This window comes from Pinus tabuliformis, chromosome 6 (assembly GCF_031772625.1).
Source record: "Pinus tabuliformis cultivar Carrire ecotype Pingquan chromosome 6, CPIR1, whole genome shotgun sequence".
In the NCBI taxonomy this organism is placed as follows: domain Eukaryota; kingdom Viridiplantae; phylum Streptophyta; class Pinopsida; order Pinales; family Pinaceae; genus Pinus; species Pinus tabuliformis.
The window spans coordinates 1857312281-1857384369 of NC_142292.1; the positions used below are offsets into that span (position 1 = coordinate 1857312281).

Here is a 72089-nt window from a genome sequence, read left to right on the forward strand (position 1 = left end):
AGGTGCAGGTGCACAAGGCATTGACTATTGTCTTACAATAGAGGGATTGGCCAAGTTCCGATACAGGATATATGTACCAGATAGTAGTAAGTTCAAGAAGGTGACCTTGAGGGGGTTTCATGAAAAACCTTATTCAGGTTACCCAAGTTATCAGAGGATAATCATAATGGTGAAGAGATATTACTATTGGTGGAAACTGAAGAGGGATGTAGCTGAGTTTGTCATGAGATGTTTTGACTGTCAATGAGTAAAAGAAGAATGAAAACATCCAGGTGGATTTCTACATCTGATCACTATTCCTGAGTGGAAATGGGAGGTCATTTCCATGGATTTCATCACAGGGTTTTCGAAGACAGTGAAGCAGCATGATTCCATCATGGCCATTGTGGACAGGTTAACAATGGTTGCACACTTTGTTCCGGTAAAGTCTACATTCTTAGCTAGTGATGTGGCATAGGTATTTATCTGAGACGTGGTTAGAATACATGGTGTTCCAAAGAAGATTGTGTCAGACAAGGATACGAAGTTCACTTCCAAGTTTTGGAAGAAGTTATTTGCAGGTTTGGGCACCGAGTTGGCCTTGAGCACAACACAAATAGATGGACAGACAGAGAGGGTCAATAGGATATTGGAGGAAATGTTGAGGATGCATGTGATGGATTAGTAGAAGAAGTGGGAAGAGTATCTCCCTTTTATCAAATTTTCATACAACAACAGTTATCAAGAGTCACTGAGGATGAGTCCTTTTGAGGCATTATATGGGCGGAGTTGTAACGCTACCATTAGTTGGAGTGATCAGGCTAGAAGAGTATTCATTGGACTCGATATGTTGGTAGACATGGAATAGGAGATGCAGGTGATCAGGAAGAATCTCAGCGCAACACAAGATGGGAAGAAGAGTTATGCAGACAAGAACAAATTGTTCAAGAAGTTCCAGGTTAGGGAATAGGTGTACTTGCGCATCAAACTGCAGAAGAGCTCCTTGCGGATTGGCTCATGTGCCAAGATGGCAACATAATTTTGTGGACCCTTCAGTATCATTGAGAGGATTGGGCTAGTAGCCTATAAACTTGCACTGCCTTCGACAATGAAATTCCATGATGTTTTCCATGTATCTTGCTTTAGAAGTATGTTAAGGACATTGATCATGTGATTGGCTTGTCTGTATTGCAGGTGGGATCATATGAACAATTACAGCCAAAGCCTCGATGTATATTGTAGAAAAAGGTTCTCATGCTCTAGAACTAAGAAATCGAGCAAGTTAAAGTGCAGTGGAAGCACTTTGGGCTTGATGAAGCTACATGGGAGATGGTGATCAGATGCGGGCCATGTATCCTTCCTTGTTTGTCAATTAAGGCAAAGCAGCCTTGATATGGTGGTTTGGTGATTTCTTATGGTGGTTTGGTGATTGCTTATGGTCGTTTGGTAGCTACTTTATGGTGGTCTATATCTACTTATGATGGCTTGGTATATGCTTCATGGTGGTTTAGTATTTTCTTTATGTTGGTTTAGTATATGCTTTATGGCGATTAATATATGCTTTACTATGGTTGATATACGATATATGATGTTTTGATATATGCTATATAATGTTATCATATGTTTGATATATTTTTGGTATATGATTTGTCATATGTTTTGGTATATATAGTTTTGATGATGTTTCTATATGTACACCCGTGTACGGATGTAAATACCGTAATGAGCTGTGTTATAAAGCTCCACCATGCGGTATGGGTTTCATGCTAGTACGGTTATGTTATTATGCTATCATGTGGTTATGTTATCATGATGTTATGATGTCATGTGGATTGACACTCATCAGGATGATCATTGTAAATACCGTAATGAGTTGTATTATAAAGCTCCACTATGCGGTGTGTTGTCATGTTGTCATAATGTTCTTCTATTGAGCAAATCCTTCATTGTATATACTGCATGGAGTTGTGTCGTAAATATCCATAAGAAGTATGTATTCTTTCAGAAGGTTATTGAGGTATATATGTGATTGAACACGGAGGACGGTGTCCCCCAAGGGGGATGGTTCTGTAATAGCCCTGGTGAACATTCCATGTAATAAATGTTAAAGACAATAACCACGGATGACTAGGACACTTATTCCAAGATGAATGTTGAGCAAGACATCCTAATGGGTGTTCATTTAGTTACTTATGGCTAAGGAAATTGGAAAAGGCAATGGATAAGGCATTAAAAGGCATTTTGGCATATTATTTATGAAAGTAATGGAAATTAGGAGAAAAGGAGGTGAAAGGTCACAGGTTACATGTGAGGAGGAAAATGAAGGAAATAAAGGCCTCATTCATAAAAAGGCTTATGAGGATCAATTGGTAACCTTTTGTTAGTTTAGCTTTGGAGCTCTCTCATTATTATCTGTCTCTCTCATACTCTTGGACACTTAGATGTTTCTTGGAGCACTTTAGCATTGGAGCAAGAAAGGAAAAGAAGGCAAGAGGAAGACAATATCAAGCAGGGAAAGGCGAGATCAAGAAACTACAACAAGCTTCATTGTAGGTATCAACTTTCATGTGTATTTTCCTTGCTAGATTTGGTATGCATGGGAATGCATGTGTTTCTTTTCTACCATGGCATGGGTTTTTCCAGGTGTGAAAATATTTTTAGCCTAGCATTGCGATTGCATGATATCTTTGATGAGATGGGTTCTCTCATGTGGTTTATGTGGGATGGCCGGATTGGATTCGAAATTGAGTGGGATGGATCTCTGAATTGACAAATGCATGGTGGTAGTGGTCCATGAACCAGAATGAGGATGCACGAAGCCACTGGCCTAGTAACCCCTAAACTAGACTATGGGTTGTGGTAAAGTGATATTGTGTGCTCAATGAGCCTAAGAATCTTTTTCGATGAATAGCGGGATATATGGTAAAGCGAAGAGGTGGATTTTCTCTCTGTTGGGCCTAGTGATTCAGGGATGGAATGTATGGTAAAGCTTGGAGAGTATGTCTTGATATAGGGCCTAGTGATCCCTTGATCAGACTGCAGATTCATGGTAAAGCCTAAGAGACTAGTAGGCACTCAAATTCCTCACGATGTAGGCGGAGAACTCCAATGGAATCCACATTGTTTGGTGTTTTTGATTTGTTCTATGAGTCCCATATTCATGCTTGGAATATGACACAGGGGTGAGTGGCTAAAGAGAGACTTGGGTAAGCCAATCTATGGTTGGTTGGAACGTGGTAGTCCTATCTCCGGTCGTTTCATTACAATGATTAATGAGAAATTCATTCCATTAGTTTTCATGTGTAAATGTACTAGTGTATATATGGATTTTGATGGTTGATATGTTTATTGTAATTGTGTTCCTATTATGCTGGTTATATGCTCATTTTTATGGCAACAACTATGTTTATCCCTCAACATGTTTTACTTGTATTTCAATGGATATTGTAACTATGACCTAATAAGTGATAAGGCGGAAAATGACACCAGGAAACAATGGTTCATGGCGATTCTCAGATAAGTAAGATATCCCTACACTTAACTTTGTGGTTTACACCTGTAGGTTACATGTCAATGATATGTTTGATGAAAATTCCTGTCATGTCTAGCAGGGGTCTAGTTAAGGCCTTGATCAAATATTTAGTTTTGCATCATTGTTTCCCTACACTTTACTTAATTGTGAGCTTTCATGCTATTCTGGGCAGTGGCCTGGTCTCTGGGCCTGAAAACGTGGCTCAAATCCTAGAGTCTCTGGCATAGAACTGGCAAGTTTCGTCCACATTCACTGGCATGTAAGCCTATGGGAGTGACTTTAGGTCTTTGGCCGCTCCCTTTCCAATAGCATGAGAATGACTGAGCCTCAAATTGTCTAGAACAATAGTGGAACCCAAGGACAGGCTGTTTGAGTGGATGACTTCTCTTCCAAGGGTTCTGCTGATGGTATTGGATGAATGTATTTGATGTTCTATCAATTCCACTTCCTTAAGTTCACCTAGGAGTTCGAATCTGATCATAGCAACCTCTCGTCTCATGTTTACCCCAATTGGCATGGTTACTTGGGTGGATGTGGGAGGATGGTTTTACAAAATAATATCGTTGAAAGCCATTAAACCAAGTTTTGGGATCATAATATTTACATTAGGGTAGTGCAAGACAAATTTTGGATGGCTACTTTTTCTCATAGGCAAAACAAAAGTATTAAATTCCCACCAAAATAATAAATGTGTGGAGGGAAATATAAAATGAATTTGAAATGTTAAAGCTCTCACCAAATTAATAAATGCGTGGAGCGAAATATAAAAGGAAAAATTAAAAAAAAACTTAGTGATCACTAAAAGAGGTCAAAATAGGGTTCGATAAAACACAAATTAATAAAGAGGGCTTTCTTACCTCTTCACCAAAGCCAAATTATAATAGAAAAAAGGACCACTCCCTATGTTAAAGATGCTAATAGAAAAAAAGGATCACTTCCTATGTTCAAGTATTTATTGCATATTTACATACATCTCTTCTCTTTCTATGTCTATGTATACTCACATATCTATTTGTGAAAAACTAAATTTTAGGGAAAATGTGGTTGTGGTGATAATTGTCGAGAAGAAAGAAATATCTATATCTATGACAAGGATATTGACCATGTTAATATGTGTTAAGGTTAATCATTTTATTAAAATGATGGGCAACTTCTATGTTGGTTTAATAGTGTTTTTCTTCATTTTTTAAGATTTGAATATATGACCTTCTAAAGTCAATATTAGTCAGTAGAATGTTGAAGCTCAACTACAAAGATAAGATATCAAAATAATAGTTGAAAACTAAATCGCAATGTTGTCTATCTAATAGACAAAGTGCATATATTTTAATCCAATTTTGTTGGGAAAAACAAATTTCAAAGCTTTGATTAATCTAACATTATTCATGTTTTCTAAGGTTTTAAATCCAATCAAATATCCTTAAACACTTTTAATCATGGTAGGGCCATGAGAAAAACTATGATCCAAATGTGATGATAATCCATGATTGAATTCCATCCGAAATCATGGCTATAAATTGTTACATTTTGTATGTTATTTAACATATTCCATAAATGGATAGAGTTCAATCTTTGATATATATCAAGTAATCAATCATTATTTTCAATCATCACTTTGGTTTGATCTCTCATAAGGTAAGAATAATAATCTACATTAATCCATTATAAAAACCCACTTTAACATTCAGGGGAGAGGTTTGTCATGTTATGATTTGGTAGCGAGTTGGAAAAATTATTGATGATTGCCCAAGTTTAAGTCAAAACTTGAAAATTTGTGCTCTTATAATGTCGACATATTCAACAGTAGGTGGAATTCCTAAAATAAATTGACAATGCATGGATATGATGATTTTTTTTTTAATCGCAGCTTAGTTGCAATGACCATTTTAGTGAAGCGAAAACATGGGAAAGGGGAAATTTGAACCTTGTATCTCTCACATGCAAGAGAAATGACTTTGGAAGCACCCACTTAATATGGGAAGTGGATATTTGTTGAGTTGTGGTCTACATATAAGTTGGAGTTCTTACCTTAACAATGACTTGGGTTCAAGTCTCAATCCCAAAGTGGATGCTCTTGTTTGATGAAATGCCTATCATGGCTATTAGGGGTCTGGTTAAGGCCTTGACCAAATATTTACTTTTGCATCATTGTTTCCCTATAATTTACTTAATTATGATCTTGCATTCCATTATGGGAAATGGCCTTGGCTCTGGGCCTAAAAAAGTGGCTCAAATCCCAGAGTTACTCGCACTGAACTAGCAAGTTTTGTCCATAGTCACTAACATGAAAACATATGAGAGTGACTTTAGGTCTCTGTTTTCTCCTTTTCCCATAGCATGAGAGCGACTGAGCCTTAAACTATCCAAAATAGCAGTGGGGCCCAAGGACATGTTTTCTGAGTGGGTGAATTGTCTCTTGAGGGTTTTGCTGATGGTATTGGATGACTGTATGTTATGTTCCATAGATTCCACTTCCTTAAGGTCACCTAGGAGGTTGAATCTGATCATAGTAGCCTCTCATCTCATGTTTACCCCAGTTCACATGGTTACTTGGGTGGATGTGGGAGGAGGATGTTACAGAGTGGTAATAGGGCATGGTTCAACTCTCAGACTGAATGGGTTGAATGTGTGTTGCCAATGCATGCATGTCAGTTGCATGTGTGTCTCTTACACTTATATACTTGTTGCATTTTCTTGATGATGGATTAGGGTTGTAGTATCGTTATCATGGAGAATTTGATGTTGATTTCACGAAGAGTAATTGACATGGGTATGTGACTGATTGTATATGGTTATTTTTCACTTACATGTTGATTTTATGTCCCCTACTTACATCCTTGTATGTTAGGTTACATTTTGAATATTTTGATTACATGCATCAGTCTTGTAGGTTGATTAAAAGAACTGCTCGATTATGTTCAACTAGATGCGTTTATGTGTATTTGTAGTTCATTAGGCATTGCTTATGCATATTTTCGGTTTCATGTAGAAATGTGTACAATGGGGTAATCATTGTTGTCATGCATGAGGTCATAGCATGCATTATTGATATGGCCTTGCATTGATGATTGGACCCTAGTTAGAGTGATGTTTATGCGTTGATTCATTTATTTGTGCATGTCTATACACTATTATGATTATGTTTTACATGTATCACATTGATTTGGTGATCTTGTAGACAAGGTATCCTCCCCAAGCTATACTAAGGTACGTTAATTTATTATGATTTGGTTTATCTAACATATTATGCATTGTAGGAAGAAAGAGATCAAATGGCTAGCAAGGTGGTAGACTATGTAGAATCTCCCTATGCATCAAATGAGCAACGTGGTGTGGAGCATACTTCTGATTTGGCTGATACACTGAGGATATTGAAGGAAGAGATAAGGAGTTGTAAGGCAGATAACAATCAGATCATACAGGCACGACATAAGTAAGAGGAAGTTAATTCTATACTTCTTCAGAGTTTGTGGGACTTGCAGCGACAAGGACTGCTTTAGATCAGCCATGCACATGAGGATGAGACTAATGGAGCATATGGAAGTAGATCTCATGGTAAAAAAATGTTAGATAGATATGACACAGGGAGGGATGGCATGTTATTGGAAACTCCGGAAAGGAGGGGCAATGAGTATAGGTATTATTCTAGTTCTGGTTCTCATAAACATCATGATCATTGTCGCCATCATCCTTAAAGGAGGAATGATAGGGGGTACTTTCCGGATGAATTCAAGAAAGAAAAACCACCTACTTTTGATGGAGATGTGAAGAAGTCGGAAGATGCAGAGGACTGGATACTTGGGATGAATAAATTCTTCGATTTTCATAATTACACAGATAACATGAAGGCTAGAGTAATGATCTTCAACTTGAAAGGTAAAGCAGATTCTTCGTTAGTGTAGTTGCCTACATGTATGAAGAAGTGAGTTCATCATTGGTCAAGATCTTTCACATTTGAATTAAATGGTATTCATATAGCATCCCATTTGAATGTATTACCATTGGGTTCATACAATATGTTTTTGGGCATGGATTGGTTGTATCTTCATAAAACCAAGGTTGACTGTTATGAAAAAGATATTGAGTGTGTTGATGACAATGGGGAACCAAGAGTCTTGCAAGGTAATAAGAAAGCCACATCAGTTAGGATGGTGACAACTATGCAAGAAAAGTGTAGCCACATAAAAGGGTGCAAGCTATTTGCAGTACACATTTCTAGTGATAAGGGTAAGGGGGCTGAGGATGCAGATGTGTTGAACATGTACCCATTGTTGTAGCAGTTTCAAGATGTATTCCCCGAGGACATTACAAAGTTTCCACCTCTTAGGGAGGTAGAATTTTCAATTGAGTTAGTGTCAAGGGCAGCTCCAACATTGAAAGCACCTTATAGGATGAGCATGCATAAGTTGGTTGAGTTAAAATTGTAGCTGATGGAAATGTTGGAGAAGGGATACATTAGGCTAAGTGTATCACGTTGGGGTGCATCGGTCTTGTTTGTGAGGAAAAAAAATGGTACCCTCAAATTATGCATTTATTATAGGTAGTTTAACAAAGTGATTATCAAGAACATATACCCTTTGCCAAGGATTGATGAATTGTCCGATCAGATGAAGGGATAAGCAGTGTTCTCAGAGATTGACTTGAGATTTGGATACCATCAGGTACGCATCAAAGAGGAGAACATATACAAGACTACATTCAAGAACATGTATGGGCATTATGAGTTTGTTGTGGTTCCACTTGGCATAACTAATGCTCCAGCTACATTCATGCGTTTGATGAATAGTGTGTTGCATCCATATTTGGATAAGTTTGTTATTGTGTTCATTTATGATATACTGGTCTATTCTAAAAATGAGGAAGAGCATGTCGAGCACTTAGCAGCAGTATTGTGGTTGTTGAGAGAGCATCAGTTGTATGCTAAGCTCATAAAATGTGGCTTCTTTCAGACTCAGGTACACTACTTATGACATGTTGTCTCCAAGGAAGGCCTTGCAGTAGATCCATAGAAGATAAGGGCCATCATGGAGTGGGTAGCGCCTAAGAGAGTGGATGAGGTGAGATATTTCATGGGTTTGGTAGGCTATTATAGGAGGTTCATCAGGAACTTCTCTCAAATTTCTTATCCCATTACATCATTGTAGAGGAAAGGTGAGAAGCTCGAATGGATCGAAGAGTGTGAGGCTAGCTCTGAGCAACTTAAGTAGTCGCTGACACATGCACCAATACTACAGATTGCAGATCTAGACAAAGAGTTTTTGGTATGCATAGATGCTTGCAAGAGAGGGCTTGGCGGAGTCCTTATGCAGGATGGACAAGTGGTATGTTATGAGTCCCGGAAACTAAACGAGCATGAGCAGAACTATTCGACACATGATGTTGAGTTACAAACGATTAAACATGCACTGAAGATTTGGAGACGTTATCTTCTTGGTAGGAGGTGTGTGATTATGAGTGATCACATTGGATTGAGGTATTTGTTTGAACAGCCGAATCTGAATGTCAGGCATGCTAAATGGTTGGCCACGATCAATGAGTTTGACTTCAAGATCAGGGTACATCAAGGGTAAAGAGAACAAGGTGGAAAATGCTCTCAGAAGATGGGTACAAGTACATCACTTGGAAACTATGAGCTCTTATGGGATGGACTTACAGGATAGGATCTTATAGGCAGGACAACAAGATGTCATGTATATGGAGATTGTGCATAGCTTGCAGTAGGGTGATAGTACAGGTATAGGTACAGGTCATGGTACAGGTACATGTGGCATTATAGGTACAGGTGCCTGTAATGGTATAGGTACAGATGGAATTATAGGTACACATACAGGTGGCAGTATAGGTATAGGTGCAGGTGCACAAGGCATTGACTATTGTCTTACAATAGAGGGATTGGTCAAGTTCTAATATAGGATATATGTACTAGATAGTAGTAAGCTCAAGAAGGTGACCTTGAGGGGGTTTCATGAAAAACCTTATTCAGGTCACCCAAGTTATCAAAAGATACTCATAACAGTGAAGAGATATTAGTATTGGTCGAATCTAAAGAGGGATGTAGCCGAGTTTGTTGTGAGATGTTTTGACTGTCAGTGAGTGAAAGAAGAATGAAAACATCTAGGTGGACTTCTACAACCAATCACTACACCTGAGTGGAAATGGGAGGTAATTTCTATGGATTTCATCACACGGTTTTCGAAGACAGTGAAGCAGCATGATTCCATCATGGTAATTGTGGATAGGTTAACAATGGTTTCACACTTTGTTCTGGTAAAGTCTACATTCTCAGCTAGTGATGTGGCATAGGTATTCATCCGAGACGTGGTTAGAATACATGGTGTTCCAAAGAAGACTGTGTTAGAAAAGGATACAAAGTTCACTTCCAAGTTTTGGAAGGAGTTATTTGCAGGTTTGGGCACCGAGTTGGCCTTCAACACAACTTATCATCCACAAACAAATGGACAGATAGAGAAGGTCAACAGGATATTGGAGGACATGTTGAGGATGTATGTGATGGATCAGTAAAGGAAGTGGGGAGAGTATCTCCCTTTGATCAAGCTTTCATACTACAACAGTTATCAGGAGTCACTGAGGATGAGTCCTTTTGAGGCACTGTATGGGCAGAGTTGTAACACTCCCAATAGTTGGAGTGATCAGGCTAGAAGAGTATTCATTGGACCCGATATGTTGGTAGACATGGAATAGGAAATGTAGGCGATCAGGAAGAATCTCAGCACAACACAAGATGGGAAGAAGAGTTATGTAGACAGGAACAGATTGTTCAAGAAGTTCCAGGTTGGGGAACAAGTGTACTTATGCATCAAACCGAAGAAGATCTACTTGCAGATTGGCTCATGTGCCAAGCTAGCACCACAATTTTGTGGACCCTTCAGTATCATTGAGAGGATTGGGCTAGTAGCCTATCGACTTGCACTGCCTTTGACAATGAAAGTCCACGATGTTTTCCATGTATCTTTCTTTAGAAGTATGTTAAGGATGTTGATCATGTGATTGGCTTGTCTGTATTGCAGGTGGGATCATATGAACAATTACAACCGGAGCCTCAGTGTATATTGTAGAAAAAGGTTCTCATGCTCCAGAACTATGAAATCGAACAAGTTAATGTGTAGTGGAAGCACTTTGGGCCTATTGAAGCTACATGGGAGATGGCGATCAGATGTGGGCGATGTATCCTTCCTTGTTTGTCGATTGAGGCAAAGCAACCTTGATATGGTGGTTTGGTGATTTCTTATGGTGGTTTGGTGATTGCTTATGGTGGTTTGGTAGCTTCTTTATGGTGGTCTACTATTTAGTTATGATGGCTTAGTATATGCTTCATGGTGGTTTAGTATTTTCTTTATGTTGGTTTAGTATATGCTTTATGGTGATTAATATATGCTTTATGATGGTTGATATATGATATATGCTATATAATGTTATCATATGTTTGATATATTTTTGGTATATGATTTGTCATATGTTTTGGTATATATAGTTTTGATGATGTTGCTATATGTACACTCGTGCATGGATGTAAATACCGCAACGAGCTGTGTTATAAAGCTCCATTATGCGGTATGGGTGTCATGTTATTACGGTTATGTTATTATGCTATTATGTGGTTATGTTATCATGATGTTATGATGTCATGTTATTATGGTTATGTTAATATGCTATCATGTGGTTATGTTATCATGATGTTATGATGTCATGTGGATTGACACTCAACAGGATGATCATTGTAAATACCGTAATGAGTTGTATTATAAAGCTCCACTATGTGGTGTGTTGTCAGGTTGTCATAATGTTCTTCTATTGAGCAGATCCTTCATTGTAAATACTGCATGGAGTTGTGTCATAAAGATCCATAAGAATTATGTATTATTTCGGAAGGTTACTAAGGTATATGTGTGATTGAACACAAAGGACAGTGTCCCCCAAGGGGGACGGTTCTGTAACAGCCCTGGTGAAAATTCCATGTAATAAATGTTAAAGACAATAACCATGGATGACTGGGACACTTATTACAAGATGAATGTTGAGCAAGAAATCCTAATGGGTGTTCATTTGGTTGTTTATGACTAAGGAAATTGGCAAAGGCAATGGATAAGGCATTAAAAGGTATTTTGGCACATTTTATGGAAATTAGGAGAAAAGGAGGTGAAAGGTCACAAGTTACATGTGAGGAGGAAAATGAAGGAAAATAATGGAAAATGAAGGAAATAAAGGCCTCATTCATAAAAAGGCTTATGAGGATCAATTGGTAACCTTTTGTTAGTTTAGCTTTGGACCTCTCTCATTATTATCTGCCTCTCTCATACTCTTGGACACTTAGATGTTTCTTGGAGCAGTTTGGCATTGGAGCAAGAAAGGAAAAGAAGGCAAGAGGAAGAAAATATCATGCAGGGAAGGGTGAGATCAAGCAACTACAACAGGCTTCATTGTAGGTATCAACTTGCATGTGTATTTTCCTTGCTACATTTGGTATGCATGGGAATGCATGTGTTTATTTTCTACCATGGCATGGGTTTTTTCAGGTATGATAGTATTTTTAGCCTAGCATTGCAATTGCCTGATATATTTCATGAGATGGGTTCTCTCATGTGGTTTATGTGGGATGGCCGAATTGGATTCGAAGTTGAGTTGGGTGGATCTTTGAATTGACAAACACATGGTGGTAGTGGTCCCTAAACTAGAATGAGGATGCACGAAGCGACTGGCCTAGTAACCCCTAAACTAGACTATGGGTTGCGGTAAAGCGATATTGTGTGCCTCAGTGAGCCTAGGAATATTTTTCGATGAATGGCGGGATATATGGTAAAGCGAAGAGGTTGATTTTCTCTCTATTGGGCCTAGTGATTCAGGGATGGAATGTATGGTAAAGCCTGGAGAGTATGTCTTGGTATAGGGCCTAGTGATCTCTTGATCAGACTGTGGATGCATAGTAAAGCCTGAGAGACTAGTAGGCACTCAAATTCCTCACAGTGTAGGCGGAGAACTCCAGTGGCATCCACATTGTTTGGTGTTGTTGATGTGTTCTATGAGTCCCACATTCATGCTTGGAATATGGCACGAGTGTGATTGGATGAAGAGAGACTTGGGTAAGCCAATATATGGTCGAGTGGAACGTGGTATTCCTATCTCCGATCGTTTCATTACAATGAATAATGAGAAATTCATTCCATTAATTTTCATGTGTAAATGTACTAGTGTATATATGGATTTTGATGGTTGATATTTTTATTCTAGTTATGTTCCTACTGTGTTGGTTATATGCTCATTTTTATGGCAGCAACTATGTTTAGCCCTCAACATGTTTTTACTTGTATTTCAATGGATATTGTAACTATGACCCAATAAGTGATAAGGCGGAAAATGACATCAGGAAACAATGGTTCATGGCGATTCTCAGATAAGTAAGAGATCCCTACACTTAGCTTTGTGGTTTACACATGTAGGTTACATGTCGATGATATGTTTGATGAAAATTCATGTCATGTCTAGTAGGGGTCTGGTTAAGGCCTTGATCAACTATTTAATTTTGCATCATTGTTTCCCTACACTTTACTTAATTGTGAGCTTTCATGCCATTCTGGGTAGTGGCCTGGTCTCTGGGCTTGAAAACGTGGCTCAAATCCTAGAGTCGCTGGCATAGAACTGGCAAGTTTCATCCACAGTCACTGGAATGCAGGCCTATGAGAGTGAATTTAGGTATTTGGTCGCTCCCTTACCCATAGCATGAGAATGACTGAGCCTCAAATTGTCCAGAACAATAGTGGGACCCAAGGATAGGCTGTCTAAGTGGATGACTTGTCTCCTGAGGGTTATGCTGATGGTATTGGATGATTGCATGTGATGTTCTGTCAATTCCACTTCCTTAAGTTCACCTAGGAGTTTGAATCTGATCATATTGGCCTGTCGTCTCATGTTTACCCCAATTGGCATGGTTACTTGGGTGGATGTGGGAGGACAATTTTACAAAGTAATATCATTGAAAGCCATTAAACCAAGTTTTGGGATCATAAGACTTACATTAGGGTAGTGCAAGACAAATTTTGGATGGCTACTTTTTCTCATAGGCAAAACAAAAGTATTAAATTCCCACCAAAATAATAAATGTGTGGAGGGAAATATAAAATGAATTTGAAATGTTAAAGCTCTCACCAAATTAATAAATGCATGGAGTGAAATATAAAAAGAAAAATAAAAAAAAACTTAGTGATCACTAAAAGAGGTCAAAATAGGGTTCGATAAAACGCAGAGTAACAAAGAGGGCTTTCTTACCTCTTCACCAAAGCCAAATTCTAATAGAAAAAAAAGGACCACTCCAAATGTTAAAGATGCTAATAGAAAAAAGGATCACTTCCTATGTTCAAGTCTTTATTGCATATTTATATACATCTCTTCTCATTCTATGTCTATGTATACTCACATATCTATTTGTGAAAAACTAAATTTTGGTGAAAATGTGGTTGTGGTGATAATTGTCGAGAAGAAAGAAATATGTATATATATGACAAGGATATTGACCATGTTAATATGTGTTGAGGTTAATCATTTTATTAAAATGATGGGCAATTTATATGTTGGTTTAGTAGTGTTTTTCTTCATTTTTTTAAGATTTGAATGTATGACCTTTTAAAGTCAAATATTAGTCAGTAGAATGTTGAAGCTCAACTACAAAGATAAGATATCAAAATAATAGTTGAAAAATAAATTGCAATGTTGTCTATCTAATAGACAAAGTGCATATATTTTAATCCAATTTTGTTGGGAAAAACAAATTTCAAGGCTTTGATTAATCTAACATTATTCGTGTTTTCTAAGGTTTTAAATCCAATCAAATATCCTTAAACACTTTTAATCATGGTAGGGCCATGAGAGAAACTATGATCCAAATGTGATGATAATCCATGATTGAATTCCATCCAAAATCATTGCTATAAATTGTTACATTTTGTGTGTTATTTAACATACTCCATAAATGGCTAGAGTTCAATCTTTGATATATATCGAGTAATCAATCATTCTTTTCAATCATCAATTTGGTCTGATCTCTCATAAGGTAAGAATAATAATCTACATTAATCCATTATAAAAACCCACTTTAACATTCAGGGGAGAGGTTTGTCATGTTTTGATTTGGTAGCAAGTTAGAAAAATTATTGATGATTGCCCAAGTTTAAGTCACAACTTGAAAATTTTTGCTCTTATAATGTTGACATATTCAACAGTAGGTGGAATTCCTTAAATAAATTGACAATGCATGGATATGATGAATTTTTTTTTGTCGTGGCTTAATTGCAATGACCATTTTAATGAAGCGAAAACATGGGAAGGGGGGAGAAATTTGAACCTTGTATCTCTCACATGCAAGAGAAATGACTTTGGAAGCACCCACTTAATATGGGAAGTGGATATTTGTTGAGTTGTGGTCTACATATAAGTTGGAGTTCTTACCTTAACAATGACTTGGGTTCAAGTCTCAATCCAAAAGTGCATGCTCTTGTTTGATTGTGTTAAAGGTTGGGTGGAAGTCCTAGCTACAATAAATTGATGGCCCATGGATGTGTCCATAATATTTCTAACACCAAATAATTATGGACTTAGTTGCAGTAATCATTTGAGTGTCAAAAGAACATGGGGGGAGATTTGAACCTTACACATATCCCATGCAAGAATAATGACATTACCAATTGATTATATGATAATCCTCCCTAATTTTAGTGGCCCTTAAGGATAACATGTGTATACTTTAATCCAAATTTCTATTTGCAATCAATGTTACATGTGCCTCACACACTAGTAGGGTACCCATGGTTACCTTAAGGTATTGAATTATGTCATTTGGAAGGTGTTGAGGAGACCATGGGTCAACATTGGTCCATATATATGTGGGAAAGGGTTGTTTTATGTATGCATTTCACATTCAACCACTACGTCTAAATGTTTGCATTGTTGCATATGCTCATAATGTACATTCAAACTAGATAAACAACTTGCTATCCGAGTTAAAAACTAGTATTCTAAGTTCAATGGATATGAACCTGATAATTAAAAATGTAGATACACATGGAAAGTTAAGTCTTCAACTAAAGAAATGTGTCATCTATTAATTAACCAACACTTCTCCTTGCAGGTATTCTTCACAATGTATTTGATCCAACTGTATGCCCACTCCCATTTTGGATAATTTGTCAACCTTTGAATTTAATTCCCTATGAATGTGATCAAACGATATAACCTTGAAGATTTTAATAAGCTCCATAAGTCTAGTCATTCGTTGATCCAATAAAAAAATGTTCAAGGAAGTATAACCTTTCAACCAATCTATATTAATAGCCTTTGAATCCCCTATCACTTGTATTTTTAGATTGCTAAAGTGACACAATTAAAATGACTAACATAAATGACTAATTTGTATTATTGTAGTAATTGTTAGGAAGTTGTATTTTTGTTCTTAAACTAAATTAGTCATTTTTAATTGTATTACTTATTAGCTAGTCATATATTTTAAACCGAGACCAAATTAGTCGTTTATGTTAGTCATTTTTAGTTGAGTCACATGATATTGCTAATTTTTTGTAGTATTTCAATTTGAAAAGTTGCGGTGACTAACGTCTTTAGTTACCTAGTCACTAATTTCTCATTTTTTACTAGTGTAACTCGCATTGGTTTTCAAGATTTCAGGCTTTCTTAGGCACTCAAAACCCTTATTACTTCTTCGATGTTTGAATGTTTCTCCTGCATAACATAGATCAATATGGACTACATTCAAACACATTTCGAAATAACCATAACATAAGAACCTAAATATATCAACAAAGCCTAAAGATATCAAGAGGGATTTATGAATTAAAGCTGACACACTGGAGTCAAATTCCCTCAAAGCCATTCTCGAGTAAGACACAAGACTGATACAAGATACATTGTTAAGGCATTTATATAAGGGAAGGAACGGGAGGTTGTGAATTTCACATGAAATATGTCGCAAAATGAAGCCAGGCCACCAGTGACCACTCTCTCTAGCTTTTAGAGCTTGCACACTTTTCCATGATAATTCTACCATTATCGATACCAGCAGATAAAACTACCTATTTGGAAAGAGAAAGAATGAACAATAAAATTTGTGGGTATGTTGCCATGAGAAGGGGAGTCGTGTGTACCATTATATTTATGTCTGATCTCATCACTATTATAATTTAATCATAAGAAATGCAGATTACTCACAAGTTGTGAAATTCACATAACCATGTTTATGAGAATGGTATGACACAAACCTTGTCTATATGTATTCTTCCACATTGTCATTTTTTCCTCCACGTCTCAACATGCATACGTTTTAGAATGTAAACAGACATTCATTTCATATGCAAGTTTGACACTGAATTTTCAATTTTATTTTCTTTAATCCTCATGCGTGGAAATCCACAAGAGACACAATATATTTTTAAATCCACGGGCGTACAATTTTTCACCCAGGATCTTGTATGTGCTTGTATTATTGTTTTTTATTATTTATTTGTTGTTGGAATTTTATTTTGTTTTATTTTTTTGTTATTTTATTTTACTTTATTAAATTTTCATTAAGATTTCTAATGTAATTAAGGTTCTCTTTCTTTTATTTATTAAATTATTTTATTCTACTTTGTTCTTCTTGAATATTGGATATGTTTTAAAGTGATTTTTTTAAATAAGGTCAACTCCAACTTGTCCTTCGTGAATCCTAAATTCTGGGATACATGTGAATTGTTTTATTATTATTATTTTACTTTTATGAATGCGCATGCAGTTACAAGCATGACATGGATTTTTTTTAATTTTCAATAACTTTTATACATACTATATTTATACCTACAATAAGATCAATTATACTTACTATGTTAAGAGAAAAAAATACAATAAGATCAATTCACAAATTTGATCAACGTCATTGAACACTAACTTCCCGGGATTATATCCTGAGCACCAAATTAAGCACATGACGGCTCATAGGTAAATTAAAATTACGAAAAACAATTTGAGAAGAATAACTTTCCCAAATTAACGAGGTATTCTTGAACACCAACTTCCGGGATTATATTTAGAGCACCAAATTAAGCATATGATGGCTCAAAGGTAAATTAAAATTACGAAGAACAATTGATAGCAGGAAGGAAGCAAAGAAGGTAGTAATCGTTGATAGCAGGAAGGTGCAGTCTCACAGAAGAGATGATATTCACAGTGATCGCAAACAACATTCTGATTTCGCATTCGCGGTTGGCGGGTTCTTTCCTTTGGATGGGCGTATAGTGTTGCTTGATGGCAAGGGTTAACGAGCCTGCCACAGGGCATTAAATGCTCGCTCCGCTGCAAGCTCGTTAGCCATATTTAACACGCGCGCCCGGTGACTTTCCGAACACTCCGTCTCCACCTCGTGTTATATGGCTAACGAGCTTGCAGCTGAGCAGGCATTTAATGCCCTATGGCAGGCTCGTTAGCCCTTGCCGTTGCTTGATTATCTGTTTAGTGTTCCATATCACATGGCTTGTTTTGGGATGTGGGCAGGACCTGCGCATTAAAAACTTCTGTTTTGTCGTGACACTGAGTATTGGCACTACTATACCAAGGGCACTTTTGAGACCTTTTTTAAGACAAAAAAAAATCTTTTGTTTCAAAAATTTATTTTTCGTTTTAGTTATTTTACATTAAAAATTAATATCAATTGATTTGTTTTAAATATAGACTTTTTCACAAAAATAAGTTGACACAAAAATATTTTAAGACAAAACTTTATATTTAAGACAAAATTAGTTTAACACAAAATTATTTTAAGACAAAAATAGTTTGAGACATAATTTTAAGACAAAACTTTATATTTAAAACAAAAATAATTTCAGACGAAAATATTTTGAGACAAAACTTTAAATTTAAGACAAAAGTAGTTTGAGACAAAAATTTAAAGACACAACTTTATATTTAAGACAAAATAGTTTAAGACAAAATTGTTTTAAGACAAAAACAATTTAAGACAAAACTTTATATTTAAGACAAAAATTTAAAGACAAAACTTTATATTTAAGACAAAAATAGTTTAAGACAAAAACAATTTAAGACAAAATTATTTTAAGACAAAACTTTATATTTAAGACAAAAGAATTTTGAGACAAAAATATTTTAAGACAAAACTTTATATTTAATACAATGACCACTTTAGATTAAACCTATATCTGCGCGCACATTCTGAACTGGAGCTCCCGCGCCCCTGCTTCCTCGGCCCCTGTGGCCCTCCGTAGGCCCCCTGCCTGGCAGCCCCTGCTGCTGGGCTCTCAATCCTTCCCGACATCCCCACAATTGGGCTCTGCGTCCCTCCTCCAGCTAGTGCTGTTGCTGGCACAACGTCCGCATCTGGGTTTTGCAATCGCAGAGGAGCGTAGCCACTGCCATAAATGCGCCTGAGGGTGGGGAGCCTTCTCCCACCCCACCAATCTCTTTAGAAGAAGCATTCAGAAGATTTCTCTCGCGGAAAGGGAAGAAACATTTGATTCCAGAAGTCCCGAAATTCATCAAAAAATTGGAGGAAATTCCTGAGATCGCCCTGCCAGAGGACCAACCGATAAAAATCGCTCTAGCCCTGGCTGACAGAGGGTTGGTAGGAAAATTTATGGGATGCTGGCCCTCTACAAAAACAATAAATGACTGGATCCAACGTAACTAGAGGCCCCAGCTAGAAAAAATGTGATCTGCTATGTTGTCGGAAGATGATATTTCATTTTCTAGTTCACCTCCAAAGAAGATTGAGATTTGGTTTTCAGAAACGGTTCGTATTTTATGGGAAATCAAGGTCTATATCTTAATAAGTGGACCCCCGACTTTGATCCCTCAATCGATACCCCTAAATAGGTCCCAGTCTGGGTCTAGCTGCCCAATCTTCCGATCCATTGCTGGAGCTATCACACCTTGCAGAAGATTGGAAATGGCCTAGGTCGTTTCACTGACAAAGCAGATAACAAGGGCCAATATACCTGCGCAAGAATCTGTGTGGAAGTCAATCTGGAAGCTGGACTATCCGAAGCGGTAAAACTTACAGTCAGAGAATGGCATAACTATCAAAAATTGGATTACGAGCAACTGGATTTCAAATGCAGAACCTGTCACGAACATGGACACTTCCAACGAAATTGCCCAAAAGCTCCAACTGGGGACGAAGTGGATGAAGAAGGATGGAAAGAAATAAAAAAGTGCAAGGCAGTCTCAAAACCAACTAAGAAGAAAAATTCAGGGCCATTGGTGAAGCCCCGTCCTAAACCAAAAGCCAAAGAAGTTCCAGAAGAGGGTTCTTCCTCTGGGGTAAAGACAGATGCCATTGGAACCCAAATGGAACCAGAAGACCCATCGAAGAAAGTGAAAGAAGTAGAGGCAAAGTCAACTCTTCCTCCATCAGAGGATGAACAAGGGGAAAAAGAAGAAAACAAGGAGCGCATCAATCTGGGCTCCGATTCTGAGGGAGATTCAGAAGATGGAGTCTCAGATTCAGACAGCTCGCAAGTCACTCCTATCAAGTCGGCCAGGGCTCGAAAGTCCAAGAAGAAACAAAGAGAGGAACAAACTTATCTGGATGTTCTCTAAGGCTCTCAGAAAACTCTCAAAGGAATGATGAATACTAGATGTAGGCGCAAGCATGGTCAAGCTCCAAAAGGAGCCACAACTTTCCAAGCCAGTAAATAATGAAATACGTCTCCTGGAATTGCAGAGGGTTAGGCAACAGGTTGAAAGAAGAAGCTCTGAAAGACATTGTAAGGATGTACTCACCTGAAATCCTTCTCATCCAGGAGACAAAACTAGAGGACCTTCTACTCCTCCAAGCAAGCAAAGCATTTTGGCATAAAGGCCAAGGGAGAGCAGTCAGCACTAGAGGCGCCTATGGAGGGATTGCCTCCTTTTGGGACAACTCCAAATATGATCTGATTCACGAAAAATGTTGCCCCCATTGGCTACTCACTAAGCTCCTCCATAAAGAATCTCGCCACCAAGTAAGTATGTTTAATCTTTATGCTCCGGTCTTACCATCTGAGAAAACATTTTGTTGGGACTTGCTCGAGTCCTATCTTTTCTTGTACAACCCATAAAATATTATTATTGCAGGTGATCTGAATGTTACGCTAGCTGCAGAAGAGAAAAATGGGGGCTCGCTGGTCAGGGACCCAACTAGAGAATGGGTTGAAGACCTCATTTTAGATTGGGAATTGGAGGATATCAAGCCCACATCTGGGAAATTCACTTGGTCAAACAAAAGGATAGACCCCGGCCACATTGCTGCTCGTCTGGAGAGATTTCTAGTCTAATCCTCCTTCTTGACTTGTGGTCTAATGGCCACCTCTAAAATTCTGCCGAACTACACCTCTAACCATAAACCCATTCTGCTTGAGCTCTCCTTGGATGGAAATCTTGGCCCCATTCCCTTTAGATTTAGTTCTCTATGGATTCATCAAGAAGGATTCCAAGAGGTGGTCTCCGAGGCTTGGAATCGACAAGTTCATGAAGGATCCCCTTTCTTTGTGTGGGAAGAAAAAATGAGGAGACTTAAAAGGGAGCTCAAGAAGTGGGCTAAAAGGTTGAAAATGCCCACCGCCAAAAGAAAGGAAATGCATGACAGTTTAGCAGGCCATCAATTAACAATGAAGAATTCCGATGTAACTCAAATCCTTCTTCAAAAAGAAGTAGAGCTGCAAAAATATCTCCATAGAACAAGTAGGGATGAAGAAGAGTTCTAGAGACAGAAGTCCATAAATCTTTGGTTACAGGCCAAAGACAAAAATACAAGCTACTTCCATAAGCAAGCTGAAGCAAGCAAGCACTTCAAAACAGTAAATGAAATTCACTATCAAAACACTGTGGTTAAAGATTCTGAAGGCATAAAGCGAGCAACCCAGTCCTTCTTCAAAGATCTTTACTCGGCCCCGGAAGACCCTCCTATCGATTCTCAAGCCTATCCGATTGATCTTATTCCTCACTATGTTCAAGATTATGACAATATTATGCTGACTGCTCCGATCAGTATGAATGAGATTAAAGAAGCTTTGGATTACATGGATCTGGAAAAAGCCTCAGGCCCTAATGGGTTCACTGCAAGGTTCTACCTGACTTGCTGGCCTACAATTAAAAAATACCTTCTGAGAATGATCCGTAAATCTCAGACCTGCACCAAGATTGGAGGCAGTACCAACTCGGCCTTCCTTGCCTTGATTCCGAAAGACAAAGGTGCCACCGATTTCAGTAGATTCAGGCCCATCTCTTTGTGTAATACAAGTTATAAGCTAATTACAAAAATAATAGCCAACCATATTAAGAAAATTCTGCCGGTCATCATCCCTGAAAACCAAGGAGGATTCATAAAAGGGAGAAAGATTCTTGACAATATTGTGCTGGTGCAAGAAGCAATTCATTCAAGCTGTCATCGAAAAGAGAAAGGCATGGTGATTAAGCTAGATTTGACAAATGCCTTTGACAGGGTGAGACATGATTTCCTGTTTTTTGTGATGGAGAAATTTGGCTTCTCAAAAGTTCTCATAACTTCGGTGAAAGCCTGCATTGCCTTCCCTTGGATAGGGCCTTTGGTTAATGGTCGTTCAACGGAATTTTTCCAGGCCTCGAGGGGGCTAAGACAAGGTTGCCCTTTGTCCCCGCTTCTTTATGCCATTCAAGCTTCGGTGCTCAAATTCCAGCTAGACTACTGTCAACAGATCCAAACTCTACCAAGCCTGAGAATGGCTCACAATGTTAAAGACATAAATCATGCCCAGTTTGCTGATGATACATTATTGCTTGGAGGAGCAAGAATAAATTCTGCTAGAACCTTCAAGAAGGAGCTGGACATTTATAGGGAGGTTTCAGGCAGCAATATTAACTATCTAAAAAGCATGATCTATGGCTGGAATTGCTTGATCAAATATTTGACAGACATAACAAGGCTATTAGAAATGGAAAAGAACCCTGACCTAGGAGTCATTTAAGTATCTTGGGATCCCAATCTTCAAATCAAATCCTAAGGTAGCTCACTGGATGCCCCTACTAGACAAGCTAAAACTCAGAATACAAGCTTAGGGAGCCTCATGGTTGAATAATGCTGGGAAGGTAATCCTTATGAAATATGTTCTCATAAGTCTCCCAGTTTATCAGAACTCCATTCTACTAGCCCCCAAAACCTTTATTAGTAAAGTGGATGGTTTCCTGAGAAGATTTCTGTGGGAGGGAGGGAAAAATAATGAAAGAAGGCTCCATTTAGTTAATTGGGACACTATTAAGAAGCCATTCTTGGAAGGAGGTCTCCAAATGTGGGATCTAGCAGCCCAAAATCTTGCTCTGGGCTCTAAGCTCCTCTAGAACATTGTTTCTAGGAATCCTAGTTGGAGCAAGAGAGTTCTGTGGAAAAAATATTTTCATGGGCAACATTTGAGGTGCTTGGACCAGCCTCCTAGAATTTCCAAAGGATCACCAGTTTTCAAACTCTGCCTCACAGCTTTGAAACTTTTCAGTCATAAGCTTTATTGGATCCCAGGTAATGGGAAAAAAATAAAAATTTGGGAAGATTTGATTCTTGGAGATCAACCCTTGAATCAGATGGCAGAACTGGAAAATATCAGAGCTTGGCTTCAGGCCAGCAATCTGGAAACCCTTTGGGACATCTCCAATTGGACAAATGATGCAGAAAGTCTATGGGATGGTTGGAATTTGGGGGAGGTCCCTCATTGGCTGGATGGTGAAGCCAATTTATTGTTGGATTTGCTCCAAGGAAAATCTCCCTTAAAGGCCTCTTCTAAGGACAAAAGAGGGTGGGGTTCTCTTTCAGGCTCTTACTCAGTAGCAGAAGGTTACAAAAGTATGATGGCTATCCCTAGCATCCCCCCAGAGCCAACTCAATGGAAATTTATTTGGTCTTTTCCTGCTCTCCCCAAAATTGACTTCTTTTGCTGGACTCTGGCGCATAAAAGTATCCTCACTAGAGATAACCTGAGGAAGTGTGGAATGGAAGGTCCCTCTAGGTGCCCTCTTTGTGCATCAGATGAAGAAATAGCTAACCACCTGTTCTTATTGTGCCCCTTTGCTCAAGAAGTTTGGAAGGGTGTCCTGATGTTAGGACCTGACAAAATAGAGCTTCCAGGAAATATTCAGGACCTGCTAAGAAACTGGGCCAAGTTATCCCTGTTTTGTCTCTCCAAAAAAAGCCTTCTCACGATTGGCTGGATGTGGATCCCCAAATTCACATGATGGAAACTATGGTTGGAGAGGAACAACAGAATATTTAGGGAGGAGAGTTGTAACCCGGTCAGAATTATCACTAAGATCAAAGCTCTGTTGGGGGAGACCTTAGAAACCAAACCCACCATAGGAAATGGCATGATTCTGGACAGCGAGGAAGATCAATGGTTAAAAGAGCTTGTTCCAAATCATCAGAATAGATTCATTCCTCCTGCTAAAGCCCCTTCTCATTAGGAAATTCGTCTGGAAGAACATGAATTCATCAAATGGAGATCTGCTTTGGATGATCACTGCCTATTCTTCGATGGGGCCTCTAAAGGTAACCCAGGAAAGGTGGGTGGCGGGGGAGTTATATTAAGCCTAGGTGGCTCAACTGAGCTGTGCTTTGCTTGGGGTCTGGGGCAGGAAACAAACAACAGAGTAGAGGCTCTTTCTCTGTGGCAGGGTCTAAATCTGGCTATCAAGAGGAATCTCCTCTCCATCTCAGTCTTTGGAGACTCCAAACTAATTATACAGGTTATGAACTCTCAAAAGATCCCTTCTCAGGTGCAGTTAGCCTCCATCCTCGAAAAAATCAGACTACTGTTGCCCAAGTTCCACAAAATCTCCTTCTATAAGGTTTTGAGGAAGTTAAACTCACAGGCGAACTTGGCAGCCAACCTAGGCTCTCTCAAGAGCAGGAGATCTCTGTTAGTAAATGATGTTGAATCGGTCTGTAACATTCCTTAATTTTGGAGTTGTCTGGGCCTCTGTTCCTTTGAGCATTTGACTGATTCAGATTCTCCAGACTTCAGGACCGAACCATTTTGAGCTGGCTGCTATTAGGAAATGTGGACTCATCCACAAGGGAAAATTTAGAATGCAACCATGGCATTTTCGATCTCTGTTCGTCGTTGGAACTCACTTCTGTGTCTGGGTAGGTGCTGGGGAGTTCACGAGGGCCTCTTCAAGGCCAATTTACCGCTCTTGGCATTATTGAACACTATATAACACTCTGCCAGACATTTCAAAAAGAAAACGCAGTGATTCTTGCGATGATCTGACACTCCGACGCGTTGGATCTCCTCTCTGCAAGCTAGGAAGCAGAGCTACGTCATAGAATGAAAAAGCAGCAGAATTTAAGGCACCATTCTGAAACCAAATCAAGTTCTTTTTCAAGCCTCTATCTGCATTCACAGTGTAACTCAAGTTCTTCTTTCCTCACCGACTGTAACAAGGAAATACAGGGTTTCAGTGTTAAAGTCCTCGGCAGCTGATTTGCCAAATTTTAAATAAAATCTAACTGTTTATGTCAGAAAAAGAAAATGGAGAGTGGAGTGCTTAGGTTTTGACGCTGCTCTGCAACTGGTAGACCTTCACAGATTGTGTTGTTCTGCCATTAACCTTCAGCCATAAGGCAGCTATAGCACAATACGGAACAACTATTACGCAACGGAATCCCCTCAGGGGGAGGACATGATGCCTCCCCCCACTGATACAGAAAACGGCCTGCGACAGACTGAAAATGTCAGGATGGACCATCCAGAAGATACATCAACAGAGAGTGAAAATACGCCAATGAATAACAACACAAATGAAGAACCACGAGTGACGTAAAAAACCTGCAAGCCAGTAGCAATTGACAGACCCAAAATGGAGCTCCCAAGTCAGCACATCAACACTCAGATCCAGTTTATGATGGATCATGCTTTGATAGGAAAGTTCATAGGCCTTTGGCCAATGGAGAAAGCTTTTCACGGCTGGATCACAGCCAAATGGAAGCCAAAAGGGCATATAACACTGCAGTTAGGGCCTAAGGGCTTCTTTACTGCCATTTTCAATTGTCTGGAGGACCGAAACAGGGTATTGGATGGAGGACCATATTTCTTCAACGCAGTAGGGCTGTACCTAAGAGGATGGATCAAATGCTTTAACCTAGACAAAGAAGATCTGAGCTAGGCCCCAGTGTGGTTGCACCTTTATTCTCTCCTTCTGGAGTATTGGGACGAAGACTCTTTGCGAGACATTGGGAATGGTTTAGGCGAATTCATCAAAGTGGTATAGGAGACAAAGCTGAAGCGATACATCTCCTATGCATGGATCTGTGTATACATGCACCTCAACAAAGCTCTCCCAAACGTGGTAAGCCTCTACCATGATGATTATGAATGGTTACAAACAATAGATTACGAGCATGTACCATTCTGCTGTCGAAAATGCCACGCCATGGGCCATTTATTCCGAGATTGTCCCTCCAATATGAAATCCACGACCACCCCTTCAATGGAAAAATTCGACCCGGATGGGTTCAAAAAAGTTCCCAATCGCAAAAAGACCCATAAGAAGCCCTCTACCTCAGTCAAAAAACTTGTCACCAGCACCTCCTTGCCTTCAACAAGCAACAACTTTGAAATCCTGCTCCAGCCGATGGTTCATATTTTAGATAATCAGAAACAACCTGAAGCCATTCCTAAGACTTCTGCCCATTCTTCTCCATCAAGCTCAAAGAAGGCCCTCACTTCTAAGCAACCCGCAGACACCAAAACGCCCTCTCCCAGTAGCATGCAGAAAAGGACTGCTCAAGGTATGGAGGTATATAGCACTCAGATGCAGCTCACGATTGTAGATGATTTAGAGGCAGAGTAGGAAATAGTACAGCACATGGAAGAGGAACGGAGAGCTTCGACATCGGAGATCTAGATATACCGGGGCTTGAACAAGCTTGTAAGAAAAGGGAATATGACAAAATTCCTGAGTGACAGCTAAAGAACATAGAAGTAATTCTCTTAAGAGCACAGAAGAAAAGATCATTAGGCGTCCAAACTGGTAGTCAGTGGGATGGAAGAAATATCTTCAAAGACAACAAGAAACGAGGACGGAAAACCAATCTTCAGAGAACCATCCGCATAGGGGAGATGCTGGTGGAATTTGGAAGATACTCCAAGCTCACCAAATACTATAATCCCCTTCCCAATCGTGAATCATGAAGCTCATCTCATGGAACATCGGAGGGCTCAATAGCCCGAGGAAGGGACGATTAATAAAGAACATTCTACAACAGGAAAAGCCTCAAATTCTCTACTTGCAGGAGACCAATGTAATTCCACAATGTTGGATCAGATCCTTGCCAAAGCGTGGCCAGGAAGCAAAGCAGTGGTGGTGGAAGCCATGGGAGCCTCAGGAGGGCTAGCCATCATTTGGGATGATAGAGCTATAACACTTACCAACATACATGCCAGTAAGCACTTTATTCAGGCCAAGTTTCATTTAACAGGGACAAATGTTCATGGACACTTAACTAATGTCTACTTCCCCCAAGAGGCAACAAACAAAGTAGACACACTGAACACCCTAACTCAGATCAACTCAGAAAGATCCCACCCACTTTGTATCACAGGAGGGGACTTCAACATGATTAAAAGATTGGAGGAAAAAGGAGGAGGATGGATCAAGCTGGACTGTGAAAGCACGCACTTCAAAAACTACATTCATAACAACAGGCTTATAGATATGGAATTCAACAATGGAGTTTATAATTGGAACAACAAGCGTGCAAATGCCCACCAAATTGCATCTCGGTTAGACAGATTCCTGATCTATGATAATGAAATACATCCTGGTAGGGATCTCTTAGCCTCTATATTGCCACTCTCTGGCTCGGACCATTGGCCTATTAGGCTTCATTGGCAAAGATTGGGAGACAATGTTCGCAGGCCCTTTCGCTTTGAAGCCTTTTGGCTGAATCACCCCGATTTTCATAACCTGATAACAGAGACATGGAGAAATTTCACACCACCAGAAGGTGCAAAAATGTACAAGCTCCAATGTTGACCTTTTGATCATGCGCGAGATTTTGAACCAGAGCTCCCACACCCCTGCAACCTCGCCTCTTGCGGCCCTTTGCAGGCCTCCCACCTGGCAGCCCCTGCTACTGGGCCTCCAGTCTTCCTCCTCGGCACCCTCGCAGTCAGGCTCTGCCCTCCTCCTCAAGCTAGTGCTCCCTCTGGCCTTTCTATGGCTGGGATCAACCCCTCCCAGATGCAAGACAATGAAGACCAGGCTGAGATCTTCGCCTCTCTCATTTCTGAAAATGCTACCATCCGAAACAAACCCACAGCTTCAAAGTTCATCAAGAAACTGGCTAACATCCCAGAAATCTCCCTTCCCCTAATCTCCCAAGGAAGGTAGCGATCTCTCTAGCAGAGAGAGGTCTAGTTGGAAAATTTATAGGCATGTGGCCCTCTCCCAGAGTTATATAGAAATGGGTGGAGCGCAACAGGAACGCGAACATCCAAGGAAAAATCACAATACGATCCTGTGGAAGGGGTTACTACACATTCCTCTTTGAAACCAAAGAAGACCGGAATCTCATCTTCAGAAATGGTCCCTACTTCATGGATTCGAGAGGTCTCTATCTGAACAGATAGTCCCCTGACTTCGACCCAGAAATGGATATACCTAATGCAATCCCAGTTTGGGTTCGCTTGCCCCATCTCCCTCTTCATTGCTGGGGAGATGAATCAGTCAAAGCCATTGGGAAAACTGTCGGAATATACATCGACAGATGCGAACCAAAGGACAACATGCACGCATGTGCAAGGATCTGTGTTGAAGTCGACTTAGGAAAGGGCCTTCCGGAGGCAATCAAGATCAAAGTGGACCAATGGACCCATACTTAGCAGCTGGACTACGAACAAATCTCGTTCAAATGTAAGGTATGCCATGAATATGGTCATTTTGCTAATAGGTGTAGTAAACTAAAAGAAAATGAAATGAATGAAAATGTTGAAGCCAGTGAAGACACATGGGAACAAGTCAAAAAAAAGAAAGCAAATCACAAATAGTCTGGCCCAAAACCAAAGCCTCCCCCAGAAATCCAAGCTGCATCCTTCTCCCCTTCTCCCATCTTGACTCAACCATTACCATCTACATCAAAACCCTTCGAATCTTTGGAGGAAGAAGACCTCTCATCCCCCCACCCTCCTCCTGATCCCCAGGAGCCCCCTCTCCCTGAAAGCCAACGCCAAGACACTATCGAATCCTCATTGGCTCTTACTATTTCCTCTCAGCCTCTTCTTGATCCTCCCCTCAACAAAATCACCATAAGCTCATCTAAAGATCATGGGGGTTCTAGTGAACCCTCCAAGAAACCTGGCCCAGGTAGGAAATATGCTAAGCAGCACAGGGATGAGAACGTGCAAAAGGACATAGCAATGGGAACGCAGACACCCATAGAAACTTATATCCTGGGGCAGCATGACAAAAAAGCAATCAACAAGGACCAAGGGGGGTGAGCACCTCCTCGCATACCGCATATCCAATGATGAAAATATTATCTTGGAACATCAGGGGACTTGGGTACCCCTCTAAGGTAGCAGCCCTAAGGGATCTTATCATTTCTGAGAAGCCAAGAATTATTATGTTACAAGAAACAAAACAAAACCACAAGGAAATGAATAAAGTCATTGAGCAGCAGAGATGGTATAGAGGAAGCATTAGTGAGGCAAGAGGAGCCTCAGGAGGAATAGCAACAATTTGGAATCAAGGTATATGGAACTCGCCTCTCTAAAGGAGCACTTAAGCAATAGTATATATGCAAAGGATGTACATTACAAAAGTACATAAAATCCACATTCCATGATCAGGACAACAAAGCACATGCAGTCCTAGAAAGGATCCACTATGATGTTTATGGACCTTTCTCGACAACCTACACTGTCAGACACAAATATTTTGTCACTTTTATTGATGACTTCTCACGGAAGTGTTGGATCTTCTTCACGTGGAATAAAGATGAGACATTCTCTGAGTTCGTAGAATTCAAGACACTAGTTGAAAACGAAGCTAGCAAGAAGGTGAAGGCTCTGTTGTAGAGGCTGCAACACCCTCCAAAATTTTGGCCTGCACTTAAATTTCAGAGCCTACTATGGATATTGTGATAAATCGTTCCTTAGTCACTTATTGGTAAGTTGATGATCTCAAGCTCCCCTTTTCGATCTTAAGAGTCGTTTATGCTTTTATCTTTACATAGAATGTGTCATCTTTGGGCATGGGGGTAATTGCTTGTCATGCAAAAGGATGTTTGTTTTGCTTCAAGGGGAAATATTTATGTGAATGAGACATGTTTAACACTCATTTCACACACTCTTACACAAGTGTCACCTTTATCCTCCTAAATTCTATAATCGAAGCTGCACTTTCCGTAAGCTGTCACAAAGGTTGTTTCATTAAGTGAAGTGTGTGTTATATATTCTGGATGGTCTATGTTGTATCGATAAGTTTTCAAGTGTGTGATCATAGTGAAGTTTTATCACTATTCACATAAGTTCCACTGATCCCACACTTAGCTAAATTTTGGAGTTTCCTTAGCAACCTAGACTCATCCAACTTTCCTGAACTACACACTTCACATATGTAACCCTCAAGCTTTTCCGTTGCTTGTTCGAACCGTGCAATGCGCAGAAATCCCAACCTCCCTTACCATTCAAAAATGCGCAGTGGTTTCCTCTAGTGTCCTTCCCTCAGCCGGAACCCAATGTCTCCAAAAGCTATGCAGTTTTGTCCCTTGACTACCCAGTCTGCCTTGCAGCCTGAAATTGCATAGATGTGTCCTCCCAGGGCCTCGTCCCAAGTAGGGCCACGAAGAAAGATGACATGATAGATGACTCTCAAGGAGCTGAGGAGAAAAATAAGTAGACCAAGAAACCCAAGGTATGATAGAATATTAGGACCGCATGAAGACTCCATATGATGCATAACCCTTTGGAGGCTAGGTATGGAAAACAAAGCACGTCTTTTGAAATACACCTCTTAATGTAGCTTAAAAGTTTTCTTATCATTGTCGTATCATTCCATCTTCAATGACATTCATGGTTGCAAGAACTGAAAGTCATTCCATGTGTTTGATCTATGTGTCTTGCTCCCTTTCACTTGTTTATTACATAGCTTAGAATATGAAGAGTATTACCACTTGTTTATTTAAGCTATTGAGGTTGTGACCAACATGATCTTAGGACTAACCAGGCACAATGCAAGGCATCATAAGTGGGATGAAAGATGTTTGATGATATGTATGTAGTCAGTACACTCCTCTACATTACTCCTTTGCATTAATCCTTGCTTTGTATCTTGCATGTACCCTCCTTGCTTGTCAGATTTGGCTACCTACTGCCAATAGTCTCTTAGCTCTTTCCTGACAAAGCAGGTGAAGGAATTTCCTTCAACCTGATTTATTCAAGGCTCTTCATAGAAATTATAGAGCTAAGAGAAGGAGTTGTGGAATCTCACTATCAAACTCTTGAAAATACTTTGCATGTTCGAATATATCCAAACAATTAAGCTACCACTCAACAACATTGTCAATCTTGGAAGACTCAAGAAAGATCACATCTCTAGATACTATAAACTTCTTATTCACTTCATCATAGAGATGGTATGCTTTGGAGGTATGAGTACCCAAAGAAGATACATTTGTGACTCCTTGCACTGAGTTTTTTATCTGTTCCTTAGGTATGAAGGCATAATATTAGGAACCAAAAACCCTGGGATGCCTCATCAAAGGAATGTGGCCATACCACATTTCATAGGGAGTCTTGTTTCTAATAGCAAGAGTTGGACACCTATTATTTATATACACAACACATAGAACCACATCAGCCCAAAACCTTATGAACTTAACATGTGAACTATGCCAATTTCATAGTGAAAGTAATATATTCCAATGAACTATGTGTTGAAAAATGCAGCAAGAAATTCTCAATTTGATTTTTCCTAGATTAAATTGAAAAAATTCAAATTTCCACATCAACAGACAACTTGGATGATGTTAAATTGTGTGACATGGTTTGTGTCACCTAGTTTACTCAATAAATTCGAGTTGGAGGAGTTAGAGTTTAGTTCTGCATATGCGATTGCTAACTTGTGGCAATAAAGGTCAATTATCTCAGGTTGTTGTCAGTTAAACTAGTTATAACTTTTGGAGGAACTAGTGGAAGGTCATTTAAGCAGTGGGACTTCAGTCAAACTCGGTGATCATCTAGTTAACTGATCAATCAACCCAAAATAGTTAGGGCATGAAGAGAAGTCAAGTCCCCTAAAATTGGTGGAGATTCGAAGGTAGTTTTAATTTCTTGTAGCTCACAGAGTTGCAAGAACTTGCTATAACCATAGTGGAGGAGGTAGCCTTATTAGGAGCTTCTTGTGAAATTAGAGAGTGAATGATTGTTGGTAGCATTAATAGCCTACCAACAATTTGTTTTGCACCACACTTCAATGTTTTGGGCATGGTTTTTGAGGGTGGATATTTTTTTTTTTATGCTTTTTGGTCATGCACGTCCTCACTAAGTATCTTGGGAGGTCTGTAATAGTTCCTTGCATGCACATCTTCACTAAATATCTTTTGGGATGTTTGTACTAGGTTCTTGTAAATTTCTATTTGCCAAGGCTTAACTACTTATGATCTTAGGTGCTCACAACAATTCAACAGTTTATGGCACTTTCCAAATCACCATTCCTGAAAGGATCCAACAAAATGACTTCAAAGGAAGATGAGAAGGGAAAACTCTTATCGGAACTAGCCTAGAACTAGTGGAATTGGTTGGTCCCAATGGTTTTAGAGTTGTACTAGTCTAGTTTGGTGGTTCAGATTGGCTAAGGTCGGTCTTGTATTGAACTAACCATAAAACACCAAATTCACTAGTTCTCTAATAAACTGACCAATTCTGAACAATGTAGTGCAACATAGCTAATGACCACCAAATAATAATTTTTTAATAAAAAAATACTGAAAAGGAAAAAAAAAAATATTAACTCAAGGGCCCCACAAAACCTAACGCTAGTAATTAATGGTAATATTTAATTTTTAAAGTTAAAGTAAAAGTTGAGATTCTCTTTATCTTTCCCTTTTGAAAAGGAAACATAAGGATAATGTCAGTTTTTACTTAAATTTTTAATATTAACATTAATTGTTTCGAGTTGTTTCAGAGTGGTTCCAACTTCATTCAATTTTGAGAAAGTCAAATTTTAGATCCGATTCAAAATTTAGTGTTTATTGTTTGAACCGCTTCTTTATAATGAGTCCTAGACTTTGACTTCCAATTCTTCAGGTGCAGTTATTGCATAATCATATTCCTCGTGAGACTTTGCAGCAGAAGTTGATCTTTAATCCATTGCAAGCACTTGACCTAGCATAGGGAACCATCAGCTACCCCTCTCAAGATGGTCCCATAGCCCCTCAAGAGTTATCCATCAAGAGATATACAATACAAAAGAACCACTAGCTTATGTAGTGTTGATTTCGGTTGTCCCCGGTTCATATGGTGTTAGATATTCTCCCTCGCAGGTATGGGCGCCCACGAGATCATCAAATAAATCGGCCCTCTCATCCCATTTGTGGATTTCCTGTCAATCACCACATCTCAACATGAAATCAATGCATTAGTTATAATCATAGTATCAGAGAAATAGTCCAGATGCCAACACTTTCATTTCATCCTAATAACATAAAGTGATTGCTATCACAACATTTTGAATAGTAAAAATCTGCATACTCTTGAATGTCATAAAATTTGCATGCAATTACCCCATGTCTCACATCATAAAATACTCTCATAAGTTATAACATCAACATATTAGCATCAAGGATATATCATGACATCTCATAATAAATGAACCACATGTCAATTTACATCATGATCCCTATGCATATCATATCTATCATGAGAATTCAACATCATTATCATAAAAAATAAATAAATAAGCACCACATATACATCATTAACCTCTCATTAGAACTATATACATTTACCACATGCCATCATATCACGAAACATCGTTAATATGAGAATCATCTCAATACTTATCAAATATAGAACAACAATACACTATAAGCATTCTTATCATGAATTGATTTCATTTACTTGTATAAACAGTTCAACATCCCTCTAGGATCTATGTGAGGATGTGGTCCAACTCTGAACAGGATTATGTTATCCCATGAGTACTATTAGTGTCATGTTTTCATCAAGGTACCAATTACTTTTTCAATATACATTTCTTGTTCTTTCTATTAGGAAGTTAACCATTACATCATAGGTATACTCATCTAAGTACATCATTAAATTTCAAATGAGTCTCATCATCTTGAGCCTTAAACTCTTGTCGAATATTCTTCCTTCCCCAAGGATATTTGAGTCAAATTCAATGTTAAGATATTATCGTTTGTACAATCATTTAAATCATCAATATCATGTTAAAATTCCATGATCACTATACATATTGTGCTTATCCAAATGGAACAAATACATGAGTCATCCTTATTTAAGTCTTACGTTTTGCTTAATCCATTGTTATGCTTCCATTGTAGCCCAGTAGGTCAAGATACTTGGCTCTTACTAGAGCAGCTTGGATTCAATTCCCCACAATTGAAATGATGTGCTTGTTGTCCCCTAGTGATTTATCCATCACTTGCATGACTTTCATTGTGAATCTTGGCTTATCTCATCAAGTTCCCACTTGATATCTTTTATCATAGATTCATCCATCTTCAAGTTAGACTAGGGATTCTTCCACCTTAATTTTCACTTGTTAAATCTTTAGTTTATAGTTTGAAATGCTTGGAACCACTACCACCATTACCATCCATGAATGATTTGGTATGCCTAATATGTTTGACAATAAATTCTTTATCGATAATCAATTTACACTTAAATTTCTTATTAACTCAAAATACCACACACACAATATATTAAAAATTATATAATAATATAATATTCACACTTCCAATAAATAATAAAGTAAAATAACAACTTTTCAATTTCAACATATTATTTTAATATTAAATAAAAAAATTCAATTTTTATTACTCATTTTAACATAATAATTTAATAATAATTGAATAAATTTAAGCTCTATTATCTAATTTATTAAATGACTAAACCCACATTATATAAATTCCTTCTCATTCCTTAAAACTTGGTGAGTCATTTTTATACTATACTTAATACATATTTTATATAATATAAAATAAAACTCATTATATATATATATATATATATATATATATATATATAAACCTTTACTTATAATTTTAAAATTCAATTTAAATATATTTTCATAATACCACATCCTATAAATCCTATTTTTTCTAATAAAAAATTATAGTCATCCATAAATATTAATTATAACCTCAACCCATTATATACTTTATGTTAACGAGTTATATGAATTACATGGTGTCCATTATATTGTTTTAATATTAATGTATATGTATATTATCACTTCCGTTAAATATAAGCACTAATTTTAATAACCTTAATGCATTAAGGTTAACACATGAAACCTATTAAGTTTTTTTCTTTAAAAACTCATCTTTCCTTAAAGCAGCTTCTTCGTCTCTCATCTTTCACATTCTCCCGTGTGCCCAACACCTCTTTTCTCTCTGCCTTATTATCATATATCTCTTAATGACATCAGCGTTGTGATGTTTATTACTTGTATCGTTCTACGTGGAGAATTCACCAATATGGCAGATAAATAATTTGGCATTTAGCAAATTGGCAGGGTTTATAAAACAACAATTTTTTTTATCACTAGTTTTGTCTCTCTTATTTACTTTTTCTTAGCGAATTCCTATAAGTGGTTTTGTTGAGTCTATTTTTGACGCTCACGGCGGTTTTGATTCGGCTTTTGGAAGTACTCTGGACTTTGACTAAATCACATTTTGGGGCTCGTCTTAGCATAAACATCATGCATATGATGCTTCTGAGGTTTCGTCGATCTTGAGGATGCGACAATGTTCACCGTTGATTGCTTTAAGCATATGGAGGAGGATTAACTAGATTTGCCTTCATAAGTGAATATTTGCCACTAATGCAACCAATGTTTTTGCCAATGTAATAAACACAACACTCCAAGAGAGGGTATAAGGATTATTTCCACGTAGAAAATCTTAGTCAACACAATATGAATTATGTAATTCCGCAACGCCACAACCTGAACAACGAGTGATGATACATAGCAAAACATGTATTGCAATAAAATTTATTATGAAAGCATAAGCTCCCCAGGAAAATATCATATAGAAGTAGGATAAAGCATTTAATGTTGACGTTTTCTTATCCGCATTGGCTTTTGGAAAACCTACAGTCAAGGTGTTTGGATTTCTTTTCTGGCCTCTAAAGCGGTTACGAGGCAAACGAGCCCCTGGCCTCGCCAGACATTTGGTTAAGACCACAATCTCATGATGTACTGTCATAACCCCATTTCTCAAGAATAAATTATATATATAGTCATAAGGTTTTACATACCTAGGATTACCCTTTGGAATTATATATACAATTTCCTATGATTCATTTACCTTAAGTCACTTTATGCACGTCAATTGTCATACAGGTATGGTTTAAGGGATTGGTGTACTGCTTTTTAACTTTAATAAAAATCTCTATAATATGGTTTGGATGCATGTTAACCACGCGGCAATGGTTCCAGAGGTAACTTTACATTTTCCCTTTAGCCATCACGTGGCACCCCTTATCCATTACTGTGAGAATTATCTCCTGCTCTGCTTCATACTGTACAAGGCCGGCAGCCTGTCCAGTCTTTTCGCCTTGCATCAACGGTGGAGGGCACACTTCGTAATCCAACGGTGGCAGATCGTCTCCGCGGGCTGCCGCCTAAACTAACGCTTGCCTTGGGTGATGGGATCATTTTTTTGGCAACTTTCTCTGCGGCTTTGCTCTGGTTCAGTCCATGTGTTTCGTCTCAGAAACCCTAGCTCGAAAACCCTATTCAAATGCCGGAGGATTTGTTTCCAAACCCTTCAGGTAGATAACCACACAATTTCTTGTTCCTTCTGTAACCTTTTGGCCATGCGTTCTTTTCGATTTACTGATAAACTTCTCGATTATGCTCATGCATCATGCGTCTGCAGGGTTATTCGACAATGGTGTCCTCCTACAGCACTGGAACGAGTGTTGTTCATTCGTTGGCTGGAGTTTTCTTTAGTGGTAAGTGTCTTGAAAAGCACGAGGATAAATTCCTTGAGTTTTTGTTTTACTGTGGTTTGCATTACTTCTATTGTTGTCTAACATGTGCTATTCGAGTTGCTCCTTGTACAGATTAGGCACCCGTTCCTCACACTGCCTAAAGACTAAGGAAAACCCCACCCCCGTGTTGTTCCGAGTTTCAGGTATGGGGAATCCTACCGGCCGCGGCTATGTCTGTTTTGCTTCAGAGTTTTTCGTGTGTTTAAAGGAGAGTAACCCTCTAGGTCACCTTTATTTTTTATTGAACCAGGGTGAGGAGGATTATTCATTCCCTCCAGGTCCAGTTACCATGGACATGACAAATGTAATTTTAGGCTCTTGAATTTGGATGTCTGACTACAATTCCTCTGCTCGGACAATTGTAACTGTATATATATTTTAACACACACCTGTGCTTATTTTGTTCACGACATATTAGGCTCCTTGTTTACTGGACTATAATTTATTGTGAGGGTATACTGCTTTTAACGACAGAATATTTTTTCCTCGTTTGTGCTTGTTTAAAGGTTACTGCACCGCAACCTTTCTGTACATGAATTTGTACTCGTTTTTGTTTTATGAGTTCATAGTATTGCATAGCTTCTATCTATGTCACGTTTTTGTTTGGTTTAGCTGCACATTCTTATACAGTTTATATGATGTTTTATTTAATTGATTGAAGAGGGTCTTATCCCCTAAGCTTACAACCTCCCTTGTTGACAGGGTTCGAACCCTGCCCCTCAATTACATTGTTCTTTTGAATTAATTCCTGATTGCTTCCAGGTTATTAATACTTGTATTCTGGAAAGAGTTAAAACGCAGATAAGATGATAACCCTACCAACCTGCTTTTTCATTCTATTCCAAACCCAGTTTTCCTTTTTGGGTGTTCAATTTCGCTTAGATAATGTCCACAGAGCGGGTCTCCAGCTACGCCACTTTGTTTTCTGGCCTTCCTTATTACAGAGGAAATGCTCTACCACATCTTAACACAACTTGCAATAATCTCTGCCTTAGATTAGGGTCGATACAGTTTACGGCAAGCAAAAATTGTTTTTTTTTTTTTCTAATTATATACACCTATGTCTCTTAAAGAAAGGGGCTCGGCCCAAAGGTTGCAAGCCATTACTGAGTAATGCTGGTCTTGATTTGATTCCATTCACTCGTCTAATTTCAGGTCTGCCTAAGTATTTATTTGTTTCCTTCTTATTTACTGATTGGGATTTTGTTTGTTGCAGTATTCATGGGCAATGTGAAGTTATCATGTTTGATGTTACTGCACGATTGACTTACAAGAATGTCTCAACGTGGCACAGAGATCTTTGCAGGTATCTCTTATACAGAGGGGTTGGATCTCTAAGTAGAAATGAAGGTTCCTTAATTGTGTGGTGGCACAACTGCCTAAACTGATTAGCTAAATATCTTTGTGAATTTCAGTGTGTGTGAGAACATTCCTATTGTTCTTTGTGGAAACAAGGTTGATGTGAAGAATAGGCAAGTGAAAATAAGTAAGTTACTTTTCATAGAAAGAAGAATCTTCAGTACTATGAGATATCTGAAAAAGTAACTACAACTTTGAGAAGCCATTCCTGTACTTGGCACGGAAGCTCTCAGGGTGAGCCTTTAATCTAGTTTCTGATGCTCCCTAATATGAATGTTATATTAAAAAATTTGCATTGATTCTATAATGGGTTATTTTTGTAGGGATCCAAACCTTCATTTTGTGGAGTCACCTACTCTTGCTCCTCCTGAGGTTCAGATAGACCTTGTAACCCAGCAGTAGTAAGTAGAATGCTATTTTCTTATTATTTTTTGTTAACTTTTATTGAAATAATTTGTTCCATTTCTAAAAGATTGAAACTTTGGCTTACAATCTTTTATGTTGTCAGGTATGAGGCAGAACTTGTAGCAGTTGTGGCCCAACCCCTTCCCGATGACGATGATGATGCTTTTGAATAGCTTTGTTAAGATGCTTTTGCATATTTAGGGATTGGCGGATTCAATTAGTTTTGTATCATTGGAGTTTGCTCTTGAGTTCTGACATTTAATTCTGATTTGTATTTGGGGCTTAGAATAGCATTATCGCATCTCTCTATATGTGATTTGGGTACTGTGCAGATGTTTTCATCGGTGGATTTGGCTAAGCTATCTTAGTTCAACTCCATTACAAAGCTATTTTTATATGCTAAGACATTTTTTTCCGTTATATACTCTTGCACATTTTGCACAAGAACTTTTTATACTCTTCAAATATTTCAAGAATGCTCAAGTGCCTTTCGTTGTGTACTGTTGGGGGAAATTCTAGTTGCGATGATTGATGCTTGTAATATATTATGGCTTTTAAAACTTTCTCTGAAAATTCTAGCTACGTCTGAGGATTTATTTTAACTCTGAAATTGGTTTACATAGTTGATAACTGTGGCTATCAAGCTTTCCTGGGTATTCTTGTGGGTATGTTGTCTGTCAAACACATAAAGGTATCGCCATTTCATTATTTGGGCTCTCGATTGATTTCTGCATAAATATTCGCATTGTCTAAATCTAAAGTCGTTTCCATTCAACAGTCTACAGATTCTTCTTTAACTAGAGTAAAATTGGGAGATGGAACGCTTATCAAAGCTAAGGTAGCATCTTAAATCCAAACTTCTGACTCCCATTTGAAGTAGATATTAAAGCTTTATAAGATGGCACACTATTGAAATGTTGACAATAATTAAATATGCTGGCTAGACATTGCATTTATATATGGGTGGCCATGTTAAGCTCATGTCATATATCCTGCTGCAATTTTTTTTTTTTTAATATATACATATACACAACTATATAATTACCAACACATAGACTTGCTTTATAAGGTTGACGGTCCTGTATCATGTGTACATAATTGTCAACACATGAGTTATTCTCTATACAGTTGACAAGTCTGAAATTCCTATTCTTATGTACGCTCACATAATGGCTCACTTTAAAACTTGCATGAAACAAGTCCTATAGCTGTACAACTACCCAACCGGTTGGACAGGACTGCGATGATTCCCACGCAGTTCTCCATGACTCGAACCTGTTAGCAATTGACATGATCTCCACCCGATGATTCGTGTAATCCCCCAGGGCTATGAAATTAGCGATGCTGTGGTTTTTGTGTTGTTTGATACACATTGATTTGGGTTAACATTAATTGAGCATTAACTTGTCTGTCCCACCCCGGGTACGTGGCGTGGGCAGTCTCCAGCTGCCGCCTCGGGATCCTTCATGTATCGATGGCTACGAGAGAAGAGAGGAAATCTTATGGCTGCCATGGATGCTTGCCAACTTACACTACTCTTGGCGTCAGGTTGTAGTCCCATTCTTCCACGGGAAGACTTGGAACTTGTTCCGCCTCCTGCCTCAACTATGGGCTTGACAATCTCAACTCTATGGTTTGGTTGCAGAGAACATGTGCCTGAGGTTTCGGAACCTAATCCCACCACCAGAATTTATCAACCGGGTAATTATTTGATAGTTTCCTTCCCTAGTTCGTTGATTTACAATCCTTTGATTTGTAGATAGACGCATCATATATAGGATAAGTATTTACAATTCTTTAACCACAATGTTTTGGTCGCAGGCAGGTACCCCCACTCCTTCTGTCTCGGTTGCGGATGACATTAGACAGAGTGGTGAGCAGATAACCATCCTGGCTTCCACCAGTATGATGAAATTCCACTTGCTTTTGTTTGTAGGAATGGGATCTGGACCTGGTCTACAGGCTATTGCGCCTGATTTGTGTCTACCGCTTGCCAGAGCTCGTGGATAGGTGGCCTGGTTTCGGGTTCTGGTGAAGTTATCCCCGAGAGGGCTTCTGTTGTTTTAGTTAAATGAATATGAGGCTTCGTTCCTCGTGGTTTGCTTTCTCTGAGCCGCGCTGGCTGTGCATGCTGTTCTGATTGTTTACTTATACTAGGTCTGCCTGGAATTAACTTATGTCCCTGGGCGGCTTCTCCATTTTCATGGCCCAGCTTTTGATAATGTAATATGTATTGTGCGCTCCATTTATTTGTCTACTAGACTTGGAACTGAACATGGAAATTTTTATTAAAATCTTGAACATGTATTATGGCTTCACTGAAATGGGTTATCGCTCAGATTCTAGTTCTATTTGATTGTTTAGAGCTATTTTCGAATCCCTAAATTTGTGGCTCTGTAGACAATATATATATATATAGGTTTCCAGATATATACGGTTTCCAGATTTAAGAATTGATTTTCGGTGTTAACTATGTCATTTGTTGTGCTTTCTGCCCGAGGGAATAATAAACCCCAGGGAGTAATTCTAAAACCCCAATGTGTTATAAACCCAAGGGAATAATATTAAACCCAAGGGATTGATATTATAAAACTAAGGTATATGAATCCTAAAATAAAAAGTATAAACTCTAAAATCAAACTAGTTCACTAAAATAAATATGGTTGACTATGGGTTGACCACAATTTTAAAACATTGATTATGGTGACTATGGAGTTAATAAACCAAAAAGATTAAATCATTGGATTTATTAATCAATTAGGTATAATCCAACCAGATGTATTTACTGTTTTTAATCAGTTTGGGGGTTTGGCCCCGCACGAGGGTTTTCGAGGGTTACAGCCCTGCCACGCACAACCACTGTAACCTATCTTCCAGTTACCATGTATCAGTGTGGCCAAGACCCGAGACCCCCTGCCCATGAGTTCAACACTCTCCTAGACCCAACGGTTTCTAATGTGGGTGCATGCAGTGTAAACCACAGAACTAGGACCCCACCCATTCCTGGTAGTGGAGATTTCCCTTTTTCATTTGGAGGAATTGTTCCACTGGAATTCCAGATTATTAAACATCACTTATTTTGTAGGTAGAATGTTTACTACTCGTCCTAATTTGCAGAGGATTTATCTTTTTGTTTTACTCCCCATTCGCAGGGCTTATACTCTCAGAGTCTACGAATTTCCAATCAGACACGTCTCACAAGGGTTCCAATGCTCACGCTGTCAAACCCAGGGCGGATTCCATGAAGGAATCAACTTGACTTTCTTTCCTTTTTTTTTGTTTTGGAAACCTTAGTGCTTAACTCCATTTTTGTTCGCGGTAAGGAGCTTATAGCATTATATGAAACTTGTACTTCTATTAATTATTGCACTAAATCTTGCATGACTCGTTTGCTAATGGTGTTTAACAAGGACGCTGTAATAGTGCTTTTCCCAACATAACCTCTACTATATAGTCCCCCTGTATTTATGAATAGTCCAACAATAGTTGTCAACTACAACCGCTCGGTAGCGTCCATAGCACTCGCCCACCTTCGTGGAGGTTTCGATTATCACTGCTACTATGATTTTTTTCTTAAAACAAACATTTATTAAACAACAGGGGAATACATCCTATGTATGTTTTTTTCAGTTATCACCACCTCGGTGGCAGCAGCAAGTTCTTGAGTTTTCTAACAGTACTTGTTAATTCTATACAATACATTTACCTTTTTCTAATGTCCTTACAGAATTACTTATAAATGTTTACTCACTTACCTGAACTGTTGTAACTTACAAGTACTCCAGAGTCAGGCCTCCTCTGTTTCTATCGCTTCCAATATGCCACCCAACCCAAAGATTCATCCTCCAGGACCAAAATCTCCCCCCTAGCTCCCTTGCCGGACCATTGCCCTCAGCAAGTTGCTGCACCTTCGTGCGTGGCTATCTGGTCCTCACCAGACTTAGCTTTTTTTTGTTTGTGTGTTTCTTTCCCTCTGCCTATCCCTACAGCGCAGAACCCCCTTCCTGCCTCCTTTCCTCCGGAAAAAACCCCGTTAGGAAAGCAGTTAGGGTATATCGGGACACACAGCAACCACCTTCTTGGGAAGTTGCCAGCTTTTCAAGAAACATTTTCTTTTTAAGAAAAAAGAACCACAGGAAATATTATTAAATCAAACAGATAATAATAGTCAATTCAGTTTACCAATTACCACAGTAAAATCAAATATTTACATTTATCCCGGGGCATCACAGCTCACGTGGTCTTGGAGGAAAGCATTTTCTGCTTTGTATTAATGCTGGCATGATTTAGATTTTATAACAGTGTTCCAACATGAATTTTCAGTCCTCACTTTTATATATTTATCACTTATATTCATGCCAATGTTGGGTAACTTTGGCTTTGAAGGAAATATTTCTATGTCGTTTTATTGCTTAAGCATCACATTTTATCTGCTATTGGTTTGACATGTTTAATGCTCGAGCAATATTTTCTGAAGTGTTGCTTGTGTTCATGTCTATTGGAAGAAAACCATGTCAGGCATGGAATGCTACATTGTGATGTTGGTAATTACTGGTGTGAAAATGTGAATGCTAGACTGAGCGCTCCACACACACAACTTGTTATTATTTAATTGGCAGAGTAAACCTACAAATTTACAGGGGTGCCAGGCTTTTTTGGAACAAAAAGTAAAACTTGGGCGTAAATTTAGTAATGAATTGAATCCCCTCTTACTAAACAAAGGTAATACTAGCATTTGCACTAGATGTTGCAAAGGAAACGTCGTAAGGCAAGAGATAACATATAACACTATGTAAGGCAATAGATAGCATATAATACTAATTAGCTAAGTAAGGCAATAGATAGCATATAACACTAATTAACACTTCTTTGACAATTGTTGAAAGACAAAAAAAAAAGATCAACAAAAAGAAAGTACCATGCTATACACAATACATGCTTCTTAGCCTTACAAATCATGAGTCATATGTCATATAACACTAATTAATGCTTCTATCATATCACACTAATTAATGCTTCTTTGACAATTGTTGAAAGACAAAAAAAGAGATCAAGAAAAGGAAAGGACCATGCTATAATGAAAACAAATTAATGCTTCTTTGACAAGTGTTGAAAGAGAAAAAAAAGATCAAGAAAAGGCAAAGGACCATGCTATAATGAAAACAAATTAATGCTTCTTTGACAAGTGTTGAAAGAGAAAAAAAAGATCAAGAAAAGGCAAAGACCATGCTATAATGAAATCTTACTGCAATACATGCTTGCTTAGCCTTACAAATCACGAGTCTTATGTCATATAACACTAATTTAATGCTTCTTTGTCACCTGTTGAAAGACAAAAAACAAATATCAAGAAAAGGCAAGGACCATGCCATAATGAAAACAAAATAATGGTTCTTTGACAAGTGTTGAAAGAGAAAAAAAACACAAGAAAAGGCAAAGACCATGCTATAATGAAATCTCACTGCAATACATGCTTCCTTAGCCTTAGAAATCATGAATCCTTAAGAAGGAAAAAAGAATAATCAAAATTCTTTAACATATTATTTCTATTTTTGAAAATTAGTTAGAGAAGCATTTCTAGACCACCATAGTTTTTCTAGCTTAATGGGTCAAGTAGGTTGGTAGCTTGACAACTATTTTGACAAACTGAATCTTCCCATGTTGTTTTAGGAATAACCTGATGCCCAGTTTCATTATGAAGCTCAAGAGAATTATTTCTTATCTTAGAAATGTCCATTTTCTTCTTAACACTAGTAAAGATAGATAAATAATTATAGTTTTCAAGATTATAGTTGATCAACTCCATATAATATCTTAGTTTCCCTTTTTCCCTTATCTCTTTATAGCTCCATAAATCCTAAATTCGGGAATCCAAGTCCCATTTGTAAGTTGAAATTGACTTTCTATAAGTCCAACTATGAAACTTATATAATGCTCCTACATCATTATTTTATATTTATAAATATTTTGATTTTTAATTGTATATTTATTAATTAAATTAATTAAAATTTTAATATTTATTAATTATACCTTTTATATAAATATATGGTTATCAATATGAATTTTTATTCTTTTTGTTTCTTTTAATGTGATATGATTGTAATTTTATTAATAAAAATGAGATTACAATATAACAATATGAATTGAATCCATATATTATTTATTATTAATATATTTTAATTCAATGAATATTATGTTTTATGATTATTTTTTATTATTATTTCACATAATACTTTATTTTATGGAGGGAAAAATGAAACTAAGTTATTATAAGGAGTTCATAAGTTAAATATTGAAAACAATAAAAAAAATTACGTGCCTTGGCTTATGTTAGGAAGAAAACAAAGATTTCTAATATAAGAGTTAATTCTAATGAGCTTCGTAGTGAAACCATTTGTTTCCCAACTGACAAAACACCATGGGAAGAAAGAGTGTAACTTGTGCCATATAAAGAGGGTTGAAGATGAAAATCACTTTCTCAAAACAACATGGGAAGAAAGAGTCTATGCTTGTGCCATACTAAGACGGGTGAAGATGAAAAGAAATTTTTCTTAAACTTATGAACTTCCATATCCATTCTAATTTTCAAAATATTTATCAAATTACAAACATTCTTGACTTATTAATAAGTCTTGCTAAAAAAAGTGTATACAATTCTTGGCCCTAATGTAAATACAATACTATCAAACTCCATTAACCTCTATTAGCAACTCTTCTTTCTTATATATTGATTAGTAAATGCTACACTAAAAATAATATAATACATGTACTTATAAGCTTCATAAATTCACTAATCTCCTAATCAATACATTTTTTCCATTTTTATAACATTTTATCTATTTACCAATAAAATGGTCAATTGCCATTTCTTACATTTCTACTTATACATTTCATGCTACACTAAAAATAATATAATACATGTACTTATAAGCTTCATAAATACACTAATCTACCAATCAGTACATTTTTGCCCTTTTTATAACATTTTATCTATTTACCAATAAAATGATTAATTGCCATTTCTTACATTTCTACTTATACATTTCATGTATTAATAGTGGCATTTCTTACATTTCTACTTATACATTTCATGTATTAATAGATTTTATTTTTGTTAAAGTTTGAGACATATCAAGTACATTAGATACATGGTTAACATAGTCAATTCAGGACAAAATCGACTCTATTCACCTCTATTGGATATTCCATAATAATTAGTCATGGCATGAACCTAGTTAATTTTTCTTTTATTTTCTTGGTAAAATTATAAACATAAATAGAACATATTATATGGTCATGGACCTATGAATATTTACCATTATAAATTCATTAATTCAATGCATTTAATAGTTTATAAAGCTGTGTTTTTATGACTTGACTCGACTGGTTTATGAGGTTGTACCGCTGCGCATATATGACATGACTCCACTGTTTGAAGCAATTCAACCTAAACCGTTGGATTATATGGTAATCATATGCGCATTGAGGCTTGTGGATTTCATTGTCCTTTAGTCATTCGGTTAGCTTCATTTGATTTTGGATAACTCTGATGTTACATTAATTGCCTGCACCTTCCACTGTATGTGGCGTGGGCGGACCTGACTAGCCCCAGCTGCCGCCTTGGGATTCCTCTTGTATTGATGGTATTGAGGCATGTTGAGTGATCCAACGGCCAGGGTTGGTTCCTTCAACTTTCACTACCCTTGGCACCGTATCAAGTTCTCATTCTTCCATTAGTGCTCATGACTCCTGCTTGGTCTACTGCTGCCTACCGTGGTCTCATTCCAGCTTCGAACCAGCTTCGAAAGGTGCTCGAAGTGCCAATCCTTATCCTCACTACCAGAGTTGGCATTCTGGGTAAGTTAGCTGCTGGTTAGTTTTCCTGTTTTTGTTTTTCTTTTCTGCAACCTTGTTTTAACCTTTCTCTATAGCAGACTAAGCTCTTCTTTAAGGAAATCTTCGAATACTTAATCTATTTGTGGTGATTTGCTCGTAGGTACACCTTGCTCTCATTTTCGAGTTTTCTACCAGATGGGAGCGGTACCTTCGAGGAACAAAGATGAATATGAGGTTTTCCACTAGGTATGAGGGTTTCCACCCTAGTTTTTCTTACAACATATTGTAGTTTTCTTTTGTTTCATTCGCGGAAGGAGATGGTTCACCCTTCCTGCGTAGTCTAGCCATCCTCTTGGGCAAATGTTCATATTTTCGAAAATGTTTAAGTGTATGCTTATGAAGAGGCACTGACCCTCTGGCTTTGGTCCGGAGGCCTGAATCATGTCTTTTGTTTTTTTTTTAAGAAGCTTATTAAATTTGAGGGGATTTCACCTCTAATATTTTGAGCCACACCGACCAACTTTGTAATTGTAATAGCTACCTTATGTAAGTCCATTCTCTGTTTTAATTTTGGCACTAAAAGACATTTACGCTTTTAAGCTTGTTAATGTGTAATAAAATGGTCGATTTTGTATTATCTTGAGTTACACTTCCTGGGTTATGTTCCACAGAGAACGTTTTCTAAACTTATGTGATGCTGCCATACGTTGCTGGCTTATCGACTATTATTTTCTTTATGTCCTTCTGGTTATGCTATTCTGCAGAGGGTTTGGTTTGGTAAATCATCTCAGTTGCCGGACAATATACTTATTCTCTATTTCTTGATGCGCTTTTAGCTGGAATTATCTCCGTTGATATTTGTTGGGTTTGATTACAATTGGGGTTTGGAAGCTCGTCCACCTGGAAACGGGGTCGAACCATGTTTTTCTTTAAAGAATTTAAACGTGTAATCCCTCTGAGTTTAATTATGTTACATCGAGCGACAGGGTTTAGGCCTGAGTCCTCACATTAAGGATCTTGGACTCGCCTGTGGTTGTGTACATTCCTTTGAAAGAAATAGCTTAATTCTCTGTTGCAGAGTCATGACCAGAACTTGGTCTTTAGGAAAATATTTCCCTGTTCCACCACAGTCTGACCCTGTTTTTTTTTAATAAGAACATAGTCTAATTTATTTCTGAATCATGTATTTTTTTTTAAAGAAGCTTGTTAAATTTGAGGGGATTTCACCTCTAATATTTTGAGCCACACTGGCCAACTCTGTAATTGTAATAGATACCTTCTGTAATTCCATTCTTTGTTTTAATTTTGGCACTGAAATACATTTACCGACATATTCAACATCTCCATCGAGCTGAAGGCAAGCCAAGAAACGCTATCAGAAAGAAGGATTAATGAACCATTCTAGTTTGTAGCAGGTGGACCCTGTAGCGTAAGCGGCACAGGCCTATCTGGGATTTCAGGAATATCACCCTCCCCCTCCAGCATCTTCATGGCTTCCACTATTCGAGGTTTAAATGCCACCATAACATGTGAGCACAAAATACCCACCAAAATGAACCTCTACATCACGTCCTCCTTCGCGCTCGGACGGATACTCTGATCTACTATTTCACTAGTCACGCCATTTTTCACTAGGGCCATTTCCCAATCCGTGATGAGATAATTGGGGGCCGACTGAGCAGTGGTGTCAAGAGCCTTTCTGCCGCTCATAATCTCCAACAACAGAACCCCGAAGCTGTACACATCGCTTCTGTCTGTAAGTTGGCCATAGAGAGTGTATTCGGGGGCCAAGTAGCCGTGCGTCCCTACTACTTTTGTTGTTAGATGGGATTCTCCTACTTCAGTCATAATCCTCGCCAGACCAAAATCGGCCACATGTGCATTCATTTCCTCATCCAACAGAATGTTAGTGGGTTTGATGTCTCTGTGATAAACTGCAGGCTCGACGCCATTGTGTAGATAAGCCAGTCCCCAGGACAATGTTCATCCGTCGCGGCCAGCTCAAAGATTGGGCATTGGACTTTTCTCCAAAGAGAGGCTCATACAAATTTCCATTGGACATGTAATCATATATCAGAAATCACTAGTGCCCTTCCTTCTTGTCACTCGCCACGTAGCAGCCCCTCAAAACGACCAGATTCGGTTGCCGAACGGTGTTGATGATCTCCACTTCATTGAGGAATTCGGAATCCCCTTCCGGCGTGCAGTTTCTGAATCTCTTCACAGCAATCCGATGACCATCGGGAAGCATTCCCTTGTACACCATGGCATATGCTTACTTCGAACCAGAGCTTTATTGAGGTTTTTGAAAGGCACTCAAAGTTCTAATCCTTGTCCTCACTGCCAAAGTTGGCATTCCGGATAAGTTAGCTACTGGTTAGTTTTCCTGTTTTTGTTTTTCTTTCCTGCAACCATGTTTAACCTTTCTCCATAGCAGACTAAGCTCTTCTCTAAGGAAATCTTCGAATACTTAATCTATTTGTGGTGGTTTTCTCGTAGGTACACCTTGCTCTCACTTTCGAGTTTGCTACCAGATGGGAGCGGTGCCTTCAAGGAATAGAGATGACTCAGAGGGTTTCCACCGGGTATGAGGGTTTCTGCCCTGGTTTGTCTTACAACATGTTGTATTTTTTTCTTGTTTTCTTTGCAGAAGGAGATGGTTCAACCTTCCTGCGTAGTCTAGCTGTCCTCTTGGGCAAATGTTCATATTTTGGAAAATGTTTAAGTGTATGCTTATGAAGAGGCACTGACCCTCTGGCTTCGGTCCGGAGGCCTGAATCATGTCTTTTGTTTCTTTTTTTAAGAAGCTCGTTAAATTTTAGGGGATTTCACCTCTAATATTTTGAGCCACACTGGCCAAATTTGTAATTGTAATAGCTACCTTCTGTAAGTCCATTCTCTATTTTAATTTTGGCACTAAAAGACATTTACGCTCTTAAGCTTGTTAATGTGTAATAAAATGGTCAATTTTGTATTATCTTGAGTTACTCTTCCCGGGCTATGTTCCATAGAGAACGTTTTCTAAACTTATGCAATGCTGCCATACGTTGCTGGCTTATCGACTATTATTTTCTTTATGTCCTTCTGGTTATGCTATTCTGCAGAGGGTTTGGTTTGGTAAATCATCTTGGTTACCAGACAATATACTTATTCGCTATTTCTTGATGCGCTTTTCGCTGGAATTATCTCCGTTGATATTTGCTGGGTTTGATTATAGTTGGGGTTTGGAAGCTCGTCCACCCAGAAACGGGGTCGAACCATGTTTTTCTTTAAAGAATTTAAATGAGTAATCCCTCTGAGTTTAATTTTGTTATGTCGAGTGACAGGGTTTAGGCCTGAGTCCTCACATTCAGGGTCTTGGACTCACCTGTGGTTGTGTACATTCCTTTGAAAGAAATAGCTTAATTCTCTGTTGTAGAGTCATGACCAGAACCTGGTCTTTAGGAAAATATTTCCCTCTTTCACCACATTTTGACCTTATTTTTTTAATAAGAATATAGTCTAATTTATTTCTAAATCATGTCTTTTTTTTTAAGAAGCTTGTTAAATTTGAGGGGATTTCACCTCTGATATTTTGAGCCACACTGGCCAACTCTGTAATTGTAATAGCTACCTTTTGTAAGTCCATTCTCTGTTTTAATTTTTGCACTGTAAGACATTTACGCTCTTAAACTTGTTAATGTGTAATAAAATGGTCGATTTTGTATTATCTTGAGTTACTCTTCCTGGGTTATGTCCACATAGAACGTTTTCTAAACTTATGCGATGCTACCATACGTTGCTGGCTTATCGACTATTATTTTCTTTATGTCCTTCTAGTTGTGCTATTTTGTAGAGGGTTTGGTTTCGTAAATTGTCTTAGTTACCGGACAGTATACTTATTCGCTATTTCTTGATGTGATTTTAGCTGGAATTATCTCCATTGATATTTGTTGGGTTTGATTACACTTGGGGTTTTGTTACAGTTGGGGTTTGGAAGCTTGTCCACCCAGAAACGGGGTCGAACCATGTTTTTCTTTAAAGAATTTAAACGAGTAATCCCTCTGAGTTTAATTCTGTTACATCGAGCGATAGGGTTTAGGCCTGATTCCTTACATTCAGGGTCTTGGACTCACCTCTGGTTCCGTACTTTCCTTTGAAAGAAATAGCTTAATTCTCTATTACAGAGTCATGACCAGAACCTGGTCTTTAGGAAAATATTTCCCTGTTCCACCGCATTTTGACTCTGTTTTTTTTAATAAGAATATAGTCTAATTTATTTATGAATGTCGATGAACGTTCATGTATAAGGGTTGCACAACTTCCCACAGATTATGTAGTCTCTGCTGCAGGGGGATACATTGACCAACATGAGTCCTCCCACAGACTCTGCAGTACACACCCTCAATACTGCATCAGCCACGCACCTTAACAAACGCGCAGTTCAGCGGAAATATCATAGATACAGTTTCAAATCCAGTAATTAAAAAAAAACATGGGGAAAACAAATACACCATTACAGAGAAAACAGAAAACACTATATGCATTGCCAAAAGAAAACTCTTATGACTCAAATTTTCCCTGCTGCAATCTATTTTAAGAATTCGTCGCATATCAAGAAAATAGCATAGTATATGAACGCGGAACATGTGAAATAGGAGATTAATAAACTGGCATCAAGACGGTACCTTTCGGCGCTTCCTCCAATTTTAGTTGCACATGAACAGAGGACGATGATAGGTCGTGGCTTCAGTCACGCAAGGATGGTGTGGCTAGCTGGTTTCCACCATTTGCAGATGTTACGGAGGAAGAAGGGTTGTGTGCAGCTTTGTCATTAACTGTGAATGAAACTATGGGAACTTCAAGGTTTTCCCTAACTGTTAGTGCGGTTGTAAACCATTTTTTACCAGTCTTTCAACGAATGGTAGTCACAAAGCGTTAGTCGAGAACCGTTACATGTAATAACCAATAACTAATGCATACTAATTTGTAATTAATTTGTAACTATTTTGATCTAACGCTTGAAATTTGTGCAATCATCTAACATCTAATCATATGGTGCACAAGATGACATGTAGGCAAGCAGGGGAGTTGATTTCAGAGGGGAACGCCTTACGGCATAATTAATAACCCATATGCACTGGTTTCTAGTAGATAGCAATTTCTATGGTGGTTTCTCTCATACACGAGTACTATTTGTGAACTTTGAATGTGAAACTACTTTGAAAGAACATTCAAAATGATTTTATTTATTTATTTTTAAATAATTTTTTATATTGTCTCTAGAGAGACAATTATGGACATTTATTTTTTTTTAAATAATTTTTATATTGTCTCTAGAGAGAAAATAGTTTGAATTATGGACATTTATTTTTTTTAAATAATTTTTTATATTGTCTCTAGAGAGACAATTATGGACATTTATTTTTTTTTAAATAATTTTTTATATTGTCTCTAGAGAGACAATAGTTTGAATTATGGACATATTGTCTCTATAGAGACAATATGTTTTTAATCTCAGCTATTGTCTCTAAAAAGACAAAAATGTAATTGTCTCTAAAGAGACACAAATGAAGTTGTCTCTAGAGAGACAAATGAAATTGTCTCTAGAGAGACAAATGAAATTGTCTCTAGAGAGACAAATGAAATTGTCTCTAGAGAGACAAATGAAATTGTCTCTTAATAGACAATAATTCTTGTCTTTATAGAGACAATAATAATATGTGTTCTATATTGTCTTAATAGAGACAAATTTTTGAGACATTATATTTTGAGACACCCGCTTAGAGACAATATTTAAGACAATACACAATTTTCTTTTTGTCTTAAGTTAAGACAATTAAATCAAATATTGTCTTAAATATTGTCTTAAAACCCCCCTACATGTAGTAGTGTGGATTGAGGTGGATTATTTGGGGTGGTCTACGTTTGTCTATTGCCTATTATCTTTGTGAACGATTTGTTCTTCATATTACAATTGTAGTTAATACGTATTCTGATGATCCTCATTATTGCCGTCTATATATTATTATGTATGTGTAAGTATCATTTTCCTCCTCCTTCTATGCGATCAGTTGCCTATCTGATCGCCTATTTGGACTGACCTCCTTTCTTTTGCCCACCCACAATATAGTAGAGGGGAGGGTTCTTATGTGTATCCTATAAATTATTATTCACTCTCGCAATGGTGGGTGACTTCTTTCATTATATCTAGGCCATGCAAGGAATTTGGTATCAGACTGTGCAACAGGTGGTGGACTTCTTTAGGTTGTTGTTGTTGTTGTTGCTGCCACTGTGAAGGTTAGTGGTTTTGAGGGGTCTCGATCGGCTCTGGTTGGGTTTGCTTACAATTTCATGGACATTAAATTACAGTTGTAGTGGGACAAGACAGATTGTTCTGGATTTCATTTTTCATTTTCCGATGGATATTTAATTTTACAGTGGCGGGACGTTGGGATTTCATTCAATTGGAATGACTTGAGCCGCTCAACAAATTATTCCTTGGAACTTGGTACTTGGTTTCTGACCAAATTTGGAATTGGTTGGTGTGTTCTGTATGACTCGTTCTCGCTACATATTTTTTTTAATATATATGTCTGATTCTTTCCTTTTCGGACAATCAACTGGCGATGGTTTTACTCGATTGTTGATATGTGGGTATTATGTGGCATGTGTTGGACTTATGTACCTCATGTTTGGGGATTCTTACACTCTAGGGGTGAGATTTATGCCAAACTCTCTCAAGTGTTGAACTACCCTCTCTCTTGTATTAAAGGTTGTGTATATTCATTTACTGTGTTCTCTGTCACACAGTCTGTTTGATGCCATGGACCCATTTGCATCAAAAACATCGGCACACGAGGCATTAATTCGTTCCACGCTCGAGGCGAAACAAATAACAGGTTATTCTCTGGGTCAGAGCTGGAGGGTGGATCTGATGGCATTGATTTTGGACACTCGGTGGATGTCACTAGTGTTGCATCAGGTGGTGCTCATGCGAATTTCCACTCGCATGGCGAGCTTCGTGGTTATTAGAACATACGTTCCCAAGGTCATCTGTTTAGGATGTAATTCGGGAGCCTGCAGCAACCCTAAATGTATTGGACTGTATCTCCGAAAATATAATGAACCAAGATCTGAAATTTGGGCCCATGCATCAACAAAATTGTAGCTCAAATGGGTTTTAATTTCAGAGTCTGATACTTCGTAGAACAATAAGTATAGAGAAAATTCCACGATGATCTGTTTGAGATGGAATTTTGGAGTTTTCAGCAACCCTAACTTTCTTATATCATATCTCCGAAAATATAGCGAGAGAAGATCTGAAATTTGGTCTCGAGGTTCAGAATGATTTTTGGTCAACCAAGTTTTTGTTTTAACTTCGGAAACTTTGTAGCGAGAAAGTTATAGCAAAAATTCCACGATGACCTATTTGGAGCAGTGAAACCCTAGAATCCAAAGCTCTGATGCCAAATTTTATGAAACCATCTCACAAAAGATAGAAAAGATAGATAAACTCCTTGAAAATAAGCCTCTTCGATTGGGAAACCTCCTTTACATTACACAAATGAACAATTCTTGGATGATACAAATGAGAAGACCTCCTTTCTATATATAGGAGTTTAAGGGGTCATAATATAATCAGAGCCGACATAACACTAATAATGTAAGGGAACAATAATAACAATAGTGGGCTTCTATGGGGCACAATAATAACAAAATGGGGACTACATGGGTACAAAAATATAATAAGGGGGTTGTACTAATAACAATAGGGGTTACACTAGTAGTATAGGGGCCTAACATGCCCCTCTCCTTCAAAAAGTGTTGTCCTCAACGCTTGAGTAGTTCTTGATGCTTCTGTATAAAATTCTTGTCCTCCCATGTGGAATTTTCAGTGGGTAATTTCTTCCACTTGATGAGACACTTTGAAACTGATCGATTTCGTAGCTGTCGGGTTCTTGTTTCTGTGACTGCTCCAGGTTCCAATATGATTTTTCCTTCCTCTTCAAGTTCAAGCAATATTGTTTGAATTGGGATCTTCTGCAATTTTTGAATGAGTGGCCACACTTCTTCGTCCTTCTTCCATTCATCCCTTGCTTCATTTATCCAATCCGGTTGGATATAGAAATAGCAAAAAATAATTCTTCCACATCCTCATCCTTTCTTGAGAGTGCATCTGCAACAAATTTTTCTTCTCTTTTCTATAGATGATGTCAAAGTCATAACCCAACATATTTGTGACCCATTTTTTTTGTTCTTCTAAATATAATATTTGTTATAAAACGTATTTAATACTATCATGATCCATTTCCACCTTGAAGTGTCTTTCCATTGGGTAAGGTTGCCATTTCTTAAGTGCATGTAGTATCGCCAACATTTCCTTCTCATAAATAGCTTTCTTGAGATGTAGCCGTAAAAATACCCTATCACCTACATCAATAAAAAAATTCATTGCGATGTTGATCTACATGTTGTTTCATTTGATTTTACACCAAAGTGGCATTATCCTTTAAAAGTTGGAGAACTTTTTGTTGATGCTCAATGTGATATTTCACTGCTTGAACCTTTTTCTTCTTGATATGTCCTATCTTGAGAGTTTGAGGAGTGGTAATTTCTTCCAATGCTTTACAAGATATGGTTGGATTCATTTCTTGATGCTCGATGTGATATTTCACTTCTTGAACATTTTTCTTCTTGATATGTCCTTCTATCTTGATAGTTTGAGAAGTGGTAATTCTGACCAATGCATTACAAGATATGGTTGGATTCATTTCTTCTTTCTTGATGTGATCTTTCACTTCTTGAACCTTTTTCTTCCTCCTCTCCACAATCAATGTAAAATAATTTCTTCTAAACACACTTATGACCTTTAATGTATTTGTTATCACAATTGTAACAAGGCCCTTCTGCTTTTTTTTTCTTCCAATTTTTTGTGGTGTCAACCTTGTAGGCTGTGGAAGGCTAGGAGAAACAACAATTCCATCTTTATAGTTGTGAGGGGTAGACTTCCTTGTTTCCATAATTTTGCTTTCCACTTTTCTTGCCAACCTGAATGCCTTCTCCAATGAATAAAGTTCCCAAAGATGAACCTCATGTTGAATGTTATCCTTTAAAGTCCCTATTGAGACATCAATCCTCTACTTCTTTGGAATATCATTTTCCCTTATATTCAATTTTTGAAAAGTCCTAAATAGGCTCTGTCATTGAACACTTTTGTTTGAGATTTATCATTTGGCTAAAGAAGGTGTTGCTCTTTGTATCCTATAATGTGCTATCATTTCCTCCATGAAAATTGACCACGTAGCAAGTTGTTTATGAGAAAAAAGCCCTTTATACCATAAAAATTGATCTAGTTATAAATATGAAGATGCAATATGTACCTTTTGTAATAGTTGCCCCTCATGTAGATCAAAATATTGCTTCATATGTAGTATCCAATTTACCCGATCCTTGCCATTAAACTTCCTCAATTTTCCTTTTCTTGATTTTAGGAGCTCGATCTTGACATGATTGTAACTCTGTAATTTCAGCTCTCGAAGTTTTGAAATTGTGTCTTGCAGTAGCCGTATGAGTCCACTTTCTAACCCCGCAAGTCTGATCAAGATTGGATTCAGCAAGGAAGAGTTATGTCAAATCTCCTACGATGACCTAATTATAGACTATTTTAGTAGAGAGAACTTGTACAAAGTCCCTTGTGTCACTGTTTCAACCTTAGTATCTGAAACCGATCTAAAAACAAATACAGTCTGTCATCTTTCTGTAACTTCTTACGAAATTTTAATTTGATGCTCAGAGAGAATGTTATGATGATTTTCCCAAGGTCACCTGTTTAGGATGTAATTCGGGAGCCTGCAGCAACCCTAAATGTCTTGGACTATATCTCCAAAAATATAGTGAACCAAGATCTAAACTTTGGGCCCGCACTTCAACAAGATTGTGGCTCAAATGGGTTTTAATTTCAGAGTCTAAAACTTCATAGAAAAACAAGTATGGAGAAAATTCCACGATGACGTGTTTGAGATGGAATTCTAGAGTTTTCAAAAACCCTAACTTCCTCAAACCATATCTCTGAAAATATAGAGAGAGAAGATCTGAAATTTGGTCTTGAGGTTCAGAATGATTTCTGGTCAAATGGGCTTCTGTTTTGGCTTCTAAAACATCATAGCGAGAAAGTTATATCGAAAATTCCACGATGACCTGTTTGGAGCAACGAAACCCTAGAATTCAAATCTTATACCAAATGTTATGAAACCATCTCACAAAAGATAGAAAAGATAGATAAATGCCCTCAAAATAAGCCTCTTCGACGGAGAAACCTCCTTTACATTACACAAATGAACAATTCTTGGATGATACAAATGACAGGACCTCCTTTCTATATATAGGAGTCTAAGGGGTCATAATATAATCAGAGCCGACATAACCATAATAATGTAAGGGCATAATAATAACAATAGTGGGCTTCTATGGGGCACAATAATAGCAATATGGGGACTATATGGGTACAACAATATAATAACGGGGTTGTACTAATAACAATAAGGGGTTACACTAGTAGTATAGGGGTCTAACAAACAACAAACTATCAATATCTCCTCACCGACGTCGGTTATCAGTTTTAGCCATGATGTTTTGATTGATCGGGTGAACAGTTTACGGAAGCAAACATTGGTTGGTAGATGACACTTTGCTGAATTGGGAGAAGGCGAGATGAGGAAATGGGTGGAAACAAAATGGAAGTCTCTACTGGGATATATTCCTTCGGTGGTTCAGTTGATGAATGGTTGTACAGTTTCCATTTCCTTAACCAGGATGATTTACATAAAATCAAGGTGTTGCCATGGATAAAGGGGAAAGGTTTCTTGGCTCTCTATCCATGGCATATTGATTTCAATCCCCTTAAGTAGACGTCCCAAAACAAACTGATATGGGTAAAATTGCTTGGTTTTCCAATTGAATTTTGGACCCGTCAAGTTTTCATGGATATTGGGAATGTGATTGGGAAGTTTATTTACATCGAGCCACCATGTGTTTGGGTGCTCGGGACATGATAATTGCTTGGATTTTGATTGAAAAGGAATACAAGGGGGGATTCCTTGATCATATTGAAATATTTTGCGAGGGCACACATTTGGTGCAAAGGTTGGACTTCTAGGGGATACCCTTTCGATGTCTTATTTGTCACCATAGAAGACATCTCATGGCTCAATGTCCATGCTAGATGGGTCAATGTCACACAGCGTACAAACACACTTATCATGGTCCAAAGGATAAGGCTGGTGGAGGGGATGCTAATTCAGGGGTTGGCTTGGGGGACACTATGTATTCGGGCAGCACAAAACCTTCCTTAGTTACACCACATTTTTCCTTTCCTTTCCCATCCTTTGAACTAAATTCTGAAAAATGTGTTTTTTCCGCTCCTATTGAGGTTCCCTCATCTCCCTTAACCACTAACGGTTCTGGATAACCTATGACTGATGACACTCTACCCATTTTGGAAAAGAACCTATTACATCTTGGGATTGATCTACCACATTCGGGGATAATTCCACCACTCCTGACGTCATATGATGCCACCTCCCCTTCACACTTTACGTATATTCCTGCATCTCCTCGACATCCAGATACTAATACATCCCCGGTAACTAGGAATAATCCAATTTCGCCTATTTCACCTGTCTACTCCCCTACCAATTCGGTATATAGAAACATTGACTTTCTTATCCAGTAGAAGACACTAGATCTTTGTACTCTTACGATTCACAAACCCCCTTAGCGTGACGTCAACCCTCATCACCCCCACCTCAGCGGACAACATCATTGTCTACCAAAAAAAGAGCTGAGACAAAAAACATTTTAGGGGGCATGCTAGACCTATTCCTTTCAGTCCATTTGATTCCCATGCTTTGGTAGATGTCCCCATCGCATCTTCCATCCCTCCTCGGGCCTTTAGAGAAAATGTGCCCACAAGGAACTCTTCCTTTCGACCCGTCCCTATATCATACTTCTTTAGGAGACTATGCACTCAGCACAGCAAGTGGTTATATATTTCTAAAAAATTCTCCCAGATTCGTACATGGTACCAACAATTGTTGTTGATCATTTGGGGGGCCTGGTTGATCTATGGGACCCTAGATGGGTCTATATGAAGGCATTTACTTGTTTTGCAGGTATTTTACTTGTCGATAAAATCAAAGGGTTCCCAGGGCGTATATATATATTGAATATATATGCCCTATATTAAGACCGGAACACATTTTGGGGTAGACTAGTCACATCTGAGGTCTTATTTCTTGAATCCCTTATCATGGTTGGGGATATGAATTGCACTATTGGGATGGATGAAGTTTTGCGAGGACTAGGAAAGTAGATGTCATGGCTGATTTGATAAAAGATATCATTATTGATTACAATTTCATAGATATATTTCCATCCAAGGTTGCTCCTACATGGGATAATGGTTGGGGAGGAGATGGATATGTGGTAAAAAGACTTGACAGATTCCTATTGCACGAACATCTTGTGGAAAGACTTGGATCCATTCAATCAGGCATCATAAATAATTATATTTCTGACCACAGAGTCATTATTCTCCAATGGAGGCGAGAGGACCTCAGACATGGAATGCCTTTTAGATTTAATCGTATATGGTTGGGGGACCCAAAATTTTATACTCTGGTGTGGGATGCTTGGCATATGGAAATGGCATAGGACATCTCCCTAATGATAAACATTATGAACAAACTTTGGTCTCTGACTGTGATGGTAAAGAAATAGGACAGGAGGAGGAAAGCCCAATTGAAAAAAGAACTAAATGATATATCAGAGGCATTGGAAAAACCGAGTCCACAACTTCTATTTCATAGTTCCTCAATGACACTAAAGGAGGATATACATACACTAGAACTGAAGAGAAAACAAATTCTACAAATCTTGGAGGCTACATGGCGCCTAAAGAGTAGGGCCATATGGATCCGGGAAGGTGATAGAAATACAAAATTCTTTCACAAGTTTGCAAATAACAGAAGAAAAATTAACTCCATATGGGAGATTAAGGACTGAGATGGGAACTAATTTCAAACTCAAAAGGATATTTGTAAAGCGGTTTTCCAACATTTTGTAAAGGCTTATGGCCATAGAGGGGTAGACTGTGCCAAGGATCATATTTGGCGGGTGGATGTATATCCCACCATGTTTGATGATAATGAAAATGAGGCCCTATTCAAGGAGGTTACAGGGGAGGAAATCATGGGGGTACTCAATACATTTAAAAAAGATAAATGTTTGGGACCTAATGGATGGACAGTTGAATTATTTACGCACTTTTTGAACATTTTTCAGGGTGATCTCTTGGCTATGGTAGACGAATCAAGGATCCGTGGGTATATCCATACTTATTTAAATTCGACCTACATCGCCCTCATCCTAAAAGGTACATCCACTGGTACATTCTCGTATTATAGGCCGATTTCACTATGTAATCTTATATATAAGATTATATCAAAGACTATTGCGGGAACGATGAAGAACACTCTATCTCAATATATATCACCAGAACAGTTCAGCTTCTTATAGAACAGACAGATCCATGATGCTGTGGCCATTGCACAAGAATGCATACATTCTATACATATCAAAAAATTAAACACTTCTGTAATGAAGGTTGATCTTCAGAAGGCATATGATTGCCTTGTCTGCGGATATCTGAGGATGGGTTTTAAAAAAAATTGGATTACACGCGAGAAATGCGGAATGGATCATGACCTATATAACAAATGTTAGATATGTTGTTATTATTAATGGGTACCCCACTGGGTTTTTCATGGTGGGCCTGGGGCTCAGAAAAGGATGCTCCCTATCTCCACTATTATTCATTTTGGCAATGGATGGACTCAGTTTACACATAAAAAAACTATGGCGGAAGGTGATTTCTGTGCTCTAGTACTGGGTTGCAACATTAGGATTTCTCATAGTTTTTTTGTGGACGATATATCGATTATGGGCATGATCAATAGGATTGCGTGGATGGCTCTATACCACATTTTTTATAGATTCAGAAACGCTACTGGACTTATCATGAACCTACACAAGTCTATCATTTTATATGGAAGTTGTGAGTTGGAGGACATTTCATTGATCAGAAATTTATTTGGCATTGGAGTTGAGGTAATGGATGGGGCATGAAATACTTGGGATATCATATTAAACCCAAAAAATATAGGATAAATGATTGGATATGGTTAGGGGATAGGTAATACAAAAAGATCACTGGGTGGGAATACAAATGTCTTTCTGTGGGTGGTCGTATTACTCTCACCCAATCAATGATCTCTTAGTTAGGGGTGTACTAGGCCCATTTATATTGCCTCCCAAGTACCATTATCAAGAAACTTAACAGGATCATGACACAATATATCTGGTCTAGAGTGACTACCAAATATAAGTATCATCTGGTTAGTTTGGCCATTATCACTATTCCAAAAAGAATGGGTGGTTGGGGTATATTGGATTTGAGGAACTTTGGATGGTCATTGTTACAAAAAACACTGTGGAGGGGTATATTTGGGGATGGCATATGGGAGAAGATTATTAGACATAAATACCAAAAAGACATAGACCTCACTGTTTGGATGCGTAGGGAACTCATTGGGGCTACCTTGGGGTCAGCGATGTGGCTTAGCTTTAACAAGATCAGACATAGTTTCCTGCAGAATTTATGTTGGTTGTTTGGTTCTGGACATAAGATTCTGATTGGCTAGGACATTATACTTGGTATGAGAAGGGATTTAATTTTTATAGATGAGCTCATTCATTGTATAAACAATATGGGTATTTTCTATTGGAACCAAGCCATTTCATAATTGCAAGGTCACTTACCTATCTAGAAAAGACCGAATGAGATGGGACTCGAGGACTCGATGGCACAGGAATGGGAGCTAATAAGGTCCGAGATGAAATTGATAGGTATTAGATGGGAGGATGGCGAGGATCAAATTACTTGGCTTGGAAAAATGAAGGAAGGAGGCGTACAAGTGGCGGACATCTATAACACTTTCTGCAAACAAGGGGCACATAATAATGAGGTATGCTAGTTTTACAAATTTTGGAAATCTCGAATTCCTATTAAGATCATTTTATTTCTATGGCTTGTTTGGAAAACAAGAATGTGACATGGGAAAACCTACAAAAGAGGAACTGGCAGGGGCCGGGAGTATGTGTATTGTGTAGGGAAGTGACGGAAAATAATGACCACATATTTCTAAGATGCTCGATTGCTATGAAGATCTGGTGTTGCATTGCACGCGAAATTGGTTTTCCGCACAACTAATATTTAAATATCACAGACTATCTGTGCTAGTGGAGCAAACAAAAAACACAATGGAGGACTATCTCATTAACTTTCTTTTGGGAAATATGGAGATGGCGCAATAAGATTATCTTTGAAAATTATAGGGAACATGAAACACAAGTAATGCACTACATTATTGGATGGTATAACTATACTTAAGACAACAATAGGGGAGCTAAGCGGACTAATAGTAGGAAGCCTGGCCCAAGGAATGTATACTCGACCAGTTTCTTTGATGGTGCGGTACAAAGGGGTATATTTGGATGTGGTTTTTGGATCAGAATATCAAGGGAACAAGAATTTTGGTTTCATTGGGGTGCTGGCAGAGGTACAAATATGAAGGTTGAAGTTATTGCGTTATGGGGACTCCTTTGGTTCTCATCATACTCCATCCATATATTTGGGGACTCTTTGTCTATCATTGATCATATTCAGGGAAATAACAAAATAAACCAACCACAACTTCATGGATGGCTCAGATAGATTGGGATAATGTGGGACACCCTCAAAGACTCAACGATTCAACACATTGGGAGGGAAGACAACAAGAATGAGGACAAGATGTCAAAGATGGGACTACTAGATACATTGGACGAGATGCATATTGAGATAAAGCTAGGAAACAACACATTGGATAAGAGGATTTTCCCACTCCTAGAATAACATATCACACAAATCGGTCAATATCATTGAACTGCCTCTTTTATTTTGCCTAAAGATGGTTTGTGCATGGACCTTTTGTTATTTTGGAATGAAATGTTTATTATATGAGATCACAGTCGATATGTATACGTTGTGAGAAATATGGGTCTTTAAATATGTTGCAGTTTATATGTTTTATTTACAATTATCTGTTACAAGTATATTTGTATAGGAATGCATATTAGAATGTCTAGAATCATAGGGCAGATCACAAGATGATATGAGCACATATGTATATGACAAAATATTTCTCGAGAGATGTACTATTTTATATCCTTACATATAAAAGAAAATGGAGAAAAATAACTTTCTCAAATTAACGAGAAAAATACCTGAAAACTATTGAAAGAAATCAATAGATGTTTTGGCTTTTATTTTTTATTGTTTATTAATTTTAATTTTTTTTGGTTTGATTAATGTATAGGTGTGGATTTAAAAGGATAAACGATTAATTTTAATAGGAAAGGAAAATAATCAAATCCCGGTGATTCAGGACGACGATCGGGAACATAGACATGTAGAACATACATATGTAGTGGAAGGAGAATCCAAGTTTGTGATTTTATTGATCGGGAACATAGACATGTAGAACATAAATATGCATGCTTAAAACACTATTGATCATGTGAACTAATTTCCTAGATTTAATAATTATATCAAATTCTTGTGTATGATATTTTACATATGGTATTAGCTATTTGGGATATGTATTAATTGAATTTAGGATTATATTTATATATAGTAATCTAAGGAGTCACAATATAATCCAGCCGACTTAACAATAATAATATTAAGCCACAAAAATAACAATAGAGGGATTCTATGGGGCACAGTAATAACAATATGGGGGCAATAGGGGCACAACAATATTAATAAGGGGTATAACTACAATAGTAATGGGGTAATCACTAGTATTATAGGGACCCAACATGCCCCTCTCCTTCAAAAAAGTGTTGTCCTCAACGCTTGAGTAGTTCTGGATACTTCTGCATAAAATTCTCATCCTCCCATGTGGAATCTTCCGCGGATAAGTTCTTCCACTTGATAATATACTATGAAATTGATCGATTTCGTAGCTGTCAAGTTCTTGTTTCTGTGACTGCTTCCGGTTCCAATATAATTTTTCCTTCCTCATCAAGTTCTGGCAATATTGTTTGAACTGGGAGCTTATCGCCTATAACCTTCTTTAAACATGAAACATGGAAAACTGGGTGCAATCGAGAAGCTACAGGAAGCTCCAATTTGTATGCCATAGTACCAATCTTTTGCAACACCTTGTACAGACCATAATACATTGGTGGTAATTTATTATCCTTCTTAGCTTGCTTGAGGGACATTTGCTTATATGGTTGTAGCTGTAGAAATACCCAATCACCTACATCAAAACTTCTTTCACTGCGATGTTGATCTACCTGTTGTTTCATTTTATTCTGTGCCAACACGAGGTTGTCCTTTAAGAGTTGGAAGACTTGTTGTTGATGTTCGATGTGATGTTCCACTGCCTGAACCTTAGAATTTTCTTTTAAATATGATGTGATGGATGGTGGTTGATACCCATAAAGTGCCATAAATGGGGTCATTTTTGTTGCTGTATAGAAGGAAGTGTTATACCACCATTCAGCCAGAGGCAACCATTTGACCCATTGTGTCTGTTTATCAGATACAAAGCAACAAAGATATCCTTCCAAACATTTGTTTACTATCTCAGTTTGCCCATCAGATTGAGGATGATAAGATGAGCTATGAGCTAACTGAGTACTAAGACAAGAAAATAATTCTGTCCAAAAATTTCCAGTGAAAATGGGATCTCTGTCACTTACAATAATCTTTGGGTTTCCATGTAGCTTTTGAATTGTTTCCATAAATGCAGTAGAAACTGTACTGGCTTTAAATGGATGTGATAATGCACAAAAGTGTGCATACTTGGTAAGTTTGTCAACTACCACCATGATGACACTCTTTCCCTCAGACTTGGGTAAACCTGTGATAAAATCCATTGAAACCTCCTCCCAACGTTGGCTTGGAATGGATAAAGGTTGTAATAGACCCGGTGTCTTAATTGTTTCAACTTTATTTTGTTGGCAAACCAAACATTCTGCCACAAACTTTTGAATATCTGATTTAAGGCCATCCCAAAAAAATTCCTTCTTAACCCTGTGGTAAGTTTTTAAAAATCCTGAGTGTCCTCCTAAGGGAGAAGTGTGATCCAGGTGGATATTGGTGGCCACCTGCCAAGTCCACCTGGACCCCCACCATTGTTTTTCTCAGCATTTTCAGTTTCCTTAATTGTAGCACAACTTACTATTTTTAGCAGTTTTTTGGGTCCTGAACTTCCGGAGCCGTTTTGAGGCCCTAAACGACGTTTTTTGGGGAATCCGGGGGCAACATGGGTCCATGGAATGGACCGATGTTGCCCATTCCAACAATGGTAGTGCTCGGATAGATCTTTCTAACGAGCTATTGTATGCGTCAAACGGAGATCATATGCCAAAGTTACAACCCCGGGAAGTTGATGTACCAATTTACCCCAAACGGGGCCCACAGTTTGGCGTTTCATCTCCTAGGGTTAGGTTTTGGAATGTTAAGGGTTTTCCATTGTTTCTCAACAATATATAGGCCTTCGAGCCTCATTGTAACACAGTTCAGAGGCATGTAGCCATCACATCTCTTCTCAGGGATAAGCTACCATCGCCCTAGCTGGTTTATTTCCATTTCTGGTTGTAAGCATATTTCAGTATTTTCCATTAATGAAATGAAGTATTATTTCCGCTGCATCTTTGTGTATATGGTTATCTCTGTAATTTGTTGCGTTCCTGTTTAAATCCAGATCAGTGGTATCAGAGCGGTCTGCTTTTTCTCTGTTTTTCTTTGCATGTCCCCAACAAGGTCGGGATATAAGGAGTTAGGGCTTGAACTGGTTGAACCTTTGCAAGACCAGCCTCGCAAATCCCGACGGCCTCCTATGGCGAATGAGAAGAAAGACAAGGGGGCAGGAGATCCCATCAAAATCTTGCTCGAAGAAGCCCTCAAGCGACAACGGAACACGATGATGGACAGCTTTGCCCAGATCCTTCAGCGGCTACCCAGAAGCGACGCATCGGCTTCCAGCAGCTACTCTGGAAACGCCACACCCTTTAAGGTACAAGTTAATTTTGAAATCCCCATATTCGAGGGTCAGATAGACGCAGATGCCGTAGATAAATGGTTAAATCTGCTAGAGGGTTATTTTTCTGTTCATGAATTTTCGAGTCGGCAAAAGATTGTTTTTTCTCTTCTCAAAGCAGCCCCCCATGTCAAGGACTGGTGGGAAACCTACTGCGAGCAGAAGGATGAAAGTACTGGCTCACTATTTTCAGCCGCACCCACCTGGGATTCGTTCCAGGATGCCATCAAGGAGCAGTACTACCCTGTTGGAAGCTATGAGGATGAATACATAAAGTGGACCACGCTGCGGCAGGGAAGGGACCAAGACGTGCCGGAGTTCACCAATCTTTTCCATACCCTTCGCACAAAGTTGGGTATCAAGGATTCAGAGCAACATTTGATACTCAAATACCGTGGCTGCCTGCACAAGTACATCCAGGAAGAAATACAATTCCTAAACATCTCCTCGCTCGGCGCAGCATACCGATATGCCGTCAAGGTCGAGCAGAAGTTTAAACAAAAGAAGCGAGACTTTGGATCTGCGAATCCAAAGCAGGGGAAAGGTGCCCCTAAACCACAGAACAAAGGACAAAGCCAAGGCGGGACAGTCCAAGACAACCAGCCGAAGCTGCAAGCAAAGAACAGCGCCGCGAAGCCGAGAAAGGACACTGGAAAATGGTGCGAGTTCCATAAGAGCTCCACTCACAACACAAGTGAGTGTCGGGCCAAGCAGTCACTGGTGGCTGAGCTAAAGGTTTCAGAATCAGATGCATGTTCCGACTCTGATTCAGAACCCGATAAGGGGAATGAAAAAGGGAAGCAGATCATTGACGCGGATCCCAGCGCCACTGTTGCTACCGCAAAGATCCAGAAAAATGAACCCAAAGATCCAGAGGAGGAGGAGCATCTCTTCCACTCCTAGATGTGGGTAAAGGGCTCCCCGATACAGTTCATTGTTGATAGCGGGAGTCAAAAGAACCTCATTTCGGCAGAGGTCGTGAAGCGGTTGGGCTTACCGACCACAGCACATCCACAACCATACACCATTGGGTGGCTTCACCAAGGACGAGATCTTCGCGTGAGCCAGCAGTGTCGCCTTCCATACAACATCAAGCCCTTCACGGATGAGGTATTGTGTGACATTGATCCCCTTGAAGTTTGTGATGTATTACTAGGGCAACCATACTTGTGGAAGCGACATGCTGTGTATGAATCAAGGCCCCGTGCTGTTATTATTACATTGGGAAATAAGTTGTACAGGATACCAGAGGTAGCACCACCTACTGCCATCTCTTTGATTACTGCAAAACAATGCAGTAAGATCATTTCCAAAACCAGGAAATTTGTTTTCCTGATGATACGCCCTCAAGGAAAGAAGAAGACAGTGGCCGCGGCCTCCAGACGGGGTCCCTCTGCACGACAACTACAGATGGACAAGGTTGTGGAGGAGTACGAGGACATCTTCACCTCCCCGGCAGGGGTTCCTCTGCACTGTCAAGTCAAGCACTCCATCGATCTGACCCCAGGTGCGCCGCTACCCAATGGACCAATTTATTGGCGCTCCGTTCTGGAGAACAATGAAATCAAGAGGCAGATTCAGGAGCTCCTGCAGAAAGGTCACATCCGTGCGAGTTCATCGCCCTGTGGGAGCCCGATCGTGTTGGTACAGAAGAAGGATGGGACGTGGAGACTCTGTATTGACTATCGGGCGCTGAACAAGATCACTGTCCGTAATAGGTACCCGATCCCACGGATTGATGACCTCCTAGACCAACTAGGGGGAGAAATATTTCAGCAAGATCGATCTGAAGTCAGGATATCACCAGGTACCAATCGAACCCTCTGATGTGTGGAAGACTGCCTTCAAATCCAAGGAGGGCCTCTTCAGATGGTTGGTTATGCCTTTCAGATTGATGAATGCTCCTGCAACCTTCATGAGGCTAATGGATGACATCTTGCGGCCATTCACCAACTCCTTTGTAGTAGTATACTTGGATGACATTCTGATCTTCAGCCAGAGTTGGGAAGAGCACCTCCACCACATCCGACAGGTTCTCCAAACACTGCGGCAACACAAGCTATGTGCCAATTTGGAGAAATGCACTTTTGGCATGACCCAGGTTCAGTATCTGGGATACATCATTGATGAACAGGGGGTGCATGTCGATCCAGCCAAGATCCAAGTCATTCGGGATTGGCCCTCTCCAACCACTCTAACAGAGCTCCGCAGCTTTCTAGGTCTTGCCAACTTCTACCGCAGGTTTGTGTTGGGGTTTTCTCATATTTCTTGGCCCTTGAGTCAAGTCACCAAGGGAGGGGCGAAAGCAAAATTCTTTTGGTCTGAATCTCAACAGAAGACATTCATGGAGTTGAAGGATCGCCTCTGCACGGCACCAGTGCTTGCATTACCAGATTTACAACAACAATTTGAGGTCGAGACAGATGCCTCTGACTATGCTATTGGGGTAGTCCTTACTCAACATGGACATCCAGTGGCATATCACAGTGAAACACTTTCAGACACAGTCCGGAAGTACCCCACTTATGATAAAGAGATGTATTCCATTGTACAGGCCTGCCGACAATGGAAGCATTACATTTTGGGGAAGGAAATGATCATCCATACAGACCACCAACCCCTGCAGTTCATACAGACCCAAGGGAAATTGCAGAATGATCGCCATCAGAAGTGGTCTACATACCTGCAACAGTTCCACTTGAATATCAAGTATAAGAAGGGCAGCACCAATAATGTTGCAGATTGCCTCAGTCGACCACCGATCATGGCGTTAACCACCGTGCTCAACTCTTGTGGGCACGAGACTTCTGATTGGCCACTTCTCTACAAAAGCGACCCAGAATTCGGCCACACATACCAGACACTCTTGGAGGGTCGGCATGTTCCAGATTTTCACCTCCAGGATGCCCTATTATGCCACCTCGGTCACCTTTGTGTTCCTTCACGCGAGCGTGCCAAGATGATTTGGGAAGCACACTACAGTCGGGCTGCTGGGCATTTCGGGGTCGAGAAAACAGTGGCAGTACTGCAAAATTATTTCTATTGGCCGAATCTTCGACAGGATGTTGGGAAGTACATCAGATCATGTACTGCCTGTGCCATTGCCAAACCGACCATTAAGAAGCACGGCCTCTATACCCCGTTGCCTACCCCTAGTCGACCTTGGGAATCCATCTCCATGGATTACATGTCAGGCCTTCCTTCCACTAAGCATGGAAATGACTGTGTTTTTGTGGTCGTCGACAGGTTCTCGAAGATGGCCATTATGGTGGCCTGCAAGAAGAATATCACAGCAGAAGCCACTGCTAAACTCTTCTTTGAACGAGTGTGGGTGCACTTTGGGATCCCACAGTCTATCATCTCAGATCGGGACAGTCGGTTTCTCAGCGCATTTTGGTCCAGTCTCTGGTCAATGCTGGACACCAAACTCACGAAGTCCACAGCCTTCCATCCTCAAACTGATGGCCAGACAGAGGTTGTCAATAGGATGATTGTGCACATTCTGTGCATGTATAACTCAAAGAATCCACGCACATGGGACGAGAGCCTCCCCTATGTTCAACACAGCTACAACCGAGCTCTTCACAGCTCCACTGGCCATAGCCCTTTTCAGGTGGGTTTGGGATTCCAGCCACTATGCCCCATTGATGTGGCCATGCCACTTGCAGCTACTCACATAAATTCAGCTCATGTCCAGTCCGAAACAGATAAGGCCACCAGCTTCATTGAGCGCATCCAACATATTCGCCAGCAGGTCCATGACATTCTTGAGAAATCAAATGCCAAGTACAAGCAGCGACATGATCAACATCGGGTGCCACACAAGTTTCAGGTGGGCGACAAAGTCTGGTTGCATTTGCAAAAGGAACGCCTTACTGGAGCCTATCGGAAATTGAGACCACTCCGATATGGTCCTTACACCATTACTAAGGCTATGGGAGACAATGCATTTGAGCTCAGCATTCCCCCATTCCTTGGCCTGCACCCAGTGTTCAATGTGGACCGCCTTCGGCCATACTTTCCACCATTGCTAAACACATCCGACATTGCAGAACAACTCAAACCCACAGAATTAAATCCAGATTGCATGGAACAAGCTGCAACTGATCGGATCATGGACACACAGATCAAGAACACTCGCCAACAGAATATCCAACTGTATCGAGTTGTCAAAGCAGGCCAACTCCTTCAGCAGGGCAAGTGGCTCACCAGGGAACAAGTTCAACAAAAGTTTCCTCATCTCATGGAGGAGCTCAACGTAATGGGGACCATTGCTTCCTAAGGGGGGAGGAATGATCCAGGTGGATATTGGTGGCCACCTGCCAAGTCCACCTGGACCCCCACCATTGTTTTTCTCAGCATTTTCAGTTTCCTTAATTGTAGCACAACTTACTATTTTTAGTAGTTTTTCGGGTCCTGAACTTCCAGAGCCGTTTTGAGGCCCTAAACGACGTTTTTTGGGGAATCCGGGGGCAACATGGGTCCATGGAATGGACCGATGTTGCCTGTTCCAACAATGGTAGTGCTCGGATAGATATTTCTAACGAGCTATTGTATGCGTCAAACGGAGATCATATGCCAAAGTTACGACCCCGGGAAGTTGATGTACCAATTTACCCCAAACGGGGCCCACAGTTTGGCGTTTCATCTCCTAGGGTTAGGTTTTGGAATGTTAAGGGTTTTCCATTGTTTCTCAACAATAAATAGGCCTTCAAGCCTCATTGTAACACAGTTTAGAGGCATGTAGCCATCACATCTCTTCTCAGGGATAAGCTACCATCGCCTAGCTGGTTTATTTCCATTTCTGGTTGTAAGCATATTTCAGTATTTTCCATTAATGAAATGAAGTATTATTTCCGTTGCATCTTTGTGTATATGGTTATCTCTGTAATTTGTTGCGTTCCTATTTAAATCCGGATCAAAGTGTGCAATTCCATAAGAATCTTTTGTTTTAGCTGGGAATTCTTACAGAGGTATAAGCGATATTTGTACCATAACGAATCATTTTTCCAGCTAAATGTATCAGATGTACTGGAATCTTGTTGTAACTTTCGAATAAGTGCCCACACTTCTTCATCATTCTTCCATTCCTCCCTTGCTTCGTTTATCCAATCTGGTTGGATAATAGAAATGGCGCACAACAATGCTTCCACATCCTCATCCTTTCTTGAGAGTGCATCTGCCACCACATTTTGCTTCCCTCTTTTGTAGATGATTTCAAAGTCATAACCCAACATCTTTGTGACCCTCTTTTGTTGCTCTTCAGAGGATAATCTTTGTTCTAAAAAGTATTTAAGGCTATCATGATCCATTTTTACCTTGAAGTGTCTTCCCATTAGGTAGGGTCTTTCTTAAGTGCATGGAGTATTGCCAACATTTCCTTCTCATAAATAGCTTTGCTTAAAAACTTTCCCTTGATTGGATGACTTTCAAAAGCAATGGGTCTTTCATCTTGCATTAGAACAACACCAATTCCATTTCCTGAAGCATCACATTCCACATAAAAGGTTTTTGTGAAGTCCGGTGTAGCTAAGACCGGTGCTTGGCACATTGCCTCTTTAAGATGTTCAAAGGCCTTTGTTGCTTCCGGAGTCCATGAAAATGCATCTTTCTTCAATAATGTTGTTAGAGGTGCTACTATTCTCCCATAATTCTTAACACACTTGTGATAATACCATGTCAACCCGAGAAATCCTCGCCGATGCTTTATGGATGTGGGGATTTTCCATTCCTTAATGGCTTTAATTTTTCTAGGGTCTACCTTAACTCCTTCATGAGATACAATATGACCCAATATTCCACCTCCTGGACTCCAAAGAAACATTTGGATCTTTTTGCATATAATTGTTTTTCCTCCAATAGTTGTAGCACCCTGTCAACATGTTCAACATGATCCTTCCAAGACTTGTTGTAGATTAGTATATCATCAAAAAATACTAACACAAATTTTCTAAGGAATGGTTTGAAAATTGAATTCATCAAACCTTGAAATGTTCAAGGTGCATTGGTAAGGCCAAAAGGTATGACCAAAAATTCATAATGACCCTCATGAGTTCTAAATGCTGTTTTCGGAATTTCTTCAGTCTTCATTCTGATTTGATGATATCTTGAACGAAGATCCAACTTGGTGAAGTAAATTGATCCATGCAATTCATCTAGTAATTCATCAATGATAGGAATGGGGAACTTATCTTTAATAGTGAGCTTGTTGAGCTCTCTATAATCTGGACACATGCGCCATGATCCATCCTTCTTATGCACCAATACTACTGGAGTAGAGAAAGAACTTTGACTCGGTTGAATTATACCAGCCTCTAGCATTTCTGCAACCATACGTTCAATTTCACTCTTTTGAACATAGGGATATCTGTACGGCCTGATGTTTGGAGGAACACTTCCTGGAATCAGATGAATAGCATGATCATGATCACGCATAGGTGGGAGACCTTTAGGAGTCTCAAATACCTTGGAATGATTGTCCAAGACTTTTTGGAGATCTGGAGAAATAGATGATTCCGATGTGGA

At 38.7% G+C, this 72089-nt stretch overlaps 2 pseudogenes; one reads left to right on the forward strand and one right to left on the reverse strand.

Moving 5' to 3' along the window:
* The first annotated feature begins 21108 nt into the window (after positions 1–21108).
* Positions 21109–38705, forward strand: LOC149266477 (GTP-binding nuclear protein Ran1B-like; annotated as a pseudogene).
* A 9223-nt stretch (positions 38706–47928) lies between these two features.
* On the reverse strand, positions 47929–48634 carry LOC149266478 (putative receptor-like protein kinase At1g11050 pseudogene; annotated as a pseudogene).
* Positions 48635–72089: the final 23455 nt, after the last annotated feature.